The sequence below is a fragment of the Mytilus trossulus genome, unplaced genomic scaffold, assembly GCF_036588685.1.
Source record: "Mytilus trossulus isolate FHL-02 unplaced genomic scaffold, PNRI_Mtr1.1.1.hap1 h1tg000085l___fragment_1__unscaffolded, whole genome shotgun sequence".
NCBI lineage: Eukaryota > Metazoa > Mollusca > Bivalvia > Mytilida > Mytilidae > Mytilus > Mytilus trossulus.
This window is the reverse complement of record NW_026963295.1, coordinates 1,381,820-1,453,908: the sequence shown is the minus strand read 5'-3', so window position 1 is coordinate 1,453,908 and position 72,089 is coordinate 1,381,820. Positions and strand designations below refer to the sequence as shown.

General features: G+C 32.0%; 1 protein-coding gene across 1 annotated transcript; it reads left to right on the top strand.

The window, feature by feature from the left end:
• The first annotated feature begins 27,083 nt into the window (after positions 1-27,083).
• LOC134699836 (transient receptor potential cation channel subfamily M member-like 2) lies at positions 27,084-66,802 on the top strand. Its single transcript, XM_063561245.1, has 24 exons — positions 27,084-27,200; positions 28,187-28,218; positions 29,423-29,480; positions 30,571-30,739; positions 31,128-31,240; positions 33,719-33,791; positions 36,406-36,574; positions 36,918-37,056; positions 38,546-38,627; positions 39,435-39,559; positions 40,390-40,545; positions 43,274-43,315; positions 44,999-45,092; positions 46,161-46,271; positions 48,237-48,336; positions 49,844-50,069; positions 50,523-50,735; positions 52,121-52,261; positions 54,384-54,653; positions 55,606-55,780; positions 57,162-57,318; positions 60,086-60,267; positions 63,058-63,187; positions 66,643-66,802. Exons 1-24 carry the CDS (start codon positions 27,084-27,086, stop codon positions 66,800-66,802), a joined length of 3,234 nt encoding a protein of 1,077 aa, XP_063417315.1.
• Positions 66,803-72,089: the final 5,287 nt, after the last annotated feature.

Here is a 72,089-nt window from a genome sequence, read left to right as displayed (position 1 = left end):
AAAAATTATTAGAAAATTTAAAGATGCCTATCTGAATTTATATAATTTTTATTTTTACCTATTGTAAAAAAAATTTTTTTTTTATTCACAGCCAGTAATCAAACTACATAATAAGCTTGAATTTTGTAAGATCAATATTTAATTTAGTAAGCTGGGCTTCTTTATACCAGTCAAAACTAAATTTGAAGGTCAAGACTAGTCGAGACAGGTTGAGACTGGTTCAGACTGAGTCGAGACTAGTCGAGACAGGTCGAGACTGGTTCAGACTGAGTCAAGACTAGTCAAGACAGGTCGAGCCTTGGTCAAGACCATTTCAGACTAATTAAGTAAAGTCGAGACCTAGTCGAGTACTCTTAAGTACAGTTAAGTCCAGTCGAGACAATGTCGAGACTAGTCGAGTAAAATGTGTGCTCGATTTTACTGGTCGAGCACAAAAACTGGTCAATTCAGACTCTGAGCAGTTTGTAGTGATAGGTACTAACCAAGCGGGCGTAATCGAATTTTACCTAACACGGTAGCGGTTTGTGAACTCGGCATCTGTCTACATATCTAGTGGGTCCGTACGGTCTCTTCACATGCTTTCTCTACGTAAGTGACGTATTAAGAATAAAATTGGCAACACGGCAATCATTTTATAAATACTTAAGATAATCGTAAGAGTGGTCGTAAGTATTTCTTGGACACTTAAGTGTGGGTAGAGGCACTCTTAAGTTTACTATCAAAGTTGGTCGTAAGCTTTGACGTAAGTTCTTTTGTGAGATTGGTTTTTGACTTAAGACTTGACTTAAGTGTAATCTTAGACTTACGATGTTTTTGTGAAGTCGACCTTTGACGATCAGAATCAAACAGATTTCAGATTTGTTGGTATTCAAAAGACATTGCTATTTCTTTTAGGCATGACTTGTTTTGGGGAAAATACATTTTTCGACTTAGATTTATATAGATATAGGAAGATGTGGTGTGAGTGCCAATGAGACAACTCTCCATCCAAATAACAATTTAAAAATTAAACCATTATAGGTTAAAGTACGGCCTTCAACACGGAGCCTTGGCTCACACCGAACAACAAGCTATAAAGGGCCCCAAAATTACTAGTGTAAAACCATTCAAACGGGAAAACCAACAGTCTAATCTATAAAAACAAAACGAGAAACGAGAAACACGAATATATTACATAAACAAACCTGACTTAGGACAGGTGCAAACAATTGCAGCGGGATTAAACGTTTTAATGGGCCCAAACCTTCTCCCTTTTTCTGAAACAATAGCATAACATCACAACATATAAAAACATACGATAAAATATCAATTGGCAGACTTAACTCAATCAAAAAACGTATGATTACACAATGAACGAATAAATTTGATCTGCGATATCTGAATACAAATGCACAGTTAATTAAATATTAGAGACAAACATTCATGACCAAAAGGCTAACAAAAAAATTCAAACACACTGAGAAATATTTAACCAATCAATGTTCACTTTAGAAAAAAACCGTTTTTTTATAATCTTGAAGTTTATACAAATGTTGTAAGAATAAGTGAAAAATTGAAGATATTACAAATAATCAAAGCTGGTATACAGCCAAGATCCATATAAATAAAAAATGACAAAAAAGCATTATAAACAGTATCAACAGGTCGAATTAACAAGAAAATACGATTTGAGAGTACTCGCAGTTACTGACAGCTAGTTAAAAGCCAAAACCAATTAATAGTAAAAAATCATGCATCAGAGACTAAAATCGATTAAAACACATCACAGAGATTTAGTATTTTAACGTCATTAATAGTCAAAGAAGACATGACTTGTGCAATGCCAAAAATAAATGTATCGACAGGTAGTAGTATAGTGAAGAGCGACTTCTATAGAAATAAAAGTTAACGTGGCTGTGTCCCCTATACATCTCGCCTCAAAAGATAATGAAATTTAGTTATGTTTTAATTTGCTAATGACAAAATCAATATTAGTGCCAATGTGAACTATATTCAGAGATCTAATTACAATATTGGTACGATAACCCTTACTTATAAGTTTGTTTAAAGGTTCGATGAGTTTACAAGGATCACATAGTGATTTCCTCGCTTTAAGTACAATATTACCATAAAATTTAGGATGAGAAATACCATTTTTAATAAGCTTTCTACAGGTATAGCCAAATTTACTAATCAAATCTTTGTATCTATGAAAGAATTTAGTAAAAGTTTTAAGTAATTTATGGTATCGAAATCCCTGACACAACAATTTACCAGTGATGCATTGATTACGTTCGTTAAAATCTATGACATCAGAACATACACGGGTAAACCGAACGAGTTGCGATATATAAACACCGTATGATGGAGCCAAAGGCACATCGCCGTCTAAAAAAGGAAAATTAACAATAGGAAATGAAAAATCGTCTCTTTTGTCGTAAATTTTAGTGTGAAGTTTCCCGTTTGAAATTGAAATGTCTAAATCTAGAAAAGGACAACTGCTGCTGTTTATGTTAGATTTAGTTAAAGTAAGTTCGTTTGGGTAAATTTCTGAAGTATATTTAGAGAACTCTGGATTATTCAACGAAAAAATATCATCCAGATAACGGTAGGTATTTTTGAATGTATCAACCAAATGTAACAATGATGGGTCTTTACTGAGTTTGGTCATAAACTGAGATTCATAGCAATATAGAAATAAATCTGCTATTAAAGGGGCACAGTTGGTGACCATAGGAATACCTACTACCTGACGATACACTTTATCGCCGAAACGTACATAAATGTTATCAAGCAGAAAGTTTAAAGCTTCAATCATATCCTCACATTTCCAGTAAGTGTATCTAGCATACTTTCCTTTTTCGTTACAGAAAAAGGCCTTAAACGAGTTACAGCAAATAAAATTACAATGAGATTTTTCGAAAGACCATTTTATCAAATACAAAAACTTTTTCTTTATAAGATTGTGTGGAAGTGTAGTGTACAGAGTAGAAAAATTATAACTGTCAACAGAATTGTAAGGACCATTGAAAGCATGTATTTTATCTAAAACCTCTAAAGAATTTTTAACACTCCAAAAATAATTAATACCATTATTTTCATAAGCTTTATTACAAAAGTTAATAACCAGTTCTTTGATAGTAGTAAGGGAGGTGGTTAGAAGCACTGATAGATTAGTAGTAGAACACTTACTCGAAGCGGAGATGAAACGGAATTTAAATGGTTTTTTGTGTAATTTCGGTAACCAGTACATGGTAGGGACTTTCAAATGTTAGGATGCTTTAAGCTGGGCAGTGGCAGTGGTATGCTTGTTAACGATTTGACTCTCTGTGGTGCGCACTGACCTGCATGTAGAGGAATTGATAATTTCGTTTTGAAGAACTTTCGTGTAGTATATGCGTCACACCACCACTACATTATTTGCTGCCTTGTCTGCCGGTACGAACACAAACCGCTCTGCGAGTACCTTGAGTTTGTTTTTTATTCTAGAAATGGGTATATCATGGTTTCTATTATTAATTTCAGAATTGTTTTCTAAATGAGATATTCGAATATCAACAGTATTCATAATTTTATTCAAATAACTGTCTAAAGATTTTTTATCGGATTTTTCACGTTTGCACCAATTTTTACAATAGGCAGACAGAGCGTCTTTAATGACCTGACGACACTGTTTCCAATCTATTGTAGATGGAGGACGGTATTTCGGTCCTTTCTTTAGAAAAGTTATGACTTCACGGTCATCGACTATGTTGAGGTCTCCTGTGATAACATGACCATAGGGAACATATTTAAAACTAGATGTTTCGCAATCTCAAGTGGAAGGAACATTATTTTCTATATTGACGTCTGTTGTAATTGACGTATAATTGTAAATCAAATTTCTGCTCGGTTTTTTATAAGAATACGAAATAATGGGTTGTTCTATATTATCAAACTATGGAGGTATTAAGCTATAGACAGAAGAGTCATTGAATATGCTAGACAAATTAATAAAATCAATACCTCTATTTGTATATTTTAATTTGAGAAAATGTCGTTTACGATTTTCAGGTTTATCAATAATAGGAAAAAGCCTGTGATGACAAAAGGCTGTAATAATACGGGTGTATTCATAAAATGGGCTAAAAAAAGAAATTTTATCACACTCAAGAAAAAAAGCATATAATTTACTTATAGGTATCTGACCCAGTTTGCATAATACTTGATGTCTGTTATTATTCTTTATTATAGATAACAGATCAGCAAGTGTATAATTTATACGATGTTTAATACGTTGATTGCGGTTCTTGCGTTTACCATGAGACCTATTATTTCTAAGTCGTTTATCAACAATATTAATCACATCGATATGAGTTTTAGATATGTTCCCCTGCCCTAATATTTTATCATTTAGACCGAGAGGATAAGCTGTTTGAAGTCTTTTTATCCAAAACAATTCGCGAACTTCGCGTGATTTTTCAAATTGCTTGTGTGATTCTCCTGGTTGTTTTTGAACGGTTTCGAGCGGTTGGAATTTTATATATTTCAGATTATGATTATGCTTATCTAAATGCTGATATACTAAACTTTTGAATTTTTTGGGTCTACGAAAGCGGTACAGATGTTCTTGATTTCTTCTGAAATACTCTCGTCCCGTCTGTCCCACATATTGAATACCACACTTAGGTTGGGTTCAAGTTACCACATATATTAGGTTTTGAGTTTTTCAGGTAATATCACAGGAAAAGGAGAGCGAAAAGGTTCTCCCGTTCACTGTTGACCTTATAGTATTTTGAGAAGTTAATCTAAAACAAGTTAGTCATTTTTTGGCATTGCACGGGCAAATTTGTGGATATCCACGTGCATTTTTGTTAAATAATCTGGCTGTAGTGGCATTACCAATACGTTTATTTATGCACGTAGATAACCTAGAAGTTGTGTTGTTGATAATATTTTTTCCTTTCCGTAAAATCATGATAATTTAATAGGGGTATAGGATCAATACAAAAGACCGGAGGTTTTAACATTGAATGAGGATTACAGTAACGGAATAGGGAATAATTAGGAGTGCAGTAAGGAACTCTTACAAAAACTGTAATAAAAGGCCCGACGTATGGACTTAAATATAACAAAACTGACATGTATAACAAACACAGGGCAAAAACAGTGGTTGTAAGAAATCTAATAAAAACCATAGCAGGGGGCAATAATAAAAAAAATAGCAGGCGTGGATGAGTATCAATACATCCCAACATCGTAAACAATAAAGATATAAACATGTGAAAGCTCTCTCACAGGCAAACAACCAATAACTGAAATATATAAGGGCATACACTACAAGCACGGGGACACATTCTACTGCATCCACACAGCACGAGTAACAAACCCTGCAGTAAATAGATATAGGAAGATCTGGTGTGAGTGCCAATGAGACAACTCTCCATCCAAATAACAATTTAAAAATTAAACCATTATAGGTTAAAGTACGGCCTTCAACACGGAGCCTTGGCTCACACCGAACAACAAGCTATAAAGGGCCCCAAAATTACTAGTGTAAAACCATTCAAACGGGAAAACCAACAGTCTAATCTATAAAAACAAAACGAGAAACGAGAAACACGAATATATTACATAAACAAACGACAACTACTGTACATCAGATTCCTGACTTAGGACAGGTGCAAACAATTGCAGCGGGATTAAACGTTTTAATGCGCCCAAACCTTCTCCCTTTTTCTGAAACAATAGCATAACATCACAACATATAAAAACATACGATAAAATATCAATTGGCAGACTTAACTCAATCAAAAAACGTATGATTACACAATGAACGAATAAATTTGATCTGCGATATCTGAATACAAATGCACAGTTAATTAAACATTCATGACCAAAAGGCTAACAAAAAAATTCAAACACACTGAGAAATATTTAACCAATCAATGTTCACTTTAGAAAAAAACCGTTTTTTTATAATCTTGAAGTTTATACAAATGTTGTAAGAATAAGTGAAAAATTGAAGATACTACAAATAATCAAAGATGGTATACAGCCAAGATCCATATAAATAAAAAATGACAAAAAAGCATTATAAACAGTATCAACAGGTCGAATTAACAAGAAAATACGATTTGAGAGTACTCGCAGTTACTGACAGCTAGTTAAAAGCCAAAACCAATTAATAGTAAAAAATCATGCATCAGAGACTAAAATCGATTAAAACACATCACAGAGATTTAGTATTTTAACGTCATTAATAGTCAAAGAAGACATGACTTGTGCAATGCCAAAAATAAATGTATTGACAGGTAGTAGTATAGTGAAGAGCGACTTCTATGGAAATAAAAGTTAACGTGGCTGTGTCCCCTATACATCTCGCCTCAAAAGATAATGAAATTTAGTTATGTTTTAATTTGCTAATGACAAAATCAATATTATTGCCAATGTGAACTATATTCAGAGATCTAATTACAATATTGGTACGATAACCCTTACTTATAAGTTTGTTTAAAGGTTCAATGAGTTTACAAGGATCACATAGTGATTTCCTCGCTTTAAGTACAATATTACCATAAAATTTAGGATGAGAAATACCATTTTTAATAAGCTTTCTACAGGTATAGCCAAATTTACTAATCAAATCTTTGTATCTATGAAAGAATTTAGTAAAAGTTTTAAGTAATTTATGGTATCGAAATCCCTGACACAACAATTTACCAGTGATGCATTGATTACGTTCGTTAAAATCTATGACATCAGAACACACACGGGCAAACCGAACGAGTTGCGATATATAAACACCGTATGATGGAGCCAAAGGCACATCGCCGTCTAAAAAAGGGAAATTAACAATAGGAAATGAAAAATCGTCTCTTTTGTCGTAAATTTTAGTGTGAAGTTTCCCGTTTGAAATTGAAATGTCTAAATCTAGAAAAGGACAACTGCTGCTGTTTATGTTAGATTTAGTTAAAGTAAGTTCGTTTGGGTAAATTTCTGAAGTATATTTAGAGAACTCTGGATTATTCAACGAAAAAATATCATCCAGATAACGGTAGGTATTTTTGAATGTATCAACCAAATGTAACAATGATGGGTCTTTACTGAGTTTGGTCATAAACTGAGATTCATAGCAATATAGAAATAAATCTGCTATTAAAGGGGCACAGTTGGTGCCCATAGGAATACCTACTACCTGACGATACACTTTATCGCCGAAACGTACATAAATGTTATCAAGCAGAAAGTTTAAAGCTTCAATCATATCCTCACATTTCCAGTAAGTGTATCTAGCATACTTTCCTTTTTCGTTACAGAAAAAGGCCTTAAACGAGTTACAGCAAATAAAATTACAATGAGATTTTTCGAAAGACCATTTTATCAAATACAAAAACTTTTTCTTTATAAGATTGTGTGGAAGTGTAGTGTACAGAGTAGAAAAATCATAACTGTCAACAGAATTGTAAGGACCATTGAAAGCATGTATTTTATCTAAAACCTCTAAAGAATTTTTAACACTCCAAAAATAATTAATACCATTATTTTCATAAGCTTTATTACAAAAGTTAATAACCAGTTCTTTGATAGTAGTAAGGGAGGTGGTTAGAAGCACTGATAGATTAGTAGTAGAACACTTACTCGAAGCGGAGATGAAACGGAATTTAAATGGTTTTTTGTGTAATTTCGGTAACCAGTACATGGTAGGGACTTTCAAATGTTCGGAAGATGCTTTAAGCTGGGCAGTGGCAGTGGTATGCTTGTTAACGATTTGACTCTCTGTGGTGCGCACTGACCTGAATGTAGAGGAATTGATAATTTCGTTTTGAAGAACTTTCGTGTAGTATATGCGTCACACCACCACTACATTATTTGCTGCCTTGTCTGCCGGTACGAACACAAACCGCTCTGCGAGTACATTGAGTTTGTTTTTTTATTCTAGAAATGGGTATATCATGGTTTCTATTATTAATTTCAGAATTGTTTTCTAAATGAGATATTCGAATATCAACAGTATTCATAATTTTATTCAAATAACTGTCTAAAGATTTTTTATCGGATTTTTCACGTTTGCACCAATTTTTACAATAGGCAGACAGAGCGTCTTTAATGACCTGACGACACTGTTTCCAATCTATTGTAGATGGAGGACGGTATTTCGGTCCTTTCTTTAGAAAAGTTATGACTTCACGGTCATCGACTATGTTGAGGTCTCCTGTGATAACATGACCATAGGGAACATATTTAAAACTAGATGTTTCGCAATCTCAAGTGGAAGGAACATTATTTTCTATATTGACGTCTGTTGTAATTGACGTATAATTGAAAATCAAATTTCTGCTCGGTTTTTTATAAGAATACGAAATAATGGGTTGTTCTATATTATCAAAATATGGAGGTATTAAGCTATAGACAGAAGAGTCATTGAATATGCTAGACAAATTAATAAAATCAATACCTCTATTTATATATTTTAATTTGAGAAAATGTCGTTTACGATTTTCAGGTTTATCAATAATAGGAAAAAGCCTGTGATGACAAAAGGCTGTAATAATACGGGTGTATTCATAAAATGGGCTAAAAAAAGAAATTTTATCACACTCAAGAAAAATAGCATATAATTTACTTATAGGTATCTGACCCAGTTTGCATAATACTTGATGTCTGCCATTATTCTTTATTATAGATAACAGATCAGCAAGTGTATAATTTATACGATGTTTAATACGTTGATTGCGGTTCTTGCGTTTACCATGAGACCTATTATTTCTAAGTCGTTTATCAACAATATTAATGACATCGATATGAGTTTTAGATATGTTCCCCTGCCCTAATATTTGACCATATAATTATTTGTTTGGTTTTATTATGTTCTTAAAAAATTGAAAGTGCTTATACTCAAATTGAGTTAAATATTCTTACTAAAATAAAGATATTTCAGTTTTCTTGATTTGACAATAGCGGTCTGATAATTGCATGGTATTTAAAATAATTTAGACATATTTGTGTTGTTGAGTTGCTGTCTCCCTAGTGTAAACTATACTTCAGTTGTAAGGATTATCTCTTTTCTTCACACCTTCGTGTTCTTGATACCTAGTAAAACTGATGCGTTTTCAGTAATAAGGTTGTTGGGAATACAATTGTTAATAAGGGAGTCACGTGTTATTGTAATTAACCAAATACATGTACCACTAATCTATTAAAACCATTGTCTTTCTCGATTGGCTTGGTTGTTTCATAATAGATGTGTGTGTGTTGTTTGTTTGCTGTTTCAGTGACTTAGAAACTATACCCCGCATCTTCCTTCTTTCATATAGAAATTTTATGGGGAGGTGGATTTTAGTATTAAGTCATGAAAAAAATCCATGTTAGTGGTCATGATACAAATCTAATAAAATTTTAATCAAGCAGCTGTAAATCATTCTCCACAATAAATAATATGGAATTATTATAAGCCAGATTTTTTTTTATTTCCACAACTCTTAAAGATAAGATCAATTTTTTTATAGGCTATATCACATTTATAAAGTCAGGCTGAATCATTGTAAATATACAATAATACATGTACATTTTAGTCACATTTTGCAAATTCACCTTTTTTGTGTGAGTGATGGTCTTTTAAGGTTTTAAGAGGTACTTGTTTTGAAAACATGTATCAGCAATATACACTGAGCATCAAATTGCACTTGGATTTCATTTTACAAGAACATTGTCTCTTGAATCTTAAAAGATGAAACATAGACAATGGAGAGGGTGGGTGATGATTTACTGTGTAAAATAGTTCTGTACATTATCATCATGATCATTAGACATTATACTGGACTCTTATAATAATTTAAAATTGGTATTACTATTACCTACTTTTACTCTATGATCAATATGTGTCTTACTGTTTTGTTGACTGGTTACTCCTATTATTGTTCTCCTTTTTTCAATTTGATAGAGGGTGTGTAATTACACTGTTTTCTCTGATTCATTCTGATGAATAGGGCGCACAGTCAATGGATCAGAACTATTATTTTATATTAGAAATTAAAAAAATGTTTGAGAAAATTTCAGAACATCTTTGGGATATATTACTTATTATTATATCTTTACATGCGGAATGAATAAATACAGGACCTCTTTATGTCAGAAAGCACATCTGCAAAGTTTTATGACTAACACATTTTCCGGTTACAACAATTAATCTTTTGTTATATAACCAAATAATTACATTAGATGTATGTTTCATTATAATACGTTATTTTGATTGGCTAATTGCATGAGACAATAACATTTCATTCATGATGACACGAGGTTCCACAATAAAGTGCACAGGTGAATTTAAAAAAATAACTTCATGAAAATCGTGATTTTATAATCCTAGCTAAAAAATGTAATTATAAGTATTGAATGCTTCTTTTTGTAACTTTATAGGGTTGTAAAAGCGTTGACCGTGCGTACATTTTTAGAAAGAAGCGCTTCCGCGCTTCATACAGAATGAACTTCGGTCAACGCTTTTACACCCCAAAAAATTTACAAAAAGAAGCATTCAATTCTTAATTAAATGTTAAAAATTCTATCGAAAAAAAAATGAATTGTACGTTTGCATACGTTATTTAATGAAATAGATATACAGTATTACATTAAAATACCACAAAAGAATATCTTCAAAGCTATGCCGATTTTATTCAAAAAGGGGCAGTAACCCCTAAAAAACACGGATAAAGTGTCGCTCGTTTTATTTAAAATATTTAAAATCTTAACACGACTGAACCCGATCTTTTTTACCTTTTTTCTCATTTTATCTGAACGTGATCTAATCCTTATTTGAACGCTAGAAGAATCTGTCTTGTTTATCTTGACACGACTGATCTGACTGAACACGGTATATCAGAACAGAGTTTGAAAGCCTAATCAGGTCTTAACGTCTTTCCCAAGCGGTAAATTAATTCCATTAAGACTTGATAAGATCAAAATGACCGTTTCAGACTGAAATCTTGCTTCTAGTGACAACCGACAACCACTAAATTACAGGATCCTGATTTGGGAAAGGCACATACAGAATGTGGCGGGGTTAAGATGTTTGCTGGCACATAATCTGCCCCCTTACCTGGGACAGTGGTCAACAATACAACATCAGAACAAACTATAACAAGCAGGTAAAAATAAACTTAACTCATCAGATCTGTGCAAATAGCTAGAAAAAAAAAATAACAAAACACTAAATATAAAGAACTAATCATCGAATACTCGCAGTTATTCAATGTTTTTCAACTTCGTACTTTATTTGGCTTTTTTTTTTATCTACTAGTAATTTGATTCGAGCCTCAATGGTTAGTCTTGTGTAGACGATACGCTTGTCTTGCGTACAAATTTCAACCTGGTTTGATTTACTGACTGTGCTGGTTCAAAGACAATCACAACTGATAAACAAAATCATGCATCTAGGACTGCAATACCAATTAGTGCACATTCAACACCCAATGGATTTAATGTAAAGACGTCATTAACAACCAGAGAAAAACATGACCGTGTTCAATGCCAAACTATAGACATCGACAGATTTAATGACCGTGAATGTAAATAAGAGTATAACTATAATCTGTAGTTTGTTTTAATTTACTGATAACGAAATCGATTTGTTAACCCATAAAAACAATATTCAAAGATATAATTACAGTGCCGAATTGGTAACCTTTAGTTATTTTAAAAGTTTATTTAAAGGATTAATAAATATACTAGGATCGTGTCGAAATTTACATGCTTGGTTAATAACATCAACGTTAAGCGTAGGAAATTTCCTATCCCGTTTGCAATACATTTTCTACAGGTGCAGTCAAACTTCCAAACACATTGTGTTTATCTATGAAAGAGTTTAGTAAAGTTTTTATGTAATTTGTGATATCTTGATCCTAACTTTATAATTTACCAGTATTGCATAGATTATTTGTTTTACATTTTAGATATATGTGTCCCTGTCCAATATTTGATGCTTTAAACAGACTTTCAATGACGTTTTCAGCGGATTTTTTTCCAGGAAAATTTGTATATTTTGTTCGACCTCAATATTGTCTTTTCAAAAGTTTAACAAAAATACCCAAGACAAAATTAAACGCTATCATTCAACGAAACAACTGAAAAATAACTGCCATATTCCTGGCTTGGTACAGGCATTTCACAAACAAAATAGTGGGTTAAACCTGGTTTTATAGCTAGTTAAACCACCTTCTATATAACAGTTGTTGATAGTACCGTTACATTGAAAAATCAGTCGACAGACATTACAGAGGTGAGAGTATTTTTGCACCATGTAGAAGTCCTCACTGTGACTTTGAGATGAAGAACAGCAACAAAAGCTTCGTTTTCTTTCTGTATTTTTTTTTGCTGTGTTTGCTCTGTTTTTGTGACATGGGTGGGTATCCAATAGCCTTTGTTTTTCTATTATGATATGTTTATATGACAATAATTGGGATCCAGCAGCCAAAACAGTGGATACATTCATCACAACAATCATACAAATTAATTTGACAAAGACTCAACACAAAAGGTGTAGTAGATGGTAAATTTCAAATTTGACAATTATAACGTAAAAACAGTTTTTGTTGTTAATAGTACACACAGTAAAAAGTACATATTCTCGAAAATTACGTAAATTAAGAAACAAGGGTCAACAAAATTGAAAAAAAAGTTTTAAAACCGTTTTGTGTCCGAATCGCACCGCAGGATCCATCTGCACAAGGAAAATTCAAAGTTAAACAGTCAAAAAACAGATGACAGGATATATAAATATCGAGTAACGTCAAAAGTCATACGACCAGAAAACATAACAGCACTTATTTAAAAAGGACGAGTATATGGAGGAAACATTTCAGATAACTGAAATACTTTAACTTAACGAAACATTTCATGAAGGTGTCAAGTATAACAATGAGAGTACAAGAGAAACAGTCGCAATTTGATCCAAATGGTGAAGAACAATAGGCGATCGGGATATCCAATCAAATACAAATTATTGTAAACATATGAGAACTCTGAAAGTACCTAAAGAGTGACATTGTGATTAGAATATACCATACTGATTGTTCTTGGGGAAAATGAGTATTCCCTGTAATCACTTCTGCTTGCAGGAATTTGGAAACTTTTGTCGTGCATGTTCCTCGTCAGTCGTGTTGGTTGCATAAGACGACCTTACTTAGTTACAGCCACTTTGTCGTGTTCTATTTTATAGAGCATAGTTAGCCTAGCGTCTTTTCGCCTTTTTTCCAGAGATGGCCATTCCAGGTGCTCAATCATTTTGCTGACACTTGAGTGATTATGGTGTTTGTTGGAAACGTATCGTGCTGCTCTTCTCTGGACCATTTCTAAACGATCTATTTCGGTTTTAAAGTATAGGTCCCATACTTGACTTGCATACTCTATTATTGGTCTTGCGAGGCTTTTGTATGCATTTTCTTTTACTGAAGTTGCTCCTATGTTTAGATTTATCTTAAGGAAGCCTATTGTCCTATTGGCTTTATTGCATATATTATTGATATGATCATTCCACTTCAGTTCGGATGTGAAGGTGCAACCAGGGTATTTAGCACTTTTGACAGGTTCCAGTTTGTGGCCTTGCAATGTGTAAGATGTGGGAATGGTATTGTTTTTGCGGCTGATGGTGAGAACGTTGCATTTGTCCGGATGGAAGGACATTTTCCATTTGACTTCCCATGTTCCCAGTTTGTCGAGGTCGCTTTGAAGGTCATTTGAATCTTTGTCAGATGAGATGGTAAGATATGCTATTGTATCATCAGCAAATAGGCAGACAGTGGATTTGATCCCATCTGGCATGTCGTTGATGTAGAACAGGAATAATGCAGGACCAAGGACAGAGCCTTGGGGAACTCCAGATTCTACATCAATATGTGATGAGCACTCTCCATACACTACCACTGCTTGCGTTCGGTGGGATAGGAAGCTGGCAATCCATCTATTGGTTTTACCACTGATACCGTAATGTTCTAGTTTGTGTACTAGGAGACTGTGACCGACTTTATCAAATGCCTTTGAGAAATCCATTTTAAGAACATCTGTCTGTTTACCTGCACTCATATTTTTAGTGATGTCATCCACGAATTCACCTCTATCAATTATAATGAAAACACTTGCTACGCTAAAATCGCATATCGAGACTGTCAAATTGTTAACCAACTGAGTGAATTTAATAATGATTAATTTGCTAAAATTTTGTTTCATTTTTCTTGAGGTTAAGGTAGTACCTAACACTACAGGGAGATAACTCTTTTCTAACGGACAATATAATTTGAGTCAGTGAAATGTTTTTAATATACGATGCAATTTCAAGCGTTTAATAGACATACAGTGGAGATCAGTTCTAACCTCTCATTAAATCTGTCAGAATCTGTCAGGAGAACTGTTCTAGAACAGTAGGTAGAACTGTCAGCCTGACACCTTTTAGTCAGTTATAGGTTACCCTAGAACTGATCCTGACAGTTCTACCTAGAACTGACCAAATCTTTGGTCAGTTCTACTTCTAGAACAGTTCTTCGGTTAGAATTGATTACAAATTCTACGGCTAGAATTGATTTATAAATTCTACGGCTAGAATTGATTTAAAAATTCTACGGCTAGAATTGATGTATAAATTCTACGGCTAGAATTGATTTATAAATCCTACTGCTAAAATTGATTTATAAATTCTACGGCTAGAATTGATTTATAATTTTTAAGAAATCTTTGACTAAATATAAAGGCTTCGACAAAATAGCGATTAATATTATAAAAAGTTTTGCTGTTTTGCCAGTTTTATTTCAAATTTTTCGTCGACAAGAGAACTTGTTTAAGCCGCCATATTCTGCATGACTTTTTGTATGCGACTGTTCCAAGTCAGGAGCCTGTTATTCAGTGATTTTCTTTTGTTGATGTATTACATAAATTATTTGTTTTTCTTTCATTTTTTGAAGATAAATTAGGCCGTTAATATGAGGGGGGGGGGGGGCATTGTTATTTCAATTGTTTTACATTTGGCATTCCGGGAGTCAGGATGGCTCGTTTTCAATAACAAAATTATCTGACCATCTATAATGTAATACGTTGTTCCGGCGGATCCAGCAGTTTTAAAAGGGGGTGGGGTTGGGGGTCCCAACCCAGGAAAAAAGGGGGTCCAACTATATGTCCTCATTCAAATACATTGATCGTCAAAAAAAGGGGTCGCCCCCTCTGGATCTGCCATCAATCCACTAAAAACTTAAACTGACCATATTTTATTTCTTCATATAAATCTATATACATTTAGCTGCACACTGCAGGAATCCAGTTTATTTTTAGGCAAGGATACCAATTATATTGGCAAACATTAAATGATTTCAAAATTTTATTTGCAATCAATTTATAATACTAGCATGTCATCTTTTAATTTAAAATAATGAATCTTAAACAAATGTGATATCTGTTTACGAGTAGTTTTCATACCTCGGACGGACCTGTTATACAAAAATCTTTTGACCGCATCAATCTAAACTGACCTTATTTGCTCTTTCTATCTGCAAATCTATATAGCTGCACAGTAATTCAGTTATAATTTTAGGTCAAGAGGGACTGTAATATACAAGTTACAGCAATATTGGAAAAAAATGACCTCAAAATTTTGTTCGCATGAATTTAAAGTGCCAGCAGCATGTCCTCTTTTTATTCAAAGTATTGAATCCTTAACAGATATCAGTAGTTTTCATACTTCAGACTGAGTCGGGTTATACAATCTTTTGACCGCATCAATCTAAGCTGACTATGCGGTATGGGCTCTGCTCATTGTTGAAGGCCGTACAGTGACCTATAGTTGTTAATGTTTGTGTCATTTTGGTCTTTTGTGGATAGTTGTCTCATTGGCAATCATAATACATCTTCTTTTTTATATATAAACTTACCTTATTTGCTCTTTCTTTCTGCAAAGCTATATAGCTCCACAGTAATTCAGTTATAATTTTAGGTCAAGAGGGACTGTAATATACAACTTGAGTTACAGCAATATTGGAAAACAATGACCTCAAAACTTTGTTCGCATGAATTTATAGTGCCAGCATGTCCTCTTTTTATTCAAAGTATTTAATCGTAAACAAATATCAGTAGTTTTCATACTTTAGACTGAGTTGTGTAATAAAATCTACTGACCGCATCAACTAAAACTGACCATATCTGCTTTTTTTATGCAAGTCTATATAGCTGCACAGTACTTCAGTTATAATTTTAGGTCAAGAGGGACTGTAGTATATAAATAACTGCAATATTGGAAATTAAAGACCACAAAAAAAAATTCATCAATTGAGAGTGCCAGCATTTCCTACTTTTATTCAAAATATAGCATCAGAAACAAACATCGTTAGATTTCATATCTGAAATTATTTGTCTGCATCAATCAAACCTGACCATATTTGACAGCATCAACCAAAACTGACCATATATGACTACATCAGCCAAAACTGACCATATTTGCTCTTTTTCATGTACTGTTAACTCTTTTAGTTGCATAGTAAATCTGTTATATTGTTATATAAGAATTGATTGTATAATACAAATGATAGAAATATTGGAACACCTAATTTCTTTTGCATCAATTAACAGTGTCAGCGTGTCCTCTTTTTAATAAAAATATTGCATCATAAACAAATTTCAGTAGTTTTCATACCGAAGACAGACTGGTATAACAAAATTGTGTGTCTGCAGCAACCAAAACTGACCATATTTACACTTTATTATGTAAATCTTAATATATAGATAATTATATAGCTGCATTGTAAATCACTTTAAATAAAATTGAGAAAGGAAATGGCGAAAGGTGTCAAAGCGACAACAACCCGACCAAAGAACAGACAACAACCAATCACGATGGATAGTATAATTCAAATAACAGCATGTCCTCTTTATATTCAAAATATATTTAGTCAGTTCTACCTAGAACTGATCCTGACAGTTCTACCTAGAACAGTTCTAGGGTAGAACAGTTCTAGCTAGAACTGTTCTAGGACAGGTTAGAACAGTTCTATGACAGATTATTCTGACAGTTCTAATGAGAGGTTAGAAGTGATCTCCACTGTAGATATAATGTTGACAAAATGACGCCGGTCAGCTGTTCACAGATTGAAGATTAATTTCAGAAATATCAGACACTTGGACAATGGATAGAGAATGGAACAATTCCGGCTTTTTTATTAGTAACAAATAAAAAAAAATCGAAAAAGCAATCTTTAAAAAAAAAAATGAATAATGACCGTAAAAACAATTTCTTCCAAAACGCTGATTTACAAGACCACAACCAGTACACACACTATCTAACTGACACTGGTTGTGAAGTGACTATAGATGAAGAAATTATAGATGTTAATAAAAGCAATACTTGGATGGAGGGCAGAAGAATGGTAGAACTGGATGTTGGGTCGATTGATTGTTTTTGACCCTGAATGACCGCCCCGATTTCCGTTAAATGTACAAAATATGAGTGCAAGTATGGAAATTATGAAGTTCTAAGTCATATAATGAAAAAGGTAAATATTCATATTTATAAGTTGGTCATAATTACATTAAATAAATACAGTTTTTAAGAAAAAGGCACTTTTACAGACTAAAAATGGCATTTTCAGGGAAAGAAGGGGGGATAACAAAGCGTGCTGGTTTTCCATTTTGGTTGGTTCAAAAATTCTAAATCCTAAACAGTGTTACCTAGTAATGTTCCTTGAATAGCATGCACTTTTTGAGGGAATTTAAACGACACATTTTTTCTACATCTTTGATTTTTTTTTTAAAAGTGACATTTAGCCATTTCATTTTGAGGGCTTTTTCTGTTGAATATTCTATTTTTCAGCTCAAAATTTTACTAAAACTTGGAAAAAAGTCTTAAATTTCAGGTTAATTAGCTGAAACTAATTCTACTCTAACGAAATGATGTGAATTGTTAAACAATTTTATTATGTTTTACTTCCAAAAAAGAAAAATAGCCATTATCCACTCTTCAAGCAATGTATGGCTATATCTTCGATTTAGGGGGAGGTTTAAACTGAAAATGTGCGAAAACCGTTGGTTAGAATTCCCAGAATTTTTGAAATTTTGTAGGTTATATCAGTATGTTTTACCCTAAACATAATCAAAGAAATTAAACGACAGCAAATTTTTGGTGTCACCTGTTGGCTAATTGATAAAACTTTTTTTAAAGAACTGTTATCGTTTTGGAAATTTTTGATTCCTGATCTGAAAGTCATAAATTATGATTATTGGTCTTCAGAATTACTGAATAATATGTTTCTTTTGTGCATTAAACAGTCATGAATATAAATGTCGAAAACGTGTACAAAAACACACGACACTGCACACGTACTAGTGTTTTTGATGTTGTTGTTTTTTTCTCACTTTTATGCAATATCACCCGAGAAATGTGAAGATAATGACAAAAATTTAGAAACATGAAACTTGAATAACTATGACACTGCTACTCAACGGTATGTATGGACAAAGACATTTATTTTAAAGTATTTTTCATAATACAAATTCTAAGATATAGATGCTAATAAATTGCATTTGTCATTGCACAAAGCAAACATAACTAGATTGCACATTCACTGTGTCTGTCTTCTTCAAATAACGTCCCCAACATTGATGCAAAATGAAATGAGTTGATGGTCTATCTTCTTCAATTATACAAAATGTAATAATTGATGTTGACATGTCTCCTTATTAAATGTCTTCGAGTAGGTAATTCTTCAAAAAATAAAAGCTGATTTTAAGAAAAAAATGAAAAACATGTGTTACCTCTATACAAAAGAGAGACGAAAGATACCAAAGGGACAGCCAAACTCATAAATCTAAAATAAACTGACAAGGCCATGGCTAAAAATGAAAAAAGACAAACAGACAAACAATAGTACACATGACCTACATTTTTTTGTAACATAGAAAACTAAAGAAATAACAACACGAACCCCACCAAAAACTAGGGGTGTTCTCAGGTGCTCCGGAAGGGTAAGCAGATTCTGTTCCACATGTGGCACCCGTCGTGTTGCTTATGTGATAACAAATCCGGTAAATAGTCTAATTCGGTAGGTCACATTCATGAAAGGGAAGGGGATTGTAGTTACGACGTAAGGAACATATCCGATATCATTTGTGAAACGGTTATTCCTTAACGGTCAAACAACTCGTGATGGCGTCCGTTTAATTTACGAAGGGATGATTTCAACTTCACATTTTGGAACTCTTGGTTTAATAGCTTCCTTGCGAGCAGCAACCCTATATCAAGAAAATCGTAATAAGAAATGCAAGCACGGGAAAATCGTATTAATTGGTAGATATATACCCCGTATGCAGGTGCTGCTTGAATGTTGCTACTTAGAAATGGAAAGTTCACAATAGGAAAGCTGAAATCATCTCTTTTGTCGTAAAGTTTTGTTTTCAACCACCCTCATTGTCAATTTCTAGATGTAAGTAAAGATATGAGGCCGACTTATCTGTATCTGTTGTATCTATCCTTTATCTCTAGTTTGATAAATGCGTTCCACATAGTCACCAAACTTTGAATTATTTAGTGAAAGAACATCATCTATATGTTCATCTATTTTGAAAGAATCCATTCAGTAATATTTCAGAAAACAAAAAAAAAACAAATGCATTATTTTTGTTCTTATTTTATTATTATAATAAATCGAGCCAAAGTTTTATGCAAACGTTTATTAAAATTTGTGATATAGCCCATTAAGGAACAAGGATCACGTAATCTTAATTTTGTCCTATTGATAATTTAGTAAATACATACAATTCATATATTTTTCATAAATGAATTGAACCCTCTTCTTTCTATCTTTCTATATAGGTCTTAAGCAGTATACATTTGTCACTACGGCGGTTTTGTTTAAAAAAAAGATACACAATAGTGAAATGAATACGCATTCTTGTAGATGTAATCCATTGAACCCGAACTATTGAATTCGATATTTTAAAAACATCACTTATGTGTGCAAACAGATATTTAAATCTGTGTTAACAAGTACAAGGTCTTTAAATATTTCTAAATGACGTAAATTTGTAAATAGGGCAAATTAATAGTCTTTTATTATAAAAGAACTATTCAATAGAGACATGTACATTTTTTATTTCAAAAAATGTAGTATTGTAATTGATTTTAAATTAACCTTAGACACTGAGGAATAATAGATTTCTGATTTTACCATGATTATGTATGTTTAATATTTGTATGTTCTAATTTGATTGTTCTTTCATCAAATATCTGATTTTGGACGTAAGACGCTTAACGTAGGCTGATCTCTTAAAAGTGAGTACTATTTTTTTTCATTTTAAATGATATGGTAAGTGTGGATAACGGTTGCATGTGTTTACTGTATAAAATGTATCTAATACACCATTCAACAAGTTGGATCAAAAGGTCACCGTACTTTTTATTTGTAGGTCTATGCATCTTCTAATACCCTGTTTTTTTATTAGGAAGAGGTATCATTTTATTAGGGGAAACACACTGATACATATTTTGAAATAATCTGTGTGATTTTATGGGTCAGGTATGTATCCATAAATTAATATTAAACAGTAGTTGTCACTTTATATGCGATTGTTAAGTCATTGAACATATTAAATGCCGAAACATGCATATTTCGTATATCATTCAAACATGGGCGGCAGTACATGTAATACAATAAAAAACGTTGTTTAATATTACGATTTAAAAAACTTACTGACATATTACCAATACTACCGATTGTAATTAAATGTTTGAGATGACTTAATCAAATCTGTTAGGGCAGTTTCTGTTTTCCATTTGCCTGTCACTTTCCAACCAAATGCGGTAACCATCTAATATAGCCTTGTATAGTAGCACAAACAAAACATAAGAAGATTAACGACATCAATCAGAAACCATATGACCAATGATATAAACAAGTATATAACACTATTGGGCCTAAACATGGCGCAAAGTATATTCCTTATATGTTACAAAAATGAACACCAGTACACGGCACGACAAAAGTAAAATAAAAACATCATAAAAAGGAAAAAAACACGTTATCAAAATTTATGTTATAAGCAGCTAACGAAGAGTAAATAAGACTGGCGACATCCAACAAAAACAATTAACACCTGACCCTGGATAGGTAAATACAGAAATTTGGCCGCCCTTCATGCAATAACCAGACGATAGTTCAATGCCAGTTCTACATTGGTACCTAATAAATAAACAAATTTCAAGCACTAATATTTTGATCAGAATAGATAATTGAAACGGGAAATGTGTCAAAGAGACAACAACCAGACACTAGAACAGAAAACAGCCCACCAATGGTCTTGAAGTCAGCTAGAAAATTTAACACCTGGAAGCAGTCTTCAGTTGGTCCCCAAACATAAGCGAAATGGACGTCACACTTAACTCCAAAACATCGAAAGAAAACAAAATCAGTTAAACACAGAAGACAAAACAAATGGCTAGAGGTTCCTGAATTTGGACAGACGTTAAAATGCGACGGGGTTTCAACATATTTTGTGAGACTTCTACCCTTCTTCTTTTCCTCAAGTATATATAGAATATGGACAAACACACAGAAAAACGCACAGTAAAAATCAGGGTTGAAAGTCCAATGTAAGAATAGGCAACAGCAGAACCAAAGCAAACCGAAAAAGAAAACATAAATTAACAAAAAACTACTAGCAGCTACTGACATTCAGTACACATTGAAAGGATTAAGAGTACAGAAACCAGTCTGAGAAAAGCATGACATTGTATAAAGCCAAAATGAATGTTTCAACAAGATGTTTGACTAAACGTGTATAGCCAAAGATATCAGGCACATTATATTAGCAAATTGTGACTCTGCTTTTCAAATTATTAGCTACTTTTTTTTTTTTTTTTTTTTTCTTTTTTGTAATAAGTGGTCATTCTGTTGGAAAGTGAACGGTGTATGTTTTAATTGTGTGTTTTTCATAGTGTAAGTGGTTTATCTATCTATATTTTTGGTATTTTTGGTGATTTCCGTTATTCCGTTTGATGTATTCTTAAGTCAATAAGAAAGACACGAAGGCCACGTTTTATAACATCAAGTAACATGATTACAAATGAGTCACCAATCTATTAAACATCAACGTATACAAGGTGTGAAAAATCACAGGTCACTGTTTAGCCTCTAACAACGATCAAAAGTAAAACCATTAATGGGCAATAACATACCTTATTGCACAAGCAAGAATAACTGAAATGTGTGCATCTTTAATGCATTTGGTAAGCTTTCGTGAGTAATTGAAAAAGCCTATACATACTGGGCAGATGGTGTTTTTCAGGCTACATTTTCAATCTTTTTTAACTTGTCTTTATCATCAGTTTTATTTGCAGTAACAGTTAAAGATATGAAATAACAGTACAAACCTTCAGTATTTCAATTTACAACTTACACTCAAAAACGTAAACATTGTTTGCTGTTTTATCAGCAGGTTAAATCACAAACGCTTTTTTTGCGGTATCTATATATGCATTTAATATTGTTTGCAATTTCAGATGCAAATTAATGGCTTTTAATTTCCTCTTTAACTATCGTTCTACTGCTCGCATTTTTTAAAATTTATACATCATAGTTTAAGTAATTCCTACAAATTTTATGACATATACTATTAATCAAATACGACCACATATGTTCCTGCTGTTGGTTTGTATGTACCATTACTCAGGCATGCAGACATTTCAATTTTCAAATTTGTTTGGATTAATTTCTTTCGTATACATTTCTGATGACGAAATTACAATAAGGTCGACTCAACAAGTCTGCAATTTATAATGCAATGCATGGAATCATATTATCCGATAAATTCGCAATGTATCACGTGTATTTGCTTCTGAACAAATCATTTCAATTTTGAACTTGTCGAATCTAATGTATCGTTAAACTTTCGACGAAATCATGCTGGTGCAATTGAAAACTTTAATCTAATTCTACTTACAAAACATGCAAATGTTTGCACCTGTCCTAAGTCAGGAATCTGATGTACAGTAGTTGTCGTTTGTTTATGTAATATATACGTGTTTCTCGTTTCTCGTTTTGTTTATATAGATTAGACCGTTGGTTTTCCCGTTTGAATGGTTTTACACTAGTAATTTTGGGGCCCTTTATAGCTTGTTGTTCGGTGTGAGCCAAGGCTCCGTGTTGAAGGCCGTACTTTAACCTATAATGGTTTAATTTTTAAATTGTTATTTGGATGGAGAGTTGTCTCATTGGCACTCACACCACATCTTTCTAAATCTAAAAACAAACATTATTTTATTTTCAGTAACGTCGTTGAGGACGGATGGGGGACTTTGAATATGTTCTCCAAGTTTGTATACGTTTTTTTTTATGCAGGCACATATCATTATGAAAATGGTTACCACGGTTCGACGTTGCTAAGTTAAGTGACGATGATGTATTTTTAACATTTCAAAACAGCAAAACAGTTAAATATATATCCATGTAAATTGCCGATCTATTTACAATTTCAAAGTGTTTTAGTAAAATTTTAAAATGTAAAGGGTAGATCTAAAGTGATTGTACACTTTATATTAACAAAAGGCATATACATATTAACTAATTATCTGGAACTGTATAAGGCATTTAAACAATTTCCACCGTAGATAAAGATTTAAAAATAAGATTTTGTCAACGACAACAAGGACACACATTTTCTTCAATGGTCTATTTTCATTTAAATAACAACATCACAATATCAAGATGTGATATCAATATATAAGTATTAAAGATTGTATTCAATCGACATACCTGACCTCACAATAGTTTGTTCGTTGGGTTTTTGTTAACGCATACACACTGGTTAAAATTTAATCTTTTTTTCAACGATAGATAATTGAGTTTAAATCCGTGTTGAATTTCATTTGATATAAATGCTTTTTACTTTATAATTTTACTTTGTTAAATTATTAAGAGTCTGTTAGTATGTCTAAGTAAATATATTTCAATTTAAATCTTTTTTTTTATTTAAAATTTGTGTTCATGACTTTGGAAATTTAATTTCGGGTGATTTGTTAAACATGTTAAAAGGTGAGTACATTTCGTATCTCAGAATGAAAATATATATGTGGACAACATACACGTAACTTCATATTTCATCAACGATTCCTCGTATTTTAAAAGGAAATTACATTGGTTTTGGATAAGACCAAAAGCCCCCTCCCCTAAATTACTGAACACATTTTCTTGTTTTGTTTAAACTTTAATGTTTGATATATCATGAACACATTTTAAAACTTTCAAACTTTTCTAAGGAACAGTATAAAATTATACTTTGATATCGATTATACATGTATCGGATTTATTTACAGAATTTTTCTTTAATAAAATGATATATTCATTCATTCAATTTAAATGTTAACTATATACTTATGCCTTGTTGAACAATTTAATTAGTTAAATGCACATAACATTTAAAAAAAAACAAAACTAAAAAGCAATGTGCAGTCGTTTTATTATTTTTCTATATTTTACGCTCTTAAGAGTTATATTACATAAAATAATTCCAGTCATTGTCCTAAATGCGGTTCATTGTTTTGTAGATAATAGGTAGCAAAAAGGTGCAATTACCTGTACAAAAGAATACAAATTAGGAATGCACAATGATGATAAAACACTTCAAAACGAAAGTATGAGGATTTAAGGAAGCACGTCATTTCTAAAAATAGATTTAATTAAAAAACAAATAAAATTCCTACATCAAAAAATCTGTTTTATATTTAATTTTCCAAATTTCTTACGGAATATATTAAATAAATTGGTAGCCATTAATCAGTTATCTAAATCATATCTAAGAAGTTTTTGTATATTTGTGGATCTCAAATCCAAACGACTTAAAAATTAATCAGGTATGATATTATATTTTACTGTTTAACCGCTTTAGACAATATCAATTTCCGCTTTAAATCTTGGGAAGAGGAATAACAATTGACGCAGAGTGCTTAACAGCTAGTGAAGGTCGTTAAACCCATCCATCATTATCGCTAACTGACATTTATCTCATATTTTCACAGAATCTATGTTCATTTAATTCTTTTATGCACGGGCAGGACAACAACCCCTTAACACAATCGTAACTACGCTTCAATGTTTGTTTAATATTTACTGCTTTTCCAAAATTAACGCACGTTTTACACAGTTTAAAAAAAAAATGTAGTTACAATTTTTAGCAAGGCTAAACTGTTAACTAAATGAATTCAACAAATGTCAACATTATCTATATCAATTTTATTATTTCACAAAACAAATGTTTTAATTACTGACTATTTTAAATGTCGGTATGATTGTTAATATTTTTTTTCCCCGAAAATATAAGATCCATCGATTTGAATTATGTATTAACACTGAATAATTTCTGTTCCTTTTATGATCATGTCAATATCTAACAATATAGGAAAACAGAAAAAAGAAAAGATAAATACAAGGAATACATTAATTGTAAGCATATAATAATGACAAAATAAAATAGAAATTTAAGTGATCATTTCTTTTGACTGAGTTAAGCATTCCAATTGATATTTTATAGTGTGTCTTTCTATGCTGTGATGTTACTCTATTGTATGAATGTGTGATACCATTAAATCGTTTAAACCCGCTGCAATTGTTTGCACCTGTCCTAAGTCAGGAATCTGATGTTCAGTAGTTATCGTTTGTTGATGTGGTTCATTAGTGTTTCTCGTTTGGTATATAAATTAGATTGTTGGTTTTCCCGTTTGAATGGTTTTACACTAGTCATTTCTGGTAGCCTTTTATAGCTTGCTGTTCGGTGTGAGCCAAGGCTCTGTGTTGAAGACCGTACTTTGACTTATAATGGTTTACTTTTATAAAGTTTGACTTGGATGGAGAGTTGTCTCATTGGCACTCATACCACATCTTCTTATATCTATATAAAGATGTAATACATGGTGCTTTGAAAGGTTGCACTACTGTTGATGTAGACGATGTAATTTCCATTTATTGCTAAAACTGTGCCACTTTAACTATAAAGTTTCGTAAATATCCTAGAATGAAAAGAGTAAGCGCTATATTTTATTCAAAGGTCAAAACATAGGGCTGTGCGGCATATTTTCAACTAAAGGTGTACTTTTATAAAGTTTGACATGGATGGAGAGTTGTCGCAATGGCACTCATACCACATCTTCTTATATATTTATATAAAGATATAATACATGGTGCTTTGAAAGGTTGCACTCCTGTTGATAAAATTTTTAAACGATGCAATTTCCCATAGGAACTTCATTTACGGCTAAAACTGTTCCACTTTTACTATGAAGTTTCGTAATTATCCTAGAAAGAAAAAAGTAAGCACTATATTTTATTCAAAGGTCAAAACATAGGGCTGTGCGGCATATTTTCAACATTTATATGCTCAAAACTTCTAAACTTATACTAAAATGTTGTACTACGCTCCCCTCACTTTGGGTTTTCTTTAGAATTACATGTTCTCCGCTACCATGTGTATTTATACTGGTAACATTCCCAAGTTTTTTCTCTATGAGATGAAACATATAGGTCATATCTGCGAATCAGTATGTAAACAAAACAAAATATCTATGAAAATTTTATATCTCCCCGAAAGAGGCGTGGTTTGTGAAACAACTGTATTTACAAAGTGCAACCAAAATGTTGATGAATTGAACGGTATTTTCAGAATATTTGTAATTAAACTTGGGTATTTATACTGGTAACATTCCCGAGTTATTTCTCTATGAGATGAAACATATAGGTCATATCTGCGAATCAGTATGTAAACAAAACAAGATATCTATGAAAATTTTATATCTCCCCGAAAGAGGCGTGGTTTGTGAAACAACTGTATTTACAAAGTGCAACCAACATGTTGATGAATTGAACGGTGTTTTCAGAATATTTGTAATTAAAATTGTGTATTTATACTGGTAACATTCCCAAGTTTTTTCTCTATGAGATGAAACATATAGGTCATATCTGCGAATCAGTATGTAAACAAAACAAAATATCTATGAAAATTTTATATCTCCCTAAAAGAGGCGTGGTTTGTGAAACAGCAGTATTTACAAAGTGCTACCAAAATGTTGATGAATTGAACGTTTTTTTCAGAATATCTGTAATTGAAATTGAAGTATGACATCAGTGGCTGCCCGTTCTACCTCTTATGGAACAGAAACGCCTCTCCCAGGACAAGTTTGGGAAAACGGACGTATGAAGGAATGTCAACAGGATGTCAAAAAGAAAGGAGAGGTAAGATTTAAGAATGAAAATTTGCATCCTATTTGAAACTTTATGAACGAAGCGAGAGTAACTTTATATATATAAAGCACCTCTTCAAATGAACTTTGGTGGATAGTTGTCTCATTGTCAAACATACCACATCTCCTTAATTATTAGTTAAGCATTACTCCATGGGAATGGTGTGATAGTTTGTAAGTAAAGTTACAATCTGTATTTTCAATCAATAAAGCCTGCGAATACGTAGAATTAAACAACATTTGCTTCTTCATATCTCATAAAACAAATTTAACGTATACTTGCATATGTGAAAACAATATTTGACACAGTCTAGATATGCAACCAAAATGTCAATATCTTCTTAAAAATAAAAACCGAGATACACGTATGTGTAACCATCACCAAAGAACTAAATTAATGGTAACAATTAGCATTTCAATGAAACAGTTTCGGTTGTTTTCTTTTTCAGTGAGTATTAAAACAACCCTTATACGTGAGTTGAATTATTATATTATTAGACATCTGAATATAACGACAGGGATTAGGAGCAATGAACTCTTGCTTTATATTCACATTAAAATTCAGTCAAGAGAACTGATGGTACGAACGTCTATATGATATAATTGTCCTTTTAAGATAAGACATTTTTATTTTACGTAGTCATTTTTTATTGATTTGTTTCACTACAATCAAATACTATATGTACAAATCATAGTGTTCAGTCAATAGAACTGATGGTGCGAATGTTTATATGACATCCTTTTTTTTTGTAGCTACCACATTTTTATTTTACAAAGTCATTCATCAATGTTTTCTTCTCTAATATTAGATGCTTTTTATTGTGATATTTACTATATACTGTTTTGTTCACCTTATGGTATTACATGTATACATCGCAAAATCTTTACGAACACTACATCATGATCTTTACTCTTCTGGGCCAAGAACACCGCCAGTACAGGGCTTATCTTCCATAAAGTTTGAATGTTTTTTTATAGTTAACAGAATTGTTGTTGATGGTAGTCACTCGGTATTTGTGCATCTAGCAATCGGATTGTAGGCTTTAAACGATCCTGTTGCATGCCAGTTTAGATATGAGGATATGACGTACGACTTTTTTGCACTGTTGGTTACATTTTGTTAACCCTTGTCTTTATATTTTACTTAAGAAGGATGTATCTAGGTGAGGTGTAGTGATTTGTGTCATATTTTCGGACTACTTGTTTTTTTCAAAACAGGGTAAAATAATTCGCTCCATAACACCCATTTTTTATTTCATTTTAAACTTCAATAGCTCATATAAGGTCAATTACCAAAATTTGAATAGGTTCTAAATTTCTTTCTTTCGATTTGAGACCCAAATAATACCAATGCAAGTATAAGGTGAAAGTTTGAGTTAGCCGTTTTCCGAAGATGAGCTCCATAACCTATCAATATTTTTAGCTTATGTTGTTCCTTAAGTAATGCTCTTCCGACAAATATTATCAATTTTAAATTCTAGATTTTTTTTCATTTTACCTACATCCTGAGTGGAACTTTCTCGAGAAAGTCTTTTAAAGAACGGCATAATCAAATAATGTTTTTATAAACTAATTTCACCATAATTAAACTGTTTTTGCTGGTCTTTTTGCTAGATTTACTATTAACAATATTTTTTTACTGGCGTCTCTTTCAGATTTGTTTATGTGTTAGTTTGATTTTTTTTAACAGTTGTATTGTTTGTCCATGTTGTTGTTATTATGGGCTGCTGGATCAACATTAATTTAGATAAACCTGATATATCCACTTTGATTGCATACCCATTGTTGTCAATATAGTGGAACAAAAAAAAGCCCCATCATTAGTCGGAAGTTTGGCTACCTATAAAACTAGGTCACTTTATCATTTTCCTTTGAAATCAAGTATCAAGTCAGGAAAATGCCAGCTGTTTTCAGTTTGTTCTGTTTGTTAGTATATTTTGATAATTCATTTCGTCAAGTTTTATGGTCTTCCGCCTTGTTAACTTACATTGGAGTTCGGTATTTTTGTTTATACATTTGTTTACATGTATTCACAAACTTTTTTAGAATCCCTTAGATTAAGAGCTTGACATACGGTATGTTCTTTGTGGTATTGTTGACAACCCCATATTGTATTTATTTGCTTACTGTAAACCTTTTTAAAGTTCCAGATGGTTCGAATATTTTACGAATATATTTTTGTATGAATTGCGATAATAGTTTTTCTTGTTTTAGGGAAACACGTCAGGACAAATCCGGTTACAGTGTACAGAACTCATTGAATTGTCCACTCGTATGTATCTAGATATAGAACAAACGATTATGACTCATCAATATGAGACTCATCATATCAATACACCAATCTTATTAGTAGAATTGTGGCTTTGGGGCAACATAAATCATCATAAAACAAGTGTACCGAAAAACAAGCCGTCATCGTGTGGAAAATGGAAGAGCTTATTTATAATGTAGAATAATTGGTCATATTAGAGATGGCATCGATTATACTTTCTATTCTTATCAACTCAAATCATTGTTCAAACAAACTTCACATGAGTGTCATCGTATCTGACATGTACAATCGAATATGAGTAGTAACATATAGATTCTTTAAAGTTGTCGACTGAAATAAATGATGATATATAGTCACATCACCGGATTCTTAATGATTAATTTGAGTACAGAATTAACTTCCATGAAGAACATTAACTATTCGAAATACATTTATCTATTGAGTCTCTTAAATGTTTCTAAAAGATTTCTACTTTATGTTCTAGTTCAAAATACGATATTTCCGGATTAGAAGGCCAATTAGTTGTACTATACCAGTGAAACCTTGTGAATAGTAAATAGATAAATTTTGAGTGCAATTTCGTAAATATATCTTTCTTTCTCTTTTTTTTTCTCAAATAGTTGTTTGAGGACTTCGTAACGTGCAGAGATCGTAGCATTTTGTAATGTACGAACAGTTGTTCTTTCGAAACCTAACAGAATTAAAAAAAAAATAGATAACATCTTGGAGAAGAACAAAATTTATAGCATTGATTAACGTATCTTGAAGACGAAAACAATCTTGGAGAAGAATACAATGTATAGAATAGATTACCGTATCAGTCGACTTTTTGTATCTCGAGAACTAAGAAAAATAGTATCCCTAAAAACGACACACATACACAAACACATCGTATTGGTTGAATGTTGGTGATTTTGACCGTAACATTTGGTAGTGACTCATTCTAGCGTAAAACAAATATATTACCCTAACAGTCATTTCTACCCTCAAATAAAACGTGAAATTACAACTTTTTTTTTTACAAAAGTATATTGTTAGTAATTATATTCAGTTATATATAAGATAAACAATAATTTTCTTTTTCTTTCAGTGTGATCGATTGCTCAAGGTAACGAAAACCAAACTGTCATTGGGAAATTGTGAAAAAGAAAAACCAGTTGCAGTTCTGTCTATAATAGGAGAGGCTAAAAAGTATCTGCCTAATGAGACGATTAAAACTCAACTTAAAAGTGGTCTGCTTGAATTAATAAATACAACATGTAAGCGAACATTTTGTATTATTCATTTTCTTTCTTTGACTTTGTACATAAAATGTCACTTCAAATCTCAATTCGGTTCACTCATTCGTTTGAGAAGCAAAACAATACTTTGTTTATACATTTGAGAAAAATAAATATGGCGTGCTGTACTTAGTTTGAATTATAAAATTCAGTGCTTTTATTTTGTTAATTCTACAAATCAAACGCAAGGCCATATTGAACGAATTCACATATATCATGTATATCGGATTACTCGTGTGAACAAACTCCTCATAGATACCAGGACTAAATTTGTTTTCTCTTCAACACTTATAGTCTTAATTAGTGTAAAAATCACTATATATTTATTTTAGTACTATTATAATCATTATTGTTTGGTTACTTTCAGATATATGGATAATAACTGAAGGACAAGATACCTGCATTGGGCAAATTGTTGAAGAAGTGATTCGAGAAAACACAGACAAAAGTCAATCCTGTTGTCTCCATAAAGATGGTATTGTAAGCGATATTTGAAAGACGCTTAACATTTAGTCATATTTTTCAATACACACTAGAGAAGCTTATACAACATACTAATATTTTTTTCAAACAAACTAAACATTCAAAGATTGCATATTTTGGCGTTAATATTGATTCACTCATAGGGTCTTTGCATCGGGACTAAGCACATTTATTAAAAAAACAGTTCTTGGCATGACACGGGCTATGTTCTTCTCATATATGTTATGATGGTATGATACTAAACCCGTAACCGGAAGGATTGTGCCTGCTATTCATATAATGAAATCATAATCTTTCAATCAGTTTAATTGAAGTCTGGAGCTGGCATTTCAGTTAACTGCTAGTAGTCTGTTGCTATTGATGTATAATTGTCATTTTGTTTATTTTTTTTTGGTTACATCTTCTGACATCAGACTTATTTCTAAAAATAGTCAATTCACTTCCCATTACTTACTTTAAATCTTCTATAGTTAATGAAATGATTAGCAATTTCTATATTGCAACTGCAAATGTCGGGAAAATATTACATCTTGATGTTATCATCATAAGACGATAGTTAGAACTATGTTTTGAATTTGTTGCCATTCGTTAGCCAAAATATTCGTGAAATGAAATGCATTCATTCAATAGAGTACATATTATTATTATAAAAAGATTTTAAAAGTGAGGCGAAAGATTATAAAGGGACATTCAAACTCGTAATTATACAATAAACTTAAAACACCATGACTAAAAACGAAAATGACCAACACACAAAATACATTACACACAAAGTACACACTCACAGCATAGACAACAAAATACTGAGGTTGATCTTGTAAATACAAATTGGTGATTAATCTAGTTGGTTTGTAACAATCGGGGAAAGGGGACGGAATTGTAATGACAATTGAAAAATATTCCTTTTCATCTGTGGAACAGACATTCTATAACGGACAACAAACTGGTGATGTCATCATTAAAATGTACACAGAAAGGATTTCAACTGTTTTAATCGGATCTTTTTGATGGATTGCTTCCATGATGGGGAATACAACACCTGTAATATCGTGTCAACTGGGAGATATAAACTCCGTATGTAGACCCTGCTGAGATGTTGCGACATACAAATGAAATTCACGACTTGGAAACTGAAATCATCTCTTTTGTCGTAAAGTTTTGTTCTCATTGTTAATGTCTAGATGTAAGTGAAGATATGAGACAGACGTAACTGTATCTGTTGTAATCTTTATCTGAAGTTCGATGGGATAAATAGGTTTAAAAATAGTCACCAAATTTTAGTTATTTATTGAGAGAACATCATCTATATAGCGGAAAGTGAAGTTGAAGGATACTGCTATCTTCTTTTCCTTCTTCCTACGACGTTCCTGTATGAAGTCAGCCTCATATGAATAAAGGATCACGTCGGCAAGAGCATCACAGTGGGTTTCTATGGGAATCCCGATTGTTTGTTGAAAATCACGTCCTTCAAACGTAACAAATATGTTCTAAACTAAGAAATTAAGCATATTTATAATGTCAGTTTTAGACACTTCTTTGTTTAAACCCGATTGTATTTTTACAAAGTGTAATTTATTCCTCCTTGAAACAAAATAGTTGTATCTACATTGAGCATTCTTTTTTTGAAACAAATCAGGACCAACTCTTTTAATGTCTCTAATAGTTTGGAATGGGCAATACTTGTGTTAAGTGTAATGAAGTCAAATGTTTTAATACTATTGCAAGCTGAAAGAATTGTATATACTCTAAAACATGTAAAAGATCTACTGTACAACTGATTCACGCCACCTCTAGATTATGTAGTTTCATAAAAACTTTTAAGTCCGGCATTGCATAAGATTTGTCAATATAAAGTGTTCTGTCTCAATTAAGACACATTTGTTTTATTTATATATATATATTAATGTTAGTAGCAGACCATTGATGGTCCCTGTATGATGACTGCGGTACTCATATTTTGTTATTTTATTTATCATGTCTGTTTAGTTCACGTATCATTATAAATATAACGTAATTTAATGAGACTGTTATCAAAATAAGAGGTTAAGCACTATAAAACCAGGTTTAATCCACCATTTTCTACATTTGAAAATTACTATTCCAAGTCAGGACAGTTCTTGTCCATTCGTTTCTGATGTGTTTTGTTATTTGATTTTGCCATGTGATTATGGACTTTCCGATTTGATTTTCCTCCAAGTTCAGTATTTTTATGATTTTGTTTTTTCGATGTTTTATAACGTTTCAAGGTCTAACTAAGGCAATGTAGGACATATTGTAAAGACTATTTGCTTTTTAAGAGAACTTCAGTTCGTATAAGTTATTTTTGTGTGTTCTTGATTTGCTGTGTCATGAACGTAGGCACCATAATGTAACTTATTGTTAGTATACCTAGTTCTAGATTGGGTACAAACATTGGAGTCATATCAGAAATGTTTAGTATATTCATTAATGAACGCATTAGCTCAAAATTTGTAGGCACGAACCAGTAAAATAGATAGAATCACAATACTTCAACCACATAAAGGTAACCTAGAAGTTTGCATTAAAGGTAAGACACCATTTATTAATATACAAATAAGGAAATGTGGTATAATTGCCAGCGAAACAACTCTCCAGAAGAGACCAAATAATACAGACATTAACAACTATAGGTCACCGTACGGCCTTCACCAATGACCAAAACCTATACCGCATAGTCAGCAAAAAAAGCCCCAAAATGACAAATGAAATACAATTCAAACTAACGGCATAATTCATGTACAAACAAATGAACGTAAAACAAATATGTTTCACAGCAACAAACGACAGTCACTGACATTTAGGCTCCAGACTTTGGATAGGCAAATACAGAATGTAGCGAGGTTAAACATGTTTGAAGATGCCAACCCTTCTAATCTGGGAGAGTTGATGTAACAGTACGACATACACTCAAACTATAAAGATTAGTTGAAAAAGGCTTCACTCATCAGATTGACACATCTAACAAAAAGACAGAATGGACGTTGCATTGTACTTACAAAAAGTATGTATCCCCACAACAAATAGACACATTAGACAGATTTGCAAGTATTCGCAGTTACTGGCAGCTAGTCCAAAGCCAATAACAACTAATAAAAAATATGCATCTAAGACAAAAATATCAATCAGTACACATCCAACATCCAATAGATTTAGTGTAAAAACGTCATTAACAGTCAGAGAAAAAAACATGACCTTCTGGAATGCCAATATATAGGTACAAGGTATCAGTAGATTGTAGAGCCAAGGATGTACATAGTACAATTGTATAACAATAAATATTTAGTTTGATTTCAAATAATTCCAAAATGTCACAACAGACACAGGCAAAGCACTCGAGTTGTGATATATAAACACCATACAATGATGCAAAGGAACATCACAGTAAAAACAGGATATTTAACAATAGGGAACGAAAAATTGTTTTTCAGTCAGCTTTCGGCACTTGTAATTTCTAATCGATGAAAGATACCTATAAATGTATGCAAACACAGTAGATGTGTAAATATAGAAATTACTGTAATAATGAACTCATGAAACTGACTATATTTTTATAAGTAGAAACTTTAAGAAGGCCATGCGTTTTAGTATTGAAAACATTTCAAAAGTGAAACTGCCATTTTGAAATCGGATATTGTAATGAATTATTTGTATACTACTCCAATTTGATAGGAACGATGCAATTTTGATGTTCTGATAGGGAAGAGGTAAGGGGAGGGAATTCGGTATTTTGAATATATTTTTGTTCGATAATCTTGTGAGGTATTATTATATACCGTTTAAAACGGTGTAAAAAAATCGTTTATAATTAGGCTGTGAACATTCATTTATTAAGTGTTGTAATACATTTTAACGCACTGAGCCGACAACGCTGCTAGTGAGCAATCAGTCTCAGATGGTACCATCGGCTCATTAGTCATTACTAAAGTAATGGTATGATTTAAAACGACCTGTTTTTAAATTGTTCGTTTTCATATTATTACATTATTAGGAAACCACGGCTTCAACTCCCTTAGGCAAATGGACATTAGCTTAATTTCGCTTTTACTTAAATGTCCCTTTTGGTTAACAATGTACAGCTTGTCAACTGTTTTGATGTTTTTGCATCCTTGTCTTTCAACTTTTCGGCTTTGAGCGATCATGTTGAAGGTAAGTCGACAGGATGCTTATAAAAAACATAGCAAAACACCCATCATTCAATCTAGCGTCGTCCATAACATATTTGCGTTGCTTTATGCGTTAATTATATACATAAAATAAAGATTTACACGATTCGAATAGTTTATGGTGTTTATTAATGTTACATATGCCAATCGGTTTGTTAGCACTTGTCTGGAGTGACGTTATTGATTTCAACGATCGTAATATGCAAATCAATGGTAAATTAAAAAAGTCTGGGATTTTTTTTTAATCCATAAAATGCGTAAAACCTCTAGTAAATCCTTTATTAGGTAAAGTGATTTATATTAAGACTTTGACTTTGGACAACTTATTACAAAAAGGACATTCTTACTTTTACGGTGAGGTTGTCAGTGTCAAGGGGGTTTGTCGCTATCATTTAAAACATACTGTAACTAACGTTACCTTTGTAAAGTCAATGCGTTTATGGCGTTATTATACATATACAAACAAGTCGTCATTTTATACAATTAGAACTGTACTCACACATTCTGTTTACACAAGCGAAGTACTACCAACTAAAGCCAAACAGTCATGTAAGATATGTAAATCTTCGTAAACTTGTCGATCCCATACATATTTCTATTCTTAAAGGCTATCAGTTTAACCTGGCACCTTTGACAACTATAACACTGTAACATATCTAATACGAAGATTCAATATTGTTTTTAACATGACAATCATTGATCAATAAATTCTAACAAAAATGAATAAAAAACCTAGTGTTCCTGCCAAAGGTCGGGAATACGTCTGGGCACCAAGTCTTCCTCCATCACGAAATAGCCAATAAACAGTGACATTAAACACCAAAACTCAATAAAGCCATTGTGTTTTGTAAGAACTACTGCTGGCAAAAGTACGTCTTTGCAGAGTCGAAAAACGTATACATGCTTATAACAGTTTATCATAGAACTAGAATAAGTTTACTTTATGTTAAAGTACATGTCATATATCTTTGACAATAGAACACTTAGAGATCCCGTTGATAGTTATGCTTGTTGGTGGTGAGGAAAACTCATTTGAAGCCGCTATGGTGAACTTAAAGAGGAGTTTTCCTGTTTTGGTCATTGATGGGTCTGGGAAAGCGGCAGACTTTATATGTAAGGGACTCAGAATGCGTACGAATAACAGCAGGTTAGTGATTTATTTATAAGTAGAAATTAGCTTTGAACTTATGTTTCGTAACTGAGATTAACTGTGAGTAATCTTTTCTTGGTATTCTTTATTTTTCATAACTATGTAGGTCATTTTTCGTGCTTTATATCAATCTGGAGAGTCAAACATGTTGCTACCGATTTTTACAGCTTGCTCGTTTATTGTGCTATTAAATCACTGTCCTGGATACAAGACAGGTTACGCGATCGAAACATGTTTAACTGTAGAAGGTATACGATTTGATGAATCATAAAGTAAACAATATATGTGTTTATTCATAAGAATATATCCATCATCAACATGTTTCTTTGTATATTTATAGTACGGAATTTCAATCTGAATTGATAGACGCAGCAAAAATGCTTTATGGTTCAAATGATGAAGAGGCGAATACAATACAAACTAAATGTGAGGTGTTAATAACGCAACTACAGGATGAAATGGCGGGAAATTCAAAATCGGTATGCATTATTTATTGATCAAGTATGTCCATTAAAAACACATACAAGATACTATCTTAAAACATGACCTTTTCGATAAGCATGTGCATAAATATCAATGTGGTTACTTTTAAAATTAAACATAGGTTTCAACTGTTATTTAATTTCTTTGAAAAACTTTAGTTTGGTTTTTACAAAAGAACACATTTTAAGATAATGTTTCATCTCAAAACAATTTGTCCCGAATTGATATAATCAAAATTCCAATAGTTATCAAAGGTATCAGGATTATAACGTACGTCAGACGCGCGTTTCGTCTACATAAGACTCATCGGTGACGCTCATATCAAAATATCTATAAAGCCAAATAAGTACAAAGTTGAAGAGCATTGATGATCCAAAATTCTCAAAAATTGTGCCAAATACGGATAAGGTAATCTATGCTTGGGATAGTAAATCCTTAGTTTTTTTGAAAAATACTTAGTTTTGTAAACAAGAAATTTATAAATATGACCACAGTATTGATATTCATGTCAATACCAAAGGTTTGACTACTGGGCTGGTGATACAATATCGACTGTGTTTGCATAAACTATATTTACATTGTAAAGAAAATCAAAACACATGCTTTTAAATGTTAGCTTTTTCAATTTCTACAAGCTTCGTCGTGTTTATTACATTTGGATAATTATAATTTCAAATTATAAGACGCAATCACTTAGACTCTAATCAGACATTAAATAGGATTTAAGCATTTGTTATGTTCGTGTATGTGGTAGGTATTAATTTTATTTTTTTTGAAAATACTGTTTAGATTTTTTAATCTCGGAATAGATAACCTTACCTGCATTGGATCAAACGTTTCGTAATTTCGGAGCCACTATGCTCTTCAGCCATGTACTGTATTTGAACCCTTGAACTAAAAATGTATCTTGCTTCGACTTTTACTGATGAGTCTTTTGTAGAAGAAACGTGCGTCTGGCGTACACAGTTATAAGCCTGGTTTATATGACGAGTTTAGCTATAGGTTTATTTATCTGCTTTTATGTTAATTGAAAAAAGGAGGTGCTATACATTGTATTTAATTGCAGAATAAAAAAAAAAGATTATGATGATAATGACGCGAAAAGTGTTTAAAAGGATGCAATGTTGCTTTATAATATAACAAAAATGCAGAAAAACCGAAATTTAATCTTAGAAAAAAGTAAAATCACAAAAATACTAACTCATATGAAAATCAATTTGGAAAGTCCATAAGCACATGGCAAAATCAAATAACAAAAGGCATCAAAAACGAATGGACAAGAACTGTCATATTCCTGACTTGGTACAGGGATTTTCAAATGTAGAAAATGGAGAAATAAACCTGGTTTTATAGCGCTAACACTCTCACTTTGATGACAGTCTCATCAAATTCTGTTATATTTACAAGGATGCGTTAACTTAACCGACACAATAAATAAAATAGTCAAAATATGGGTACAGCAGTCATCATATTTATTATTTTCAGATCCATGTGTACTCTGTGCATGACACAACATACACCTTAGACAGAACAATTCAGGATATACTATTTGACGTATTTTACTTAGGTTTGATTTTCTTATTAACATACGTTCTTAAAAAACTGTTTACATTATTTATCAATACATGCCCATATATCACATTGTACATGTATTTAGGAAGAAAACATACATTTTACTGATATGAAACACACATTTTTTGTTTTATCTGCACCCATATCAATATGAAAAGATCAGTACACACCCATTTTGAATAAAACTATCAATAGAATGAATTACCAGGTTGGGACAAAGGCTAGACAACACATTAGAAAAAAACATAACACATCAATTTGACAGTATATTAACAATCGAGATTCCATACATTGTAAACGCTGAGTTTTGATAAGAATCGGATTGGCCAGTCCAGTGATGCATGTTTGTTTAAATATTAATGATTATATATTGTTATCTAATTTAAAAGTAAAAAGTTGATTAAAGTACACAGCATAATCAAACGTTTGGCATGTTCAACGCTTTTAAAGCCTTACAATTATAGAAAAAAGCATATTATTCTTATTATAATTTTATCTACAACTATACAATAACGGGTTTTATCGTTATGCTCAATTTGGACAGCGTCTTATTTAATTCTAAACATGATACGTATTGTTATTTTCTCGGTTTAGACACAAACACAACATACGGACACGAACACCAACATGTTCATCTCCAAAGTAACTATTTAAACAGTAAAATAAGTAGATACTAAGTATTTAATGTATTGTCAATCAACCACAAATATGTTACCTGCGAATTTAGACTCTTTCAAATGTTTAATGCCAATGAATAAATACAAAACGTATTATAGTAACATACTAAACTGACCACTTTTAGACGAAAAGAATGAAGACAAACTTACAGATAACATATTACATTTTGTTGATTTATGGAATAGACCTGACATTGCAGAGAAAGAAATATTCAAGTTAGAAAATAGTAAAATTTTGGAAAAATTACAGGTAAATGTAATTGTTACAATTTACTTGTTTATCCATTCCTCGCCAATTAAGTTTAAGCTATTATATTCTTCTTTGTCAACTAATTGCAGCTAGACTCAGTCTGTGTTTTGAAAAATAAAGTAATATTGATTTAGCAAAGTCTCAACTGTGATTCTGCTTAATCGTGCTGTAACAACAATACTTGATCTAAAACATTTTTTTACAAAAGTAATATAGCTTTCAATGAGATATTATCTGAGTCGCGGTGTTTTGATAAAAATTTGCAGAATGGCCACAAATTCACAAACCGAGTTATCAGAACGCAGGTATTGGTGTTTTGTGTCTTTTGTATTCATGCTATGTGCGTTTGTGCTTGCATGGTCTGAGGGGTCTTTATTTTGCCAAATGAGTTTTGCATTTTTTTTCTTATTCTATACTTATACACCAATGTACCAGGTTAGGCAAAAGGTTGAGCGTTAAAAACATGTTTAACTCCACCATATTATATATATATACGTCAGTCAAGAGTCTGTATCTCAGTGATTACTGTTGGTTGCTGTCTTTTATATATGTATTTATTTTATTGTTCTTTCGTTGAATGGCTTTTGCTGTTTTTGTTTTTATTGTTTCACATCTAGTCATACCAGGCATTGTTTTATTTACTATACGGTTTGAAGTTTGCTCATTGTTGAAGTATATACAGTTACCTATATTTGCTGGAACTACGTTATTTAAACGGAAAACCATTTCTCTTTATTTTAAACTATTTCAATGCAACATTCATCCCCAAACCGATCTGTACCATATAATGTTCTGTTCATCAATAAATAAATATGATAATATTTTTATAGAAAAAACTTTGCATAAAAGAGAGCAAATTATCAAAGCTGTTCACCAATGCATTAAAGGACGATAGGATTGACATGGTTAGACAAGTGCTCGAATATATTTTGGACAGGGAACTGTATAAAACTTTCTTAGATCATTCACTTGAAGGCTTATATGAGGTAAGTTCAAATTTGTGTATATGTTATACATGCTTGTATTTTAACCAGAATAGAGCGTATACCTTAAAAAGATGTGCCGCATGGCACGGCCATGTGTCAAATATTAATATATATATGGTATTAGTTGCAAAATCGGTAACTAAAATCAAATATTTTTATTAAAACCTGATAAATTCCCATTTCATTATAAACTCTCTGTAGACAAGATGATTATTGTCATTTGAATAAATTACCGTGATATCTTTCAGTTTTTCCTGTATATTTATTTTTAAGTATTTTTTTTTATTTCTAATCTTTTCTGCAAAAAAAGAGAAAACAAAACCTAAGAGTGCAATACACATATAAATAAAAGCATCAGTAGTATACCGCTTTTTGAACTTAATCAATCGATTAGGGAAAAAACACATTTAAGTTACATACTAAAACAGAGGGAGACACATCAAATATAAGAGGAGAAGAGACGACACAACACTAAAATGCAACACACACTCTTTAATATAACAATGGCCGTTTTCCGGTTTGGTACAGACAATGCCATGGCTTAAAAAAAGAACATCAAAATGGAAAGCAACAGTCCACAAATTTCTACAAAAAATATTGATTGAGTAATAAAAACCCGTGTTTAAACACTAGTGCTCCTAAAAGATACGCAACTACTCACCAAGGTGACGTTTCTTAAAAAATATTATGAAAATTAAAAAAAATGTCTTTTTGAATAATAAGTTATAAAATTATGTAAAGAAACTTTGGGGTTAGCAGGCAACATTTGTATTGGCGCTACATTGATAAGTCTAAATGATTCCAAATATCTGACAACAAGTTTAAAAAAAGTAGCGAACATCCTTAGTTGTCAGTATATTGAAACTGTCTAAATTTAAATCATCTAACATCGGGATAAGCGTTTTATCATACAGATTCTTTGAACATGTATTAAACGTGTATTTTAAATTCTTATATTGTACAAAAAAGACAAGAATTCTTAATTAGTAGTTGTTACAAGTATGCCCTTTAGACGAAAGGCCCAGTATATGTATTTGTAATTATGTTATAAACAAAAAAAACCCATTGATAATGACTTTGCTTACTAATGACATTTTACCACGTCGTAGATAGTGTTTTACCATTTACGTCGTCTGCTCTTTTAAGGCTGTCTTCCTCCATTTTGGATTTTGAAATACCAGAAAACAAGGTCGAGATGTTTGATGAAATGTGCAAATTTTGATATAAGTAGGTAATTCATGAGTAAGATTTTTTATTATGATATAGTATATGCCATGTTTTATTAGATTTATGGTTGTATTTTACCAAAAAACAAATACTTTTGTTTGATTAATTTTTTTCCAACTTTGCCAAATAAGGGGAGACAACTCGAATGCAAGGGCGGATAATTCGGATAGTGTTACTTTAACAATAGAATGTGTTAGGAATTTACCCATTTTATTATGTAGCAAGACAACGAGTCCGGTGACCCCAATTTTTCTTCTTGTTATCTGCAAGAATAATATTGGAGCCATCTTCTTATATTTTATTTCAAAATTCTATGGTAAAATTTTCGTTTTATGACCGCAAATTGGGTTGTCCATGCATAATCTATACAAAATTTGACAATTTTGCGTAACTTGCAGTGTGAAAATAAGTCCGGTGACCCATTCTTTTTATTAATTTTCTTAAACAAGCAGGATATAAACTACATTTTCGCAAATTATTAAGAAATTATATGGGTTATAATTTAGACAACCCATCTACCTTGAGTACCAAACATTACCTATTCCCGAATATGCATTTTTTACTGAGTGTGAATTCGCATTACTATGAGACGTGTCATGGTATTTGTTATCCAACATTCATGTATATATTTATGATGTTGTATTTGTAATTCTGATCGGATATTATAACATGTCTTATCGTTTGTAGTTGTAATTCCATCCCCCTTTTTTATGTTCTATTCGTATGTAAAAGTAAAGATAATTAATCACCCAGTTCATTTCTAGAATTTTAGGTTATTGCAAATATATGTAAACTATTCATTTGTTTTACAGTTTGATTTAGAAATAATACCGGCAAAGCTAGATGATACAATTAATTATCTAATTACAAACACAATTCTATATTTATATTCTTGTAATTGTTATTAAATGACATAGTTACAAACCTGATCTTGAACAGAATCAACAAATTTAGAAATTTACGTGTTCGTTTTTATTCTGTGGATAGATTGTCGAAATGTACAATTGTATTGTTTATTTGTGTATTTCTCTGTCCTCAATGTTCTTGCATTTATTTGTACTGTATTTTGTTCCTGACATGTAATGTCATATTAGTGTTATATTCAATTTTGCCATAAAAGTGCGAGGTTTGGCTAGCCACAAAACCAGGTTAAACCCACCAATTTTTTACTTACAACGTCCTGTACCAAGTCAGGAAAATGGCAGTTGTTATCTTATTATAGTGTCTGTGTGTGTGTTGCATTGTCGTTTGTCTTTTGTTCAATTCAGTGTCTTTGTTATCGTTTTTGTGTATCCCTCGGTTTTAAATTTGTAACCTGGATTTGTTTTTGTCTCACTCGATTTATGACTTTTGAACAGCGGAATGCTACTGTTGCCTTTATTTTGCATGTGATAAAAAGGACCCTCAATTAGTAGTTTACAGTCAACGATTGTTAAGTTGATACGGCATTTGCCATGTATTTTCACCATTTCCATATTAATTGCCTATTTTTTTCTTTTAGACCGACGGCTGCCTTGGAAAATATATTTTCCCAGAATTAAAGGTACAGTAGTATGATAACATTAATGTTCTACAGATAACAACACTATGAGATATTTGATTTTCCGTTTATTACGTCAATGTCATACTAGACAAAATATAAAATAAATCACATACTCACATACTCACGCTTCATTTACAACCATCTAACAAAGCTCCTTTCTACTTACTATAAAATGATTAGAGGCAAAAAAATACCATTATGCTGTCGAATGTACTATCAGAACAGAATGTAGACCAGTGTGTTGTCAGATCCTTTTAAGCTAAGTGTGGATACTATATTAAAATCAGACTGTCTTCAGATCGCTGAACCTTTTAGGATAGAAATCTCCAGCAAAACTAAAAAAAAACATATCTTGTTCTAATTTGGAAGGTTTTATCATTATCTTTATCACTACATTGAAAATACTGGCAAATTTTAGACTCTAACATATAGATATATCGATGTATGTTATGAATATTTTCAACTCCATTTTCCAATGTAGACGATTATAAGGTCATCATTATCATACATTACCGATCACGGTCATCCTTGATATGTGTTACGGTCATCTTGAAAATATTTTGATTATGATTTACGGTCATCTTAACGATTTTTCAAATCGAATTTCCCATTTCATGCACATTTCTCGGTAGCAATTTGTGATTTCCGAGTGATTCTTTTATAAAGTTACGTCGTTTCAATGTATGATTTGTAAATAAAATGATATAGAAACACTTTAAAAGACAATACAGATACTGACCTAATTTTTCATCCGACATCTTGGGATGACCGTGAATGCAGTAACGGTCATCAGCTTTACCCCAGTGAGAAATTGGGTTCTTCAATGAAACCAGGTCTTTAACATCTTACATTCCCTGTATCAATGAATATAACATTAAAATAAAACATCAAAGTACGAAAATCTGGTTGAAAGTAACTCAACATAATGTAAGGTACACACAAACGCGTTACAAAATGACTGTCTTAGTTGAATGATGTAACCCTCATTAAATGATGAATAAAATAAGAAGTCACAAAAGGTACAGTGGCATTTAACGGACCATACATTACAATCCTGCTCGTTTGACAGGTTGCACTATGCGAGACGAATTCAATTCGTTGTTGTTAAGATATGACGAAGGTATTTTGTTGATGAGAAAATGAAACATGTTCGTAGATATTTTGTTGAATAACCGTCCATCCAAATAAACTTGACGTTTGTTGATCATTTCCAAAAAAGATCAAATTATTTTATGCTCAGGATCCCATAGTGAATTATCTATCCTTCAACTAATTTGGACGACATCTTAGTGGAAAACAACTAAAGCCAAGGAATAGTGATAACATTCAGTGTACTATTATATATATATATATATATATATATACTCTTGACGAAAGTGCGCTTGTAAAATTCTACATGTAGATGAAATAGAAAAGTATTTTGTTCTGTCAACAAAAAGAGAAAGAAACCAAGTCAGTGCAAAGGAACAATACTGTTAAGAGAATATCGGTAATACACTGACCCTCCAAAAATAAACAGCAAAAAAAAACACATATATTTGTCGTCAAATTATTTTCGTACAAAAACTAAACGATCGAAGATATTGTAGCAATAAAAGAATGCACTAACTTAAACTGGTAGCTGCTATCTTTCTGATAACTGAGCTATGCTCTTGAATCGAATTATTACTAATTATATTTAAGGATAAAACACTTAAACAAAAGAACATTGTGGACATGATTAATGATGCTGTGATTAAGATACTCGGAAGTGAAGATATGAAGCCCTTTGAGAAAGGTATTGTTAAAATATAAAGAGTAAAATGCCATTACTATGTGTTTCCTTAATTTGAAATAATTGTGTGATTGCTTCTAACTTGCTATCGATATGTTTTCTTTAAATCATCTCTCAAGTTTTATAATATATCATTTAACTGCCTAACCTTCCTGAGCACCTTAGATCACCCCAGTTTTTGGTGGGGTTCGTGCTGCTCAGTCTATAGTTTTCTATGTTATAATTTGTTTACTATTGTTTTTCGTTGGTCATTTACTTTTTAGCCATGGTGTTGTCAGTTTATTTTTGATTGAAGTGTTTGAATGACTCTTATCCCATGGTACCTTTCCCATCTGCAACATTTCTACTAAGTTTACTAATTAAATTTGCATCCATAGTAAATGAAATAAAACAAGCTCGAAACTTTCTGTTATTATGTAATTTCTAACAGCTCATTTTAATATCAATTATTCAATTGGTCATTTGTAGTTGATAATTAACAATGAGTTACTCTTCAAAATTGAGTTTAGCCCTTCTTCTAAAACATTCCAGCTTTTGTAAAATATATTGTTAAAAAAAATTACAACCGTATTTTTATTTACTTATCGTATATATCAGGCGTACAATTTAAACTGACGGGTGTTTTGTCTTTAAAGTAATCACTCATTAGTGACGGTAAAAAAAAAGAGAAAACAGTTCAGATAAAGTACAAAGTTGACGTGCATTTAAGGGCCCAAAATTTTCATTCAAGAGGTAGAAAATCTTTAGAATTTTTAACAAGGTTTTTCAAAAGTCAATCAATGATTATTTTAATTCATATCAAACTATTTGGCTGGCTACGTTAACAATATGTTTTCGTGTATTAAACAAATGTTTCATCCTGGAAATTGAGTTATTTGCCAACATTAAGATAATTAAGAAAGTCCGTAGTTTTTCAATCTTATTTCTATGGAAATGCTCTCTTTATAAAAGGGATTTACCTTATTAACTATCATACACTAGCAACCTGTCAACATGTCAAATGTCATGGCAGATATTTGTGTTTTGTTTGTAAATTTGCATCATGATGATGATCATGATCATCTTTTTCAGGTGATGAGATATGTATAAATGATATTTTCAAGCACCTGTTTATCTGGGCAGTGCTTATGAACCGCAGAAATTTGGCCATGTTGTTTTGGAAGAGAGACGGTGATTATATATGTAAGTTTTAAACTGTGATTAAAAGGATATGAAGCACTCTTTAACAGTCATAGTGAATAATAAATGCGGATCCAAATGGGTGTTCAAGATAATACTTTATGGACTTAAGACTAATTTAAAAACTAGCATAAAGGTGTTATAATAAACGATAATTGTATGATAATCTTTTTGTTGGGAACAAATAAGCACTGTTCTTTGTGTTTGTACTGGTCGAAAATGTGTTTTAATGCCATCACCGCTTGGCCAAGAAGGCATTAAGTGTTCTTTTGATCGTCCGTCGTTTCGTCCGTTCCATTTTTTATTCCCACACTACAATTTAAGTTTCACTTATTCAAATCTTTTGAAACTCATTTACGATGTTGAGAACCAAAACTCGCAAACAGAGTGTCAAGTTTGGCATTAGGTAGTAAACGTTTAAACGTTAATCCCCTTTATAACTTGGAAAATGGCTTTTTGATTTTCGTTCCCGCATTCTGAATTAAATTTGCCAAATACAAATTTTATGAAACTCATACAAAATGCTAAAAATCACAGCCCACATAGTTCAAATTTAGGCAGTGAGTCTTTTACCGTGAGAGAAATATGTCCCTTTTTAACCTTAAAGATTGCAAAGCAATAGCGCTGGCATTCGTGTCCCCAATCGGAACTACTCGGCCTTTCTGGTTGCACGAATAAATAACTGTACTACATAGCGAGAATGGCTGAGTAGTTACTTTTGTCGTGTCCTCAGACACATCTTTCTTTTATTTTGTTCTATGCAGTCTTAGCTCAACAATGAACTATACAAACCATTTAAGGGCAGCTGTATGATATTTCGAAGTGAAATTAAGTGTTTGTACTATATGACAATCACGGGAATTCTTTGGAGGTGTCATCGAGATTTTAATTAAATTCCGGTAAAAATAATGATTTCAAAACGTAAATTCTTCGCATAAAAGTTAAAATATGATTAAAAATTATTTTTTTTCAGAATAAAATGAATTATTGGTTTTCACAACATAATTTCTGATATTTACCTCAAAAGACTTTGACTCAAACTTAATTAAAACAGTACATGCCATTCTGACTATGAAGTTATACCTTGTATGGCTATGTTGTTTTAAGTCGACACAAATACTTAATGCGCTAATTAATTTTTTTACTTCTGCGTTAACGTGAGAACCGCGTATTTTATATTTTTGTTTAAAAAATTGTCTGTCCAAACCTTCTAGGAGGTACACTTTAACACATGTCGTCATAGTATCCTTGGTTCTATGATTCATCACATCATGTGGTCATTGAATTTCAAATGGTTGCAATCTGTTTTCTGTAAAATGATCAAGCTATTATGTGCAACGCGTAGGTTTAAAACCATTAATTTTGGCCCGGTCAGAAAGAACAAACAAGAAAGTAGTACTTTTTTAAAACAAAAAAGTTTCTACGCATAGCTGTATTTTTGTCAATAGGTGAAATATGTGGGTAGTTTGGGTATCAAATGAAAGCTTGGGGACTTGGGCCCACTGTAAAACCCTGTTAAAAGCTTATTTGAATCTATGTGTGAACTAAAATATATGAAATAGCTAAAAAAAGTGAATCAAAGTGTTCAATGTTATGGACAATTAACTGTTGTTGTAAATTATAATATATGCAATAATCAAACAACAGTAACTTTATCAAAAGAATGTACATTATGTAGTTTATTTTTAATTTCCCAATTAGTGAACACGAATGGAAAACGTTTAAATGAACGTTTAGCTAAAACTTCGAAAATTACAGTAAACCCCCTACTAACGAAACGGCACACATAAAAAGCGGCTTTCTATCGGATGTGCACGCGTTATCATAAAATGTGTAATGGCGCATTAACTAAACAACATTGAAGAAAACATTCGAAATATGTACACTCGACGTGGCGTTAATTTGTATTTATAGTATACTTTGTTTTGTCTGCTCGTAATTGTCTACATTTTAAAACCACTCATCTAGGTTCTGCATTATTTGCAAGTTCACTTGCTAAAAGGTTAGCTGAAAACGCCAGCGCTGAAGCATTCATGAATGAACAGACTGCTTTATGGGAAAGTTCTAGGTAAACCATACATTACTGTACATTTGTTTCATTATAAATATAATTAACATCATACGTTTTACATAGGTCTCATGTAACCAACAATACGTGACGTTTCACAGATTTGCATTATATCCGTTGCAAAACGATAAACGTTATACATAAAAGAGGATGTACAATAAGAACCATGTTATATGCAACCATACGGCCTTCAATAATGAGATAACCCCATCTTTTTTAGTCAGCTTTAAAAGGCCCCGGCATGAAAAATATGAAACAAATCATTTCAAACCTTGCTGAAGGCCGTACGGTTGCCTATAATTGCTCACATCTACTTTATTTGAACTTTCGTGGATTTATGTCTTATCGGAAATCATTCCACATCTACCTTATTCTTATATGACATACATCAATAGTATCGACCTAGTGCTAACAACCAAAAACATAACAAGGGGGATTAGACCCTGAAAAATAATGTAACAAAAGCTTTTTGTTTTATTTGAAATGGAATCGGAACGCAAACATCTTAAAAAAGAACGTTTCATTACTTTTTGGAATTTTGGATCCCCAATGCTCTCCAACTTCGTACTTATTCGGCTTTATAATTTTTTTGATATGAGCGTCGCTGATAAGTCTTGTGTAGACGAAACTCGTGTCTGGCGTACTTAAATATAATCCTTATACCTTTGATAACTATCAGAACAACACAATTTTTGTGATTGTGTTCTTATTTAGCTTTTTAAATAGATGATATGATCATGTTAAAACACTGGCAATTAGTTTGAGGTATCACTGACGAATATTTTGTCGACAAAAAATACGTCTGGCGTTCAGCAATTTTAATCATGGTATTTATGATGAGTTTATAATTGGGGCATTATAACTAGGACTTGTGCTATGTATGCAGAGAAATACTGCAATTGCAGCATGCCAGTTATTTAAGGAATAACAGTACTGTAGTTGAAGAGTTGCCACCGTCAATTGTAGATTTGACGGTCGCAAATGCAGTTTTACTGGCGACGCGTAGCGGAGACAGTAAAACGGAGATTTGCGACCGTCAATTCAAAATTGACGGTGGCAACTCTTCAACTACAGTACTGTTATTCCGATTCTAATGCATTACAAAAAGAAATAATACGATAAAACTTGAAAAAAGGTATAAATTTGACAAATAAAAAAAAATTCCGCGAAACTTCATGATTGTTTTGGAACAAAGAAGTCATGGCTAAACGTGACGTCATACAAATGAAAACTTACAATCTGGAGGTTATGAAGTTACTTGTACGCTTCAAATTCGAATAGAATTTAATTAAAACGGCAAATTCGAGGTAGGTGTTGTTTTATTTTCGATTATATAGTAGTAATCGAACATTTATTGATTCATCAATTCAAAATGGCGGGTCCCTCCTTAGTTACGCCTGGTCAACTGTGGATTTGACGGCAACTTTTAGCCAATGAAAAAAAATGTTATATTCAAATTGCATTAGAATATGGTATTCATGCTTTATTTCGGAATGATATATTTTAGACAATACGAAGACCTTGCATACAGTGTGATGACAGAGTTATATTTAAATGATAGAAAGCACGCTCGCCAACTGTTGGTGACAGAAGTGAAAAGATATAATTCAACTACTATTTTTGAAATAACTGAAAAGTTCACACTGATGAAATTTATGGGACATGCTGCATGTCAAACAAAGCTGAATAAAATTTGGAAAGGTCAAATGAAAGGGGATACATCAAATTTAAAGGTACATTTTTACAAGCTGTGGTAAAACAGATAAATTGATCATTAAAGAATCCATTAAATGTTTTACGTGTTGCTTCCAAACTGTTGATTCTTAAGAACTATGTACGAGTAACATGGAGCATAGCATTAAAGTTTCTACACTTCATGCACTTAGAGGACCATTCTGAATGTGTTGCTAATATGACTATAGGAGCCAATACAACTTACCTAGAATATATACCAAATACAATACAGAAACAACCCTTTAATAACATTATAATATTGAAATCCCTGGACAATGACAATTTAACCGATGGCGTGGAGTTATTTTCATTTTTGTGTACGAATAATGAAGTTAGCTTTAGTCGTTCAGATTTTTGAAGTGAAAAATTGAAGTTAGTTTCTTCTTATAAAGTTTGTTGTGAAAGTATTAATTAGGACTGAACCATTGGTTTTTATATATTTATATTTATAGGCAATAGCTTTTGCTGTTACTTTGCTCCCTATATTGAAATGGGACATAATGAAGTTAGACAAAACTGCCAAGAGAGCAAAAGTCACTCAATCGGAGAGTTTAGGTACAAAAGGCCAGGAGAACAATACTACATGTTCACAATTTGTCCCTAACTGGATGAGGAAAATATATTACTTTTACAACGCACCTTTGATCAAATTCCTTTTTTCCGTTGTAAGTTTTCAACCATTTTTTTCGTTTATATTATTTATTGTCATTTCAATGGAAATAGGAATTTAGGTATACATCAATTAAAAATAACCAAAAAGCTACAAAAAAAATGTAATGAAGGGTTGGATTTCATAACTACAAAAGAGGGACATATGGTAATTAAAATGTACAAGAAAGTACAAGAAAAGAGCTTCAACGAAATGCTATATCTATATATATCAATGTAGTTTGTTTCAATGTTTGAATAACTTATCTTTATTCTTTATTTCCTAACACCATGTTCCCTTTGATATTTGATTTAATACCTTTTAATACCCACATACTGTCGATGTTTTCAAAGGCCTTCTTGTAAATAAGTTGAATGACGTTCATGGTTTATACTTGTTTTATAAAAACAATATTCAGCTTGTTTGTTTGGTATTGAAGCCATAATGATCCTTCAATGGTTTTATATATTATCTTATTACACATGTTGAGTAATGGATCTTGAATCACCTGTGTATGTTGTTGATATTGATACCTACATATACTTTACTTTTTACCTTAAATTTATATATTTTCAATATTAGTGACATTCGATACACAGGCAAACTTTGTTCACATGATTTGCACATGCATCTCACATGGAATTTACATAAAAAGTTAACGTGAGATTCACCTCAGTTGAGCTAATACATGAAACTCACGTGATAATTTTCATGTGAATGTCACGTGAATTGATGTGAAATTTTTCATGATTTTAAATAAATTTGAAAATTTAGTTGTTATTTGAAATACTCTATTTTAAAAATTCAGGTTAATTTCACATTAAAAAACAAATACGTGATGTTTATGTAAAATTCACATGAGATTCATATGAAATCCGCAAAAACTGATTTCACGTGTTTTTCACGTATAATCTCGTTTGAGCGTAAGATTCACATGAATTTAAACTCACGAGAAATTGATGTCAGTGAAATTTGCCTGTGTATGCTCTGATCTAAGTGTCACTTAAGTTGAATTTGTTTTACGAGCCAAATGTTATACTTTAAAACCACTTTAAAAAAAAAATCCCAAATTTATTTGATCTAAAAATATAGGGGAGAATGTACCAAAAGGATAAGAATAAACATAAGTCGAGAAACATAGGCAATACCCTGGAAAAAAGACGAAAACAAAAGACAACAGTACACAAAACACTTCATTATTTAAAGACTGGCATTACGACCACAACGCGAATTCGAAGGTGTTATTCAGCGCCCCCAGAAGAGAATGCAGATCATACAGCAACTCTGTGAACCATGTTGCGTGTTGCGTTCTGCAAGTCGAATATTCAAAATCATTTGGTTACGTTAAATTAAATCATACTTGTTTTGCCATTTTCAAATGGTTTTGTTTATTTAAAATAGTTAACGTACCTGGCAATGTTGGTGGCATTTAGCATGTTTGTACTGACAGATTTACATCCCACGGAAGAAAAATTTCCATCAATTTATGAATATATTGTTTATGCATGGGCTGCATCATCTTTAACAGAAGAAATACGGCAGGTAATTATACGAATACAATATATGTCTTGAGCGCAGTTATATGACGGTCAGGTCATAGAAGGATAACTTGTATGACAGCTAATGAATAAATATTCAGTTATTGGCTCGGTAAGATATCAATTATGAGCAAGCTATCATCCATGAGGGTCTGGATTGGGGAGGGGGTCTGTTATTCTGTAAACATTTAATTTTCACCCCTTTTTTCTCTAATCTTTAAAAAAATAACCCCTTTTTTTCTCTTATCTTCATTTTTTTTGCCCGTTATTCTCTAATCTTCATTTTTAAGGGCATTATTCTTGAATCATTTAACCCCATCCAAACCCTCACACATCATATTGCAACACGTTCCAAAATTATTACAATCAACAATCATTTCACTGAATTGATTCAATAATAGATTTTTAAACAAGTGAAAATGTTGCCTCTTTTACGAAAAGAAATGATTTGAAAAGAGATGCGGGTAAACATAAATACCGAAAGCCAGAAAGGACAATTCAAATTTAAGGTGGTACCTAACACTACAGGGAGATAACTCTGTAAAATCAGCAGAACGTTTTAATGACGTTGTGTCCACAAGGGAATATTAATCTTCTCAATGATTCAAATAAGTGTTTGTCAAACTGCTATATAACCAGTGTAATTTTTCTTATTAAAAGGATGGTTCAAATTGTTGAAATTCTTTTATTTTTGTTTAAGGGTCCATTTAAAGACTTTGTCAAAATTTTAAGAAAACTAACCGAGCCAAATTAATTTTAGTTAAAGTGTTAGGTACCACCTTAAAGTACAGTTTTTATTTCAAAAGTAAAAAAACATCCATGCTAGATGACATGTCTTACTTTTCTAACACTAGACCATACACAACATTTCGTGGACGAAGTGCTCAACTGATAGTTGGCATTCTTATAACAGCTAATTGAGTTTCTTCTTTCATTGAATTATTTCTTCATTGGCATGATTGATTAACTGATGTCTTTTTTTTCTCAATGTTTTGCTAAACTTCCAGCTGCAATTTTTTTTCTCTATCATATCATTATTGATTACCTCTGGAGGATCACTAGTAAAAATTGTCTCATTAGTTATAGCATTGCTCAATCATATGTTTATAGTATTACGGAAGTTGTAATACATAATCATGACATTTCTAAAACATAAGTTGGTGGGAAGCAGGATAAAATTTATAACGTTTTGTTTTCATATTTTAATGACGTTGTTGATGGCATTTATTCCGTTAAACATACGTTGAGGTATCACTAGTAGAGTTTAAACGTTTCTTATCTTTTATTATGCTTTAAATGAAGATACAGGTTTAATGAACAAGTAAAGACAATTTGATGCTTTATCTGAACAATGTGCCTTCCTGTCTCCAAATTAACACTAACACCACAGCTGCATCTTTTGTTTGAATAGTCTTTAGCTTACTTTACCTACATGTAGCAAGATTTCTAGTACATATTTTTAGAACAATTTCTGTTATACGCAATCCTTTTTAAATGAAGACGATACCAAGAAAGGTATCTCGTGTAAGCAATATGTTGACCAAAATGATTGACAATTGAAGCCATTGATTCAAAAAATGTCAACATCATTTGGTCGACCGTAGAGTGCAAAAATTTTGGCACTCAAAATTATCTAGTCTAGTAAAATCCGAAAACGTGTATGTCCTGAATTAATAAGAGTTTAAACCTATACTAAATTTCTATAATGCGCAATCCTTTATATATGGAGACGATACCAAGTGTATAATTATAAAATACCATCAGTATGATAGTAATAGCCAAATATGCGTGAGAAAAAACTTATCTCATGTTTTTCAATCTTTTCGTATATTAATCTACATGTCTTCATTCCCGTTACATAATCACTGGTTGAGATTTTGTAATCATAATAGTTTTTTGACTTTATATTGTTGATGACTTATTTTATCATTTAATCACATGAGGATATATATCATACTATTAACTGATATTTTTCAATACGCAGCAAAGGCAATGACTAGATATATGGTATGATACCTTTTATTGAAGACCCTTCAACCTGTTATTCACCTTTTGTTCTGTTGCTCTATTATTGACATATTCCAAATAACAACTTTTACTATGTAATACGATACATTTTCTTTCAGGCTATTGCAATGAAGCACTTTCAAAGTTTCGAGTGGAGGCAACTGACCCTGAATGCAATGACCTGGTTCTCTTTTTGGACACTGTTTGAATTGATGATGTACTGTATGTTTATCATGTCTGTAATTCTTCGATTTACATTGTCAGCTGTGGACTTTCATAATGCACGAATGATGTATGCAGTAACATTAGGAACATTTATCATCAACAGCATGCAGTTTTTTCTTGTTTCCAAACAGATTGGACCGAAAGTTATTATGATTGGAAGAATGGTAAGGATTTTCTTTGTTGACAAATGCTTTGAATAATAGATTAACACGTTATAAAAAAAATACTGTTGATTTATTATTATTAGTTGGATACCAGTTATCGAGAATGTCCTTGTAAGATTGAAACCACGAGTTCAAATTCTTTTAGCAAGGTTTGAATTTGTTAAAGGTTTGGATTTGAACTTTGGAAATCCCACGGAATTTGCACGTAAAATATTTTTTTCTTTAATTCACAAAAATTGGTACTCACAATATAAATGCTGAAACAGTATTCAACGAAATTCTATTTTTACATTAATGATGTAATTGATTTCATGAGAATTGTTTGCCATTAATCTGCTAGAAATGCAGCATTCAGTCTCTTATGTAGAAATTAAATTTACTACTAATTAAACAATATAACTTTTAATGTAAGCATAGGACACATAGGCTCTACAATAACTGCTCCGTCGAACACTTTTTTTTTTTATCTCTATCGGTCAATCACACTCTGTATCCTATTGGTCAATAGGACATAAAAGTGTAATAAATATTCACAGAACAATACCATTAATATGATAAACGTCGATTGAAACGTTTTAATACTGAGTTGGTTTTATAATCTACATGTAACAAGTCATATTTAACTGGGTTATATGTTACAAGTTAATAACAGTTCACTATTTGTCCATCGTTTACAGATAATTTGTTTGCCTCTGCTAGATGTTTCAATATTATCAAATATAAATTCTATGGCAAAAGCTTCTCTTACAAGTTCCTGATAACTCTTTGCTTCACTTGTTCAATGTTCTGATTTTTTAAAGAGATTCCTATATTTGTATATAATCATACAGATTTTCAAATAAATTTAAAGAAAAAAAACATTGAATACTGTAAAAGCTATTGGATCCGAAAGTAAATTGGATCCTTGTTATGTTTTTAAAACATACATGTATAAGTCTTAATTTCTTTGTAGATGTTCGACGTCATTTTCTTCATCTTGATATTTGCTGTATTTTTATTTGGCTTCGGAGTCATTTACCAAGCAACTATGTACCCAAATACAGAACCTGGATTTCCACTTTTTCAGAATCTCGTATATATGCCATATTGGCAGTTGTATGGAGAATTATTCCTAGAACAATTTTACGGTAACTTATGTATTCACACTAGTTGTAAATAATTCAGTTATGTCATTTTATCTGTAATTTGTATATGTGATCTTCCTGCCTAATATTTTCGAGTATCAACGTACTGGCTGTATCACTTAAAATATTAAGCAATACATGGAGTGACGTCATCAACATAATAATAGGTAGTTTTTGATACTGACTATATCATGTGGAATATCTCAACTTGATGTCACGGCTGTTGGACGTTTCGTCCCCGAGGGTACCACCAGCCCAGAAGTCAATACTTCGGTGTTGACATGTATATCAATAATGTGGTCATTTTAATAAATTTCCAGTTACAAAAATTTAAATTTTCGAAAAACTAAGGATTTTCTCATCCCAGGCATACAATACCTTAGCCGTATTTTCCACAACTTTTTGGAATTTTGGATCCTCAATGCTCTTCAATTTTGTACTTGTTTGGGATTATGAATATTTTGATATGAGCGTCACTGATGAGTCTTATGTAGACGAAACGCGCGTCTGGCGTACTCAATTATAATCCTGGTACCTTTGATAACTATTTACACCACCACTTGGTCGATGCCACTGCTGATGGACGTTTCGTCCTCGAGGGTATCACCAGCCCAGTAGTCAACACTTCGGTGTTGACATGAATATCAATAATGTGGTCATTTTAATAAATTTCCTGATACAAACATTTGAATTTTCGAAAAACTAAGGATTTTCTTATCCAAGGCATAGATTACCTTAGCCGTATTTGGCACAACTTTTTGAAATTCCGGATCCTCAATGCTCTTCAACTTCGTACGTGTATGATTTTATGAATATTTTGATATGAGCGTCACTGATGACTCTTATGTAGACGAAACGCGCGTCTGGCGTACTAAATTATAATCCTGGTACCTTTGATAACTATTTGCACCACTGGTTCGATGCCACTGCTGGTGGAACTTTCGTCCTCGAGGGTATCACCAGCCCAGTAGTCAACACTTCGGTGTTGACATGAATATCAATAATGTGGTCATTTTAATAAATTTCCTGATACAAGCATTACACGTACTTGTACTTTCATTTTATTCAGTCGTATTCAATATTATTTGTTGTTGAAATAACAGTTGCATTGCATGGAAACAATTCTATGTTGTTAGCCTAATCGTTCGTTCAAAATATGACTTACAATGAAGATAAATCTCAAATAGTTCAAGACAGGAGATTTAATCAATGTTGTTAAAATAGAACTATTGGTTGGTATGTTGAATTTAAATATATAAGATTCTATACTCAAGTAATGTAATTCAATAGACGAAGTCAAATTTCTAAACAATACACTAATTATAATATACATTGTTACTGGTATTTTTATATATACGATAAGGAAGACTTCTATTTAATTTAGGAGCACTGCCAGATGATTGTACTGAAAATGTAGAACTATACAGTAATGGGACTATGGATAGATGTCCTTTAAGAAACCAGATAAATACATTTGTACTGGCCGTTTACATGGTAGTAACACACATAATTCTTGTGAATCTTCTAATTGCGATGTTTTCGTAAGTATGGTTAATGATTCAGACTTTTGATGTATAGTTATCTAGTACTTTGATTTTTTTCCAAAGAGAAGCGAGGAATATTGGAACTCAGAAGTTGAAAATAAACTAAAAAATGCCATGGCAAAAAACAACGAAAAAAATAACAAGAAGACGAACATTAGTATCACATCCGATGACAAGAGGACATGCTTGTGGCTACGACTATTTAAACATGTCCGTCGTCATCCGTGAAACAAATATTTTATGATGGGTTGATAACTCGTGATGACATTCATTACTTTTTTGAAGTTATTTATTGAACTTTGAACTCTTGTTTAATACCTTTTCTGTGAGTAGCAATCCTCTTTCAAGGAAAAGGCAAGCTCGTATCAACTAGGAGATACATATACTCAATATGGAAGCCGGAATGATACTACATAGAACTAGAGAGTTCATAATTAGGGAGCTATGATCTCTCTAGTCGAAGAGTTTTGTTCATAGCGGATCCTCATTGTCAATTTCTAGATGTAAGTTAATGTATGAGGCAGTCTTCATTGTATATGATGTATCCTTTTTCTCATTCCGATAGAAAAAATGCTTTCAACATAGTCACAAAACCGTTACATACATAGTGAGAAAACATCTTATATGTATATGTACGAAATAAGCATCATACGACTAAAGAAATTGACAAGGAGATGGACCAATGTGGGTTTAGTGTGATTGTCGATTATTTGTTAAAAACACGTCCTGCAAATGTTATGTTGTCAATCAAGAATTTTTCAAACATCTAGATCATGCCGGTTTTAGAATGTGTTGTATGTGAATCAACTATCGCTAACTTTATTTTACGAATTTTTCCTTTGATTTTCCTGACTAATAATTTCCGTTATCAGCGGAGTCAAGTAATATGAAAATTATCGTTAGAAACTAAGGGAACACGTTGTTGTCAAGTAAATTAACAACGTCAACATAGGTAAAAAAGCGATTAACAGATTATCATTGGTCATCTCAACTCGATTGTTTTTCTCGCTTTCGACGTACCAGCTCAAGCGAGAAAATCAATCTCGTTTAAATAAGCAACAATAATATATTATTATTTATTCTCAAACTCTTGGGAGTATAACATGAGCTGAGACGGATATACATTGACCTTAAGCAAGTGCACGTACACATGTGCATATATAAGAATTAGATTGATTTTTGAAACATTCAAGTACCAAATAAAAATCTTGGTATGTTTCGTATGCTTCTTATAACAACTCAATTGTTAAACAGTTAACATGGTTAAGGCTTTCCACAGAGATTATTTCAACCCGACAGAGTTAGCAGATTTATTTATATTTATTTGCATGAGGTCGGTTTCCATCCGATGCCGCTCACATGTATAATGTTATATTTCAAGTTTGGATTTTTTCAACTAAAGACTTATTTCGAATTTTTATTTTGGTTTTCAATTCGTTTAACATCCAACAGAAAAGAGTAAGACCCTACACAAAATTTAAATTTTCACATTTTACATATTCTCTTTAGCAACATTCCATCAGCGGCTGCATATAAGGTAGTATCTTCTCATCGATACGATATTCTAGAGTTTCCGTTAAGCGGAGTTACTGCTTAAATGTACATGGTAACGATGGTGTTTGATAAAGTTTATTTTTTTTATTTGCACTCTCTTCCCTCTTTTAATACGATTTCGAGCTTTTGTTAACGGTCTGGACTACCCATAGGGGTCTTGAACGGTCGGTCTTTTTATATAGGTATTGACATCACTGTTTGTTTTCTTTTAAACAAAAATCAATTATACAGAATGCTTACTTTGCTACAAATATGAAAAAAAGACGTACCTCATGTTGAAATAGTTATCAAAGGTACCTGGATTTTAATTAAATACGCCATACTGGCGTTTCGTCTACATAAGACTCATTTGTGACGCTCATATCAAAATAGTTATAAAGCCAAACAATTACGACGTTAATAATAATAATACTTTATTCCGAAAGCAATACAGCTTATAGGATACATATACACAATTTTACACCAATATAAGAATTTCACAAGAGATATATAGTAAATATAAATATAAGATGTGCATGAAAGAATATATAATACATAATACATAATACAAAATACAAAATACGAGCGGAGAATGATATGATACTTAAATAAAGTGAGAACAAAAATACTATTTACTGCAATTAAATTCTAAGTTTTTCAGCAGATTTTAGAAATATACCTAAGTTATTCAATTCTTTAATATTTCTGACAGATAACAACTGGATAAGTTTGAATGTAGAAGGATTTCTCCAATAATACTTTTTTCAAATCTGACTATATTTTTTACATTCAAGTATAAAATGGTATTCATCTTCAATAGAGCTAGTATTACAATTTGTACATAGTCTATTATTTTTATCAACATTATAATAATATCTACCTGTTTCTATACTTAATATATGAGCTGATATACGATATTTACAAATGTATGGTTTGTATATATAATTTACAGGTCTATCTAAATAAAATTGCAATGTGTGTGTACAATACATGTATCTATACAAATCACATTATGACATTTATTTGAATTCTCAAAAAACATAAAGAGCAATGATAATCCGTTTTGTGTTGACGATGTAACAATTGTTTTTTTGTTGAAAGGAGGCTTATTGTAATAAAGTAAAAGTAGATTTAATAAAATGGACCTTGTAGGTAACAATATAACGGACAAATCAATATGATGCTTAAAGTATAATTATAAAATTTGCATTATGTCTTTATTTAATCCTAGACATACGTTTACAAAAGTTCAAGACAACAACGAACTGGTTTGGAAATTCCACAGATTTTCGCTCATTCAAGAGTATTATGATAGATCGTCTTTGGTACCACCATTTCTTATCCTCAGTCATCTCAAGATATTTTTATTGTACATCAAAAATAGATGTACAGGTAAAAGAAAAAACAAGTTTAGTAAGTAATACGTATTTATAGAAGATGAATAAGTAGGATGCTGGTAAACGTCAACGAGCAACGGCACAAATAACACAAGGATTAGTTTAAACAATATTTTATTCAAATAAATTGAATTGGATTTGGTAACAGGCATATAAGCCTTCTTCACAAAAAGATATTGGTAGTTCAACATGGTCCTCAATTCAAGATACAAATCTGTAAAGTCTGCTAAGCGTTCAATTATCTCGAGTGAGTCTGATTTAAATTTGATTAGTTATTAAGAATAAAATCGAAAAGAAGAAAAAATTAACCTGCTATTATCACAAATTTTCCTTACAATGTAAAACACTAAATCGTGTTCTGTGTGTACTATTTGTAGGTCGTTTTAGGGGGGTAGGGATGCGAAATGTTGATATAAAAAAACCAAGTGCAGCGATGAAACTTTAAATATAATGTACAGTAGTTGTCGTTTGTTATTGTTATTTATAAGTGTTTCTCAGTTCTCATTTTTTTATATACAAGGTATATGGTTTTCCCGTTTGAATGGTTTTACACTAGTAATTTTGGAGCCCTGTAAAGCTTATTGTTCGGTGTGAGCCAATGCTCATTGTTGAAGGTCGTACATTGATCTATAGTGATCTACTTTCATAAACTGTTATTTGGATAGAGAGTTGTCTCATTGGCACTCACATCACATCTTCCTATAGCTATGTAATCATGTTCATGTCCAAGTTCAGGAACGTCATTACTTGTTAAACCCAACTTTAATTTTTTACCTCTTTTATTTGTTGTGGTTGTTTCATTCTCCTTGATGTCAAGCAGAATGAATAACACATATTTTAGAATACCTACAATTTCATAAAACCACTTCGTTACTCACGCTTTACGTGTACCGAAATAAATCTTCAATCATTTATATGTTAATGATGCAAATAAAAAAAGGTCATAAAAAATAAGGATTTCGAACATTAAAATATTATTATCAAGTTGAAATCGTGTAAATAAGATAATTTGTCAAATGTACACTTTATTCGGACGAGATTACAGAAAAAAGTTTCTCCATAGACATTTTACATATGATACTATAAACCAACTTCAACAGTAAGAAAACTAAATGTGTTCAGTAAGACCAGGTCTACAAAGATTTTTCTTTTCGGTAAGACGGTAAATTTGGTACCCTTTGCAATATTTTACATGTCTTTAGTATTTATTAACAATGCATAAATATTAAGAATAACTTGTGAACACACAACATTAAATTAAAAGTATGGATAGAAAGCTGATAAATTGTGCACATGTGTAGATCGACAATCAAATCAAATGAGGCAATCAATCATGCTGTGTATGAGATCACTGGTTTAAGAAATATATTTAAACAACGCAAACAACTCAAAACGTGTGATAAAGATACTGAACCAGACGTAATTCCGATAGATGTGAATGTATGCTTTGGTAAAATAACTTTCTGTGATAATATTGCCAAGAATATTTATTTATAAGTATAGCACATTATTCCTGACCGATCCATTTTGTCAAGTTTGAATTACAAAATTACACTTTACGAAAGCGTTTCTCAAATGTGTGCTAAAATGCAAACAAAAAATGACAAAACATATATGCAATAGCAAGGTTCTGTAAATGATTCAACCGACATGAAGGCCTGGAATTTTACTGCCACTAGAAAATGTTTGCATTTTTGAAACTTTTGCCATGTACCAGTCCATTTACAAGCAAATCAAAGAGTTGCTTCAATGGTTCTTATACATGCAGAAATCATTAAACACTCTTTGCATGAGCTGTGGAAATTATTTTCCCATTCCCATTCCGCCTTCATTCGTTTGCGTATTTACAGCAAAAACCTACTTCTGTGTGCCTCCAGTTGTTTAACTCTGATAAGAAAAAAATTCGATGAAACCTTAGCTCTTTATAACAGGTAACATTTAGATGTATCATATACGCAAAATATATATTCCTTACTAACATATTTGCTCTTTAAATACGAGTTGAGTTGTCGGCTCTGTAATTTTACCGAACGTATCGACGTCTTTATCACGATTGTGACATTTTGACTCCGCGCTGGTTAATTGACATTTACAGCTTGTAGAGATACCTGCTATATAAATACTTGTCAAAGCCATATCAAAGTCCGTCTCGTTACAGATATAAAGCATAAAACCAAATCCAGAAAAAATGACAAAGGATCAATTTTGTACATGTAAGAGAAAAAAAAAAGAATATGGGGTACCCATCTATGACACAAAATCGATATATGCGCATAAAAAAAGCAAAGCAATAGTGGTTGTATTGCTGTTCTTCATGGTTGCACTCAATGGTCCTATATATAGTACACATATATACTATAAATGTATATCCCTGTATGTAATATATCGATTGGACCATTTAGTTCTTGTTCAATCTGAAGTATAAGTCTTACCACGTCTTCTTATTTTCATTAAGGGTGCGACAAACAAAACTATACACACGTTTTATACAAATGACAATTTTTCAATCATACTGAGTCTATAAATGTTGTCATGAGACAGAATTAATTAAAATATGCAAAATTTACCAGCAAGTTAAGAAATGATTGAACACGAATAAGATTCATTAAATGGTACACGTGCATGAAATTGAATGGGCGGCGATGTAAACAGTATCGTCTTTTTTGCATTACCGGATTCCGCTTAAAGTATATTCAATTTTCATGTTTTACATAATTTTCGAGTAACATTGGAAGAATACACAAGACCTTCTTTTCACGTCATTTTAAAGAAGAAAACTCAACACTTCGAACATATTTCTTTACAGAAATTACAGAAACCGATGCCGAAAATGAAAAATTAGCTATTCTACAGAAAGATGCAGTATACAGTCATTTAAATTCATCAACTCGGTTACGAAGACGTCGGGCTAGAAATATGGATGCTGAAAAGGACGGGTATTTTCTGTTTTCATATTTCTTTTTTTTATATGCCTTTATATCCTTTTTTTCTTAAATATTCGTAAACATCATTTCAAGTTTTGTTTCCCATTATTTTAGGGATGTTTATATAAATAGTTATATATATAGTGTCTAAAAATAGCAACACTCAACATTTAATCTATCTAGGTGTTGATCAGTTTGTAAATAAACTGATGCAGTTACTAAATTGAATTATATAAGTGTATAAGAATGTTACTTTAACATACTAATGAGTGTTATAAAATTAGGTGTTATATTTTATATATTATTCACGCAATATTTCGCTAAACAAATAAGCTTCATCGGGCGTGTGCATCTATCTAGGTGAAATCGAATGCATGACAAAACATATCTTTGTAGCTTGAGCTACACAAAAGTTTAACATATTGATTAATGATCTGTATAAAACAATTTTTTGCCGTTTATTGTACATGAATATTTTTTTCAAAAATTAAAACAAATAGTTGTTTTAGTTAAATAGAAGTAAAATTGATAAGTTATTCCTTTGGTTTCGGGTAGAACTGTTTTTCATCCCTCTGATTAAGTCCATCAGGTTCAAGAGTACGTAGCTGATGCATCAAGAACCTTTCTCTCTTTTTTCTCATTTCTGAGTCCCAATTTTGCTTTACCTCAATTATTTGAAAGGTGATATTTTCAAAAGTATGTCCTGTTCTTAAGAGGTGTCTCGTAATTGGACAGTTTCTTCCTTTTGTATAACACGACCGATGATTGTTTAGTATGATGTTGAATGTGGTTTCTGTTTCACCAACATACTGCAGCTTGCAAGTTTCACACGTACGAATATAAATACTATTTCCGTTTTGCAATTAGATGTAACATAGATGTTGTATCGCTGCTTTGTTACTGTGCTGCTGAAAGAGTGGTCAGTGTTGGCGGCTTTACAGCACTTACAGTTCCTTCTACCGCATTGTTTGTAACACCCAAATTTTGAAGTTTCTTGTTTCTTTACTTTTGATGTCACAAGTATGTCTTTGAGATTTTTGGGTCTGCAATAGGCAATAAGAGGAGGTGATGGAAACATTTCTGTTAAGGAAGAGTCATTTTCGATTAGACGCCAGTGCTTTCGGATAGAAGATGAAATATTTGTCAAATCGGGATGGAAGGTTACAACAAACGGAATTCTATCTGCACGGGTCGCCTTATTTTTGTATTCCATTAGGCTAGCTCGATCTTTTTCTTTAGCTTTATCAAAAGCGTCTGTGATGTTTTTGGTTTTATATCCTCTTGATTTCAGCTGTGTTTTTAGATGTCCCAAACGATAGTTAAGTTTGGGTTCAGAGGAGCAAATTCACTTTAGTCTGATGGCTTGACTGTAAGGTATACTCCTGGAGCATTGTTTCGGGTGACAACTTTTTGGAGAAAGGAACTAGTGTTTATCAGTTTTCTTTGTGTGGAGGTCAGTTGTCATGACCCCGTTTTTTACAAATGTTGTGGTGTCGAGAAAAGCAATTTTCTCGCTTGAAAATTCGGACGTAAATTTAATTGAGTGATGGAACTGATTACAATGATCTAAGAAATCTTGCAAATGTTCTGCAGTATCGTTCCATTTCATGTCAATATCATCAATAAAACGGAGCCATGACAAAGGTTTGTATGGCACATTCAAAAGGATGCGTTCTTCGAAATCCCCCATAAAAATGTTGGCAAAAGAAGGTGCCATTTTTGTTCCCATACTAGTTCCGTCAATCTGTAAAAAGTGCTTGTCGTTAAAAATAAAGTTGTTATTTTCAAGAAATAGCTTGTGCAATTGAACTAGACAGTAAGTTTGGGGATGTTTATCCTTTCGAGTATTCCATACGTTTTCACACGCGGCTATTCCTTCATCTTTTGGAATATTTGTGTATAAAGAACACACATCCATTGAAACCAAAATTGTGTTGTTAGGTAAAGGACATAAGGAATTCATTTTCTTCAATTTTCTTCAGTCGTATCTTGAATATGAGATGGTAGTTGTTGAACATGTGGTCTGAGATGGTAATCAACAAATTCTGAAATTTTTTCGGTGGGATGGCCATTAGCTGATAATATAGGTCTCCCTCGAATCCCTTCTTTGTGAAGTTTTGGAAGTAAGTAAAATCGACCGGCTGTGCACGTTTCGTGTGGACGTAGATAATCGTACGTATCGTCATCAATTTGTTTATCTTTATTAATTTCTGAGAGGGCATCATTAATTTTTTTGCTGATTTCTTTTGTTGGATCACATGTAAGATCTTTATAAAATTTAGCGTTTGAGAGTTGACGATTTCCTTCTTCGATGTAGTCTGCCTTGTTCATCACTACAACGGCACTTCCTTTGTCAGCTTGTTTGATAACAATTTCGTCATGGTCTTTTAAGTTAATCATGGCTTGACTTTCTGACTTTGAAGTATTTCTGACCACTTATTGAAGATCTGACCTCAGCTTTGACTGATGTAATGAATGATTCCAAATTGTCGTTTTTGCTTTTAGGGGGATTCCATGTACTTTTCTTTTTAAATTTTGGGATGCATATGTCTCCTTCGTCACTCTCATAATCAGATTCATTCATGCCGGCTTCTTTTAAATTTTTCTTCTGTTGTCTATTGAAATGTTCTTTCAACCGGAGACGCCTGTCAAATGCTTCTACATCTGTCTCAAGTTGTAAATTGTTGACGGTTACTGGAGCTGGACAAACATTAAGGCCTTTACTCAATAGTTTTTCCTCAGAGGTAGTTAGTTATATTGATGACAGATTTACAACTAACTTATCTCGAACTGCGTGTTTCTGTTTTTTAAAACGTCTTTTCCTCGTTTGTTTTGATTTACTCTCGTTTAACAAGTTTAAAATTGGATCTTCTTCAAAAACGGAACTTTGTTGGTTTAAACGGTCTCGTTTGAATTTTTTATTTTGTTTAGCTTTGAAATTTTGTTTCTCTATTCTTTGAATGTCGAATAGTGGTCTTTGAATTACGTCCATGTCTTCTGGAGTAACATACAGAGATGTTTTAATATATATTTCATTTATCTCCGAATTAATTTGTTTGTAGCCGTAGATGGAAAAGGAGAGTAAGAGTTGAAGAAGTCGGAATGAACAATTGAATAAAGTATCGTCCCAACGTTTCATAAATCTGATGGACTTGACGCCTGGTGTCTGAGGCGTTAATTTGATATTTAAACCTTTTGGTAATGTGTTGTTATCTATGTACGATTTAAGATTAGAAGCATGATGTTCAAGCTGTATTTTCTTTTTCGTTAAACTTCAAACATCGGAATTTAGGAATCTGATAAACGATTAAAGGAGAGATGAATAGCGAATGCAACATTGTTTTCTTTCATGCGACCAATTTTAAAAAGTAAAAGTATAAATGAAGCATTTGTTTTTAAAATTAAAGATGAACGTTTGTCGAACTTTTAGTATTAGTTATTTTCCAATTGTTTTTGTCATGTTTCAGGTTTGAAGCTAGTTATGAAAAAGACACAGATCTAAGCTTGCAAGAACAAATAAATGTTTTGTCGTCTGACGTAGATCTAATTCTGAAGACTGTAAAACAGATAATGACAACAAAACAGAATGTATTGATAGTAGAGGTTCCTAGAGATATACACAGTTAAACTATGAACCAATGAAATCATCTATAGGGCCTCGTTAATCAATTTTAAAACATGACATTTATTAAAATGATTATATGCAAATTAGAAAAAAATCTAGCAGGAGATGCACCGTGAGACTCTCCATTCCATTCAGATTGGTATCGGTATTTTACTTATATGATTGTCACTATCAGTATTGTTTTATATGAGGGTCAGTATCGGCAGATTTGCATCCAATTGTATCGTTTGCAGAGCTTTTCATAAAACCCAGGGTTACAGATATAAAGGGACTCCATAATTTTTTAATCTATAACTTTTATTCTTGCTGATATATTCGTTTGAATACATAATATTTATGTATTTAAGCGGAATTTTAAGATACCTATCTAGCAATGTATTGACTGTTGACTACTGTTACCCAAGTTTTGACATTGCTACCTCTTATGTCTGTTAATTTTTTTTCAAACATCGTTGTCATTATGATGAAATTTTATGCGACTGTCATGCAAGTGAGTGGTTTAGCTATTTATAAACACAGGATTAAACCAACATTTACTAAACCACCATTTGCTACATAAAAAAAGGCCTGTACTTAATGCAAGTTTGGAATATGACAGTTGATATTCATTCGTTTGATGTGTTTAAGTTTTTGTTTTTTGTCATAATTATGGACTTTTCGTTTTAAATTGTCCTCGGATTTCGGTGTTTTTGTTATTTTGTTAATATGTAGGTGTACATTTAAGAGCAATATTCAATCTTCGAACGGTTAATCGCAGCTTTAATGATAGTGAATATGTTAATTTATTTCGAAATATTTATTGGTTTATTATATTATGTTTTTCAGTAATAGTTAGTTTAAACGTGCTATAATTAGAAACTTTATTTTTATTTATTTTTGTATGTATTTAATGTATTTCTTAACGATCCGACGCGCTTTCAGGAATGACTGTTGACCACAACATGTGTCAATAATATAATTTTGTAAAGTGCTGATTGTTAAAAAAAGTTTTATGAATTCAAACAAACTTTTTACAGGTTAACGGTAATGCGTATACGTCCGTATGTACCAACAAGTTTTACCTTAATCGTCTAACAGGTCGAATGAAGGCAGAAATTACTTTTAGTTAACCAAAATCTCGAAATAGTAATTTCTAGTAAACAGGAAATACGCACGTTCTTAATCAGACAGCAGAAGATTTTATCTCCAAAAAAATTTGAATGAACATTTATCAACTTATTAGACCATTATCTCCACGTGTTGTTTTCTGACTTACCCTTTTTCTGTTTGTTTATATTCAAAATGTGTATGACCTTTTATGAATCGTAATTTAAGAAAATTATAAATCATTTCGTTTGATTAATTTCAAATAGAATATTCGTCTAGGTAACCAAAACCATTTAGTTGAGCATTTTTATTGTTAAAAGGGCCCTTTATAGCTTGTTGTTCGGTGTGAGCCAAGGTTCCGTGTTGAAGGCCGTACTTTAACCTATAATGGTTTAATTTTTAAATTGTTATTTGGATGGAGAGTTGTCTCATTGGCACTCACACCACATCTTCCTATATCTATTTAAGTAAGGTATTTGCATTTTATCATTTCTGTACCTTTACTTTGTAATTATGTAGTTTTACCGTAACCATGTAATATTTAAATGGTAATATTTTACTTGTCTATGTAGTTATTCAAATAAATATATATTAATATAAGCTGTTCATGATTCAAGAGAAAGCATATGGATTATTTCTGACGTCAGACACTCAAATCAATCCATGTGTTCGTAGAAAGTAGATGTTGTTGTGTCCTGTTAAATTGTTATACGATGATGACTGATGTTCCCATATTTTGACTATTTTATTGATTGTGACTGTTTATTTAACGCATCATGTAAATGTAACGGAATTTGATGAGACTGATATTAAAGTGAGAGGGTTAGCGCTATAGAACCAGGTTTAATCCACCAGTTTCTACATTTGAAAATGCCTGTACCAAGTCAGGAATATGACAGTTCTTGTCCATTCGTTTTTGATGCGTTTTGTTTTTTGATTTTGCCATGTGATTATGGACTTTCCAAATTGATTTTCCTCTGAGTTCAGTATTTTTGTGATTTTACTTTTTATATGGGTATTACATTTATCGCCATATGTTTCGTACAATATGCAGTTATGCTTAAACTACACCGAGGTTGACACTCATTCAGATAACGTGTATTTTATTCTTTGGCTGTTCTGTCTAGATGTCCTAGAGCATTGTTGTTTCAGGGAAACTGTCTTAGAGGATTTGCGTTCCATAGGTGTTATCGGAAATAATTGTAAAAATAATAGTCAAATCGTCATTGCTCCATGTAGACTGTCTTATCGAATGACATGGTGATATGATCATGTTCACAACATGGTACGCGATACACCTTATCGCTATTTGTCCGCCATTACTGAATATCACACAGGTTCCCGTAAAATTATGACGTCATAAAACAAAATAGCTGACGCCACAATGAAGAAGTGATTGTTGTATGCGTCAAAAGTTCAAGCGGCAGGGTCAGCCGGGAATAGAGATAAGGTGTATTCTACCGAATGGTATCAGAGAAGTGGTGTTCAGATGATGGACATGTGTTAAAAGTGTGTAAACAAACATAAAAATCCCAGTAAATCCTTCTAAAAAATATTGTATGATAAAATTAAGACAGCTGCTAATGAAGACAACAATAATACCAAGTATGAAACCTTTCTTGAAATCTCACAGGAAAAGAGTTGTATCCAAAAGATGTCATTGTGCAACCATTTTGAACAAATTGCAAATAGATATAGGAAGATGACAATGAGGCAACTGTCCATTCAAATAATATTTTATAAAAGTAAACCAGTATAGGTCAATGTACGACCTTCAACACGGAGCCCTGGCTCACACCGAACAACAAGCTATCAAGGGCCCAAAAATTACCAATGTACATCAGATCCTGACTTAGTACAGGTGCAAACATTTGCAGCGGGATTAAACATTTTAATATTACCAAACCTTCTCCATGTTTATGAAACAATAGCATAACATCACGAAATGGAACAGCATATCTCAGGTAAAATATTATTCATATAGCAGGATTAGAAGAATTTAAGGCTACATAATTCTTCAAAATAAGAATATTTTGATGAACCATAAATTGAATCCATCAGTGCAGGATGGTAAAATAGGGATTGTTTTAAAATGTGTTTTCATTTTGATAGTCATGGTTTGGGTTTGCTTTGAATAATATAAAAAAGAAGATGTGGTATGATAGCCAATGAAACAACTATTCACAAAAGACCAAAATGACACAAACATTAACAACTATAGGTCACCGTACGGCCTTCAAAAAAAGTCCATACCGCATAGTCAGCTATTAAAAGGCCCCGATGAGACAATGTAAAACAATTCTAACGAGAAAACTAACGGCCATATTAAAAGAAGACAGAATTCCAGAATATATAGAAGACATAATTCTAAAATATGTTACGTGTTAAATGCACACATTGATAAAGTTAAAAAGCATTCTACTTTATTTATTTTATATATCAAAGAATATGTGGTCACAGTAATTGTACAATAAATGTAACAGTATATATACAGAGAGGTGTTGATTGTCAAGACTTAAAGCTTAAAACAAATTAAAATATTTGGTCTTCGTTTCATACAAGATGGTCAACGAAGATACACAAATCTAGGGTTGCGAGGGATAAGTTATACTTCTTTGATTCATGCAAAAAAAAACACCTCTAAATCGGACATTATCAAGATGCTTGATTTTTTTGTATTGACAACATATCTTTTAAAGTTCGGATGACCTGTTTTTATAAACAAACATACTACAAAAGAACAAACTGTGTGCCTCTACATGTTCGATGTTAATAAATGGCAGATTTCACATTAGAGCTTCTACATGTTCGTATAAAACTAAAAAGATGTTAGCTAGTTTTAATGTCCCTTGTTTATCTTTCGCCTCTATTTTAGCATTAACCTTCAACGTTACGTTTCGCTGTATACACAAAGTCTTCTCACTTAAAGCTTCAAAGTTTGGTGTCTATATGTAACGCATTTATCCTATCCAACTTGAAATACAGGATGAAATATTTAATACGATTTTCAATATAATAGACAAAACGTGCATTTGACCTCGATGTTATATTTTTAGCCATGTCGGCCATATTGGTTGGCATGCGGGTTCATCGGATTTTTTAAAAACTAGATACCCAATGATGATTGTGGCCAAGTATGATTACATATGGTCCTGGAGGTTCAGTAGAATATTTTATTAAAGGTAACGAACGACGGACCCAAAATGATGAGAAAAAAACTCACTTGGCCCTTTGGGCCAGGTAGGCTGAAAAAAACAACCAGTGCATACATATATCAAAGCTGATGATCTACAGAAAAATACAAATTGCAAGATTATTTAACGTTTAAGGGTTCAAGGACTTCGTTGTTTGTGTATTTATAATTTTATAATTTCATTTGTATAAAAATAAAAATAAAATACGCTTTACTGGTTATAAAACCTAAAATATCACGCTAGCTCATTTCGTTATCTAAAGTTATTTTTATATCACTTTACCACTTTAAATGATTTAGACATGAAAGATGTGCTGACTATATTTTATACCATTCAAGTAGAGTTTATCATTTTAACTTTGAAGAAAATATATGAACTGTGTAATTTTTACAATGATCTTGTTTGTTGATTTACGAGATTTAAACAACGGACAACTACCCAGATCTTTACCGATTTTAAATTTACGTAGTTCTGCACGCACAATGTCGTGCCTATTTCATACCCCATAAATAGGTCTTTTGACTTTTCGATAACTAATGGGGCCTCTTACCATTACTGCTATAAATATTGCGTAGTTCAACGCGCAGATATTTGCCCCTATTTTAAAATCCAATCATTATATAAGATTTAAGAAAATAAAACATTTGTACAAATAGATATTCCTAAATTTCTACAATGAACCAGCAAAAAACATTCAAGGATAAAGCCTATTGTTTATATGTTTTGCAATGTATTAACTGTCAATTAAAAAAAAATGTAGATGTCATAAACGTAATTAAAGCGTTGATTTATATCCAATACCATATCGGTATATATATTCCAAATAAATCGATTAAAATGGTATATGTAATAGTACTGAATACAAGACAAGTATTTACAATTCGTCCGGTACATCTCAATAGAATTTACAATTCGGCCGGTACATCTCCATATAATTTGCAATTCGTCTGGTACAGCTCACGAGAATTTGCAATCCGTCTGGTACATCTCAGTAGAATTTGCAATACGT

Bases quoted from the DNA above. Each gene is read 5' to 3' on its own strand.
- LOC134699836 (XM_063561245.1), top strand. From the start codon at position 27,084: ATGACATCAGTGGCTGCCCGTTCTACCTCTTATGGAACAGAAACGCCT. The intron at 38,628-39,434 runs GTTTGATTTTCT...GACCACTTTTAG, and splicing joins ATTTGACGTATTTTACTTAG to ACGAAAAGAATGAAGACAAA. The intron at 46,272-48,236 runs GTAAGTTTTAAA...CCACTCATCTAG, and splicing joins GAGAGACGGTGATTATATAT to GTTCTGCATTATTTGCAAGT.